Consider the following 70,966-nt stretch of genomic DNA (forward strand, 5'->3'; position numbering starts at 1 on the left):
GAGCTTTCCTGTTGCGTGATTTATTTGCATGATTTTTTTTCTTTCCCAGGAAAACTATTTCCCTCTTCCTAAACATCCAATATACATGAAAAGGGATTTAAGCGCTGAGAAATTATTTAAAAAAAAAAAGTAAAAATAAAAAACCAGGTTGCTGTTTCTTCAACTGGACAGCTCAGGTAAGAATTCGAAGCCGATGTTTTGATGGGAATTTTGTGTGGGAGGAAATGGTGGCTTGTGGAATAAGATGAGACATTTGTGTGTGTGCTGCTGCTTTTACTGCTGGGTTATTGACTTCAGAGTGTGTTTCGAGCAGTATTGAATTTGCAGCAGTAAAACACTTCACATTGCCGAACATTTGTGTTTAATAAATTGCTTTTTATGGAAGCAGGAGCCTGTATTTACCAATTGCTTTCTGGAACCTGTGGGATATTTCATCATTCCGCAGAGAACTACCTGAAAACTTTTAGTTTCTGAGTGAGACCAGCCAGTCTCATTTGTTCTGAGGCTGAGGAAAGATGTACAAGGGAAAATCTGTGCCACAGGAGCCTCTTAGGAAATATTAGAGGAGAGAAATACATTTATGGGGATGGAAGGAGGGAGAGAACAGCGTTAACATCCAGCTGCTAATGGACTGTGTGGCATCCACCACTTCAGGAGTTCTTAATGGCCTTTGTGACTGAGAAAAGCAACATTCACTGAGGTTTAATAAATTTTTTAGCTTTCTAAGCGAGGCTGACAGCTCCAAAGAGCGACATTTTCACCAGCCCATTAATGCCTCCTGAATTTTCTACATTGCAGCCTTCTGCCTTCCAGTTCGTGCCTCTTCGTCTGCACTAATTAAGCAGCATTTCCATCCCGTGTCTTTGATTTGCACCCGAGGATCTCTCCACTTCCATTTTAGTGCCATTTTGTTCCCTTGAACGCCTCTGATGTCACGAGCCGAGCCGCCTATTCCGAGATATAAATTTTTCACCAAGTCCTACACCTTCATTTTTGGGAGTGGGGGGAGGGAAGAAGGGAGCATGAATACAAAATGACTCCTCTATTTTCACTTCAAAGGCTATTTGGGCCGCTTCAAAGGGTTCCTTTGCCGAAGAAAAAATCATGTTTTTTGAAAACACTTTTAAAAAAATGAAAGGCAAAAATCGACTTTGTACTGAAAGAATTCCTCCTCGGACGACTCGAATGGTGCTGGGCAGTGGTGATTTCGGTGTGCTCAGAGGACTTAATCACCCTGTGAGCTTTGATTGGTGCCTCCAGGCTCTTCATCTCTATAACTACATTTAAATTAAAAATAAGGCAAAACATTTTGCTCCGACACGTCCCTCGCGCTCCCTGCTTAGCATTCTCCCGTTGTCCCCAGGATTGCAACGGGGAACCTTAATTTATCTGTTTGCCCTTGTGGGATGTCTGGTTAAACATCCTTCAGTGGGATTTAAGAGGCCTGATTTGCCCGTGATTGCAGCCCTGGTAATTCTGTTTAATGTTATTTAATTCCTGCAGCAGAGCCAGGGCTGAAATAGAGCGTCACCCGCTCGTGTCCCTTGGTGACACCAGGGCTGGGAATGAGAGAAAAGGGCCTCACACGGCACTCCTGTGATGGGTGCTTCATATTCCTGGGATTTAATGAGCTTGGAGTCAAGCTGGGAGAGAATTGTTAACAAGAATCCCACTTTTCTCTTCTCCTCCTGGCTGCCTCCAGGAGGTCGCAGCCTGACGGGAATTCCTGGGGGGAATGAGCTGCTCTGGGTGCAGACAGCTGCTCTGGGCTTCCTGAAGAGAAACCCAGGGGAAAACTGGGTGTTATTGACAGAAAAATAAAAAGATGGAGATTTTGGTTAGGAAAAGTTCTGGGGGTTTTAATTTATTGTTTTCTTACTTTCCGCCCCCTCAGGAATTTTGCTCCTATGCTTTCCTTCTCACTCTGAAATTTGTGTTCCTTACTAGCAATCCACATGGCAAAAATGGCTTTCAATTAAATTCTTTTTTGGTATGTTTACAAATACAGGTAATTCTGGATTATTTCAGGAGAGATGATGGTGCCTAGATGTGAAATTTGGATCTGCTGCCTTCCAGAACAGGGTGGTTTTCTTGAGAATGGTAAGTCCCTGAAATGCTGAAATATGACTAAATTTAAAAAAAGGTAAAATTTAGATGGAATATCGGGCAGGAATTGTTCCCTGGCAGGGTGGGCAGCCCTGGCACAGGTGCCCAGAGCAGCCCCCTGGGCTCTGGGAATGCTGTGGGAGCTGTTACTCTGGGCTCTGCCTTCCAAGCCATGTTCCCAGAGAAAAGGGGAGCTTCCCAGCCTTTTTCCTCAGCAAAAAGGGGAATTTCCCAGCCCTTTTCCCGGAGAAAAGGGGAATTTCCCATCCCTTTTCCCGGAGAACCAGCAGCAGCTTGGCTGTAATTGCTCACTGCTCTCCATTAGTGCCTCTCCCTCCTGGCAGCTCTTTAATAGTTTACATCTCTCGGGGTTGGAAATTACTGTTTTAATTAAAACAATTTGTTTCAAATGGGGCTTCCAAATCCCCACATGATGTTTTAGGAGCCTTGGGCGAAGAGCTGGAAATGGAGAGTAGCAATTGTTGGGAGGGTTTATAGTGTGGCTGGAAGGAGGAGTTGGGATTTTTCCATAATTTTGGAGGCCTGGACTGGCAGTGGGGGAGACAAAATTGTGTAGGACTGAGATTTTGTCTTCCAAACATTAAAACAATTCACCATGGGCAAGCCTTTGATGAATTTGGACAACGCTCTGAGGCACAGGGTGGGATTTTAGGGTGTCCTGTGCAGGGTCAGGAGCTGGACTGGATGATCCCTGTGGGTCCCAGCTCAGGATTTTCCATGATTCTGTGAGGTTTAGTTTATCCTTTTTTGTTTAGTGATTGAGAGAAGATATTAATTTCTGGTGATGGAAAGGAGAGAGCCCAAAAAAGGGACCTTGAACACCCGAAAGCCACAGAAATGGAAGTGGGATTGGAGGGGCAGCAGCCCCAAGTGGTGTGCACAGGCTGGGAGGTGAAGGTGGCAGTGCCAGGAGAACTCCTGGGATATCCTGAGCTGGAAGGGAAAAACATGGATCACATTTTCCAGCTCCTGTGTGGATCAAGCCTGGATCTGCTTTAGGATGCCCTCCCTCTCCGCCCATGGAGAACTTCAAGGCTTTGGAGGTTGGCTGTGCTCTTAGCTGGCATGAATTTTATTTGTATTTTAAATAATATTTCAAAACATTTTCCTTCATTTTGGGTCTTTTACCACCTTCTGTGTCACTGGCACAGGGTGCCCAGAGCAGCTGTGGCACCCCTGGATCCCTGGCAGTGCCCAAGGGATGTTGGACAGGGCTTGGAGCAGCTGGGACAGTGGGAGGTGTCCCTGCCATGGCAGGGTGGGATGGGATGGATTTTAATGTCCCTTCCCACCCAAACCAGTCTGGAATTCTGGGTTCTGCTTCTCTTGCCAGAGGGCATAAACCTCACAAGCCACGATGCTCTGCCCTTCTTGATAATTAATTTTTTTCCCAACAAAAAAACAGTTTATTCCTTGGGTTCCAAGGAAAATACGTGGAGAGACTCAGAGCTCCTGTTGGTGCAGCCTCTGCTTTTCCATGTTTTCCCTGCTCTTCCACTCCCTGCAGCCCTGAACAAATCTCCCTTTCCTTCCACCTGGAGATGGGAGCTCATTATCGGCATTTGTCAGACACTTCCAGCATTTTTAGCAGGAACAAAACAAATGCACAGCATTTACATGGTTTTCTTGTTAGCTCTCTTTTATTTTTTTTTTCCCCTGACAAGAAAATCTCAAATTCCAGTTGTTTTAAATGCATCCTGGCTTCAGAACATCTTGTAAATTATGATTTCCTTCATGTACTCGTTCTTCATTTTCCTCCCAGACAGGTTCCGGAGGCAGCCTGGGAAAACACAACCTGGAGAATGAGTTGTTTTGGGTAGAGAATGGATTTTGCCAGGATTTATGTTCACTTTATGGAGACACAAGGAATTCTTCTGACAATTTAAGTCCCTACACTGAAGTAAGTTGTTGTTTGGCTTTTTTTTTTCTTTTTTTTTTTCCAGTGCTGACAGTAATTTAGGCAGGAAGAACAGAGATCTTCAAGTCTGCTTCACTGAACTTGCTGTGTGATGGGTTTTGTGTGGATTTTGTGTCAACAGTGAGAATAATATCCAAGGAAAATTGTGGATACCCATCCCTGGCAGTGCCCAGGGCCAGGCTGGGCACTGGGGCTGGAGCAGCTGGGACAGGGGGAGGTGTCCCTGCTGTGGCAGGGGTGGCATGGGATGGGATTTATGTCCCTTCCAACCCAAACCATTCCTTATTTTTATTATTCTAAGCTTTCAATCCTAGTCCTGAGAGGTTTTATGGACTATCTGCCAAACTACAAACCCGTTTTTCCCTGAGGATGTTTTAATTGGCTTTGAATTTTTTGAGTGCTGATAAAGATTGAGATAAAATCGAATGTCAGAGGTGGAAGAGTTGCTGAAAATAATCAAACCAGGTCAGGGTATGATTAGAGATTTAGGAAATTTGTCCTGGAAGCCACAATGACAGATGGAAATTCCTCCAATAATCTTAGATAGTAGGTAGTGGATCAGGATCCTTTGGAATGACACTGAGCCTGAGGAAGCATGTGCATTTTCCCAGTGGATCCATAATAAAATAAAGAATTTTTTCATGCTGTTGTACAAACAAGAAAACCAAACTAAGCTTTCTATGCAGCAGGAAATATTTTGTGTTTCTCAGTGCTGGTTTCAGTGCTGGTTGGTAGAAAAACTTACTTTGAAGCTCTTGGAATTTAATTTCCATTGAAAAAAGCTGCTTTCTTCAGAGCAACAATCAAGCAACAAACAAGCAACAAGCAGCAATCCTGTAAAATTAATGGGCTTAATTAAAATGTACATGGATTGGGGAAGGATCCACAAGCATAACAGAGATTTACTCTCTCATACCAGACTGAATAAATTTCCATGAATTTCCTGGGAGATTTTTAAGGCATTTTATGACCTTGTTTATAAAAGGAAACTTGGGATTTTGAACTTGATTAGTTTTAAGAAAATACTGGAAAGAGCATCTCTGAGTGTTTGGTAAAGCATTTCTTATTATCTTCAGGAGATTATTATCTTTCTAAATAAATATAAAACTCACAGATTTTGCATTTCTAATCCAAAACAGAGATAATTTTTTCAGTAATTTTTAGTAATAATTTTCAACTTACGGTTAATCATTATGACTGGCTTGGGCTGAGAGCTCTCACTTGTGTCTTGGTTTGGGCAGGGGAAAACCATTCCCTGCTCCCAGTTCCTTCCTGCTGCTTTTGCCAGCCTGCAAAATGCCCTGGATCTGTGTGGGTGCCAGCCCTGGGAATTTGGTGGTGCCAGGGACTGGAATGTGTGCACGGTTCCCTTCTCACCAGCCCACCCAAATTTGGGGAAGGGAGGCTCGGGGGGACCTTCTGGTTCTCCAGAACTCCTGGCAGGAGCTGGGGAAGGAACAGGGACAGGAGCAGAGGGAACGGCCCCAGGCTGGGCCAGGGGAGCTCAGGGTGGAGCCAGCAGGAATTTCCCCATGGAAAGGGGCTCAGGAACTGGAACTGCCCAGGGAGGGTTGGATCCCATCCCTGGAGGTGGCACTTGGAGCTGGGGACAGGGTGGGATTTGTCCCCAGCTGGTTGGACTCAATGGGCTGGCAGGTTTCTCCAGCTGTAGGGGAGCAATCTAAGCTCTGATATGTTTGGTTTTCCATCCAAACCCTGGGAAATGGGGCTGTTGGTTTCCTGGAACCAATCAGAAATGTTGGTGCAATTTTAATTTTTCTTGTGTTTTGTTGAGGTTTTCTCTGTGGGGTTTATTGGGGTGTTTTTTTTCTCCACGGGGTTGATTCTGGGTGTTTTGTTTTGTGGGGCTTGGTTTGGTTTTTGTGGCCGTGGTTGAGCTCCAAACCCAGGGGGGAAGGCTGACCCCTCAGCTGATGGCTACTAGCTGGTCAAGGCATCCTGAAAGAGCTGGAACACTGGGAAAATTCTCCATCAAAGGCTGATAAATAGGCACTAAGTGTGCCTGGAAGCTGCTGGAGTCTGGGAAACTCCAGACAAACACAGGCAGAGCTTTCCCTGTGCTGATCCTTCCTGCAGGGATCCACCGCTGGCCTCAGCCCCAGGTGAGAAACTCCTGTTCCCGTTTGGGACACAGAGGTCCAGGGCTTTGGAGCTTTCCCTGCACTCCCAGGGGGATCCCAGCCCTTCTCCCGGTGCTGCTCTGCAGCTGGCAGCTCCAGCTGGCACCATGCAGGGCTTTGGGAGTAATTCCTGTGGGAACAGTTCCTGTGGGAGTAATTCCTGTGGGAACAATTCCTGTGGGAGCAATTCCTGTGGGAGTAATTCCTGTGGGAGCAATTCCTGTGGGAGTAATTCCTGTGGGAACAATTCCTGTGGGAGCAATTCCTGTGGGAGTAATTCCTGTGGGAGCAATTCCTGTGGGAGCAATTCCTGTGGGAGCAATTCGTGTGGGAGCAATTCCTGTGGGAGTAATTCCTGTGGGAGTAATTCCTGTGGGAGCAATTCCTGTGGGAGTAATTCCATGGGTAATAATTCCATTGTCAATAATTCCATGGGCAATAATTCCATGGGCAATAATTCCATTGTCAATAATTCCATGGGCGATAATTCCATGGGCAATAATTCCATCATCAATAATTCCATTGTCAATAATTCCATGGCCGATAATTCCATCATCAATAATTCCATCGTCAATAATTCCATCATCAATAATTCCATTGTCAGTAATTCCATGGCTGATAATTCCATCATCAATAATTCCATCGTCAATAATTCCATGGTCAATAATTCCATTGTCAATAATTCCATGGGCAATAATTCCATGGTCAATAATTCCATTGTCAATAATTCCATCATCAATAATTCCATCATCAATAATTCCATGGGCAATAATTCCATCGTCAGTAATTCCATCATTGACGGAGCCTTGGGAAGAAGAGCAGGGAGGCAGACCCCGCCCTCCCTCCTCCCGCACAGGCTCAGCTGATGACAAAAACCCTTTTTTGGAGGGGTCAGGGTGCTCAATCCTGACCATTCCCGTGCTGGCTGGAGAATCCCCCTGCCAGGCTGCTGGAGAAGCTGCTGCTCCTCAGCCGATGTTTCAATTCAACAAGAAAAGCAACAAAAACCCCATTCTGGGTAATTTCAAACTATTTACTTTTCCAATTTGGCTACTGAACTGAAAAATCAATTGTTTCTACAGCTCTGCTGGAGATCCTGGGCTGAGTTCTCCATTTGTCTGCCAGAGTTGGAGTGAAAACATTTCTGAGGCTGCGGAGTAAATCAGCTGCTGTTGTGTTTTCCATGCTGCATCCCCAGGCTTTGGATCAAATTACCTTGTTTAGCTGGCCCTTGCTGGGATCAAATATCCCCAGAAAATGAGATTTGAATTCTGGGAACTGGAGTCCCTTCCAACCCAACCGTTCTGTCATGAATTTTGCAGCAGGCAGTTGATGCTGAAATCCTTTATTGGAGCCATCAGCCGTAGGGACTGTCAGGATAAAACAGATCTTTTCCAGGAGACGGTTCATAATAATTATTGTAAATAACAAGAACTCCTCTGATGGGCGTTTCTGAGCCCAGTTCCTCCAGGGGCAGCTCAGTGAGAGCACCTTCCTGCCAAGGTACAACAACAAAGTGTTCAGGATGAAATATCAGCCCGAGAGAGGAGAAATTCCAGGAATTCTCTGAATGCTGGGATGCTCTCAGAAACCCTCTGGGAAGGGGAGATTGTCATCCCTGGGATTTTTTATTTTTTTTTCCTGGTGTTCCTGTGTATTTGAAGCAGAAGGTGGCAGGTTCTGAGCACTTCAGCATTTGCATTTATAGTCTGATGGCATCCAAGGACAACCCTGGAATAACTTGGCTTGTTCCCATGGATAATTGCAAATGGAGTTTTCTCTGTTCAGGAGAAACCAGAGGTCAGCGGTGAAATGTTGGGTAAAGAAGGAAATTGAGTTTGGCTATTTATGGCTGGAGTTAGTCTGGAGGGGGCTCTCAGGTTTCCCTGGATCTTCCTGTCCTCCAGGTGAACTCTCCCAGCCTGGCTGCAGAGCAGGGCGCTCCTCTGGGCTCTCTCCACCAGGTTTTTCTTGGGCTGGGATGGGTGCAAAAACACGGACTGGGAATGACAATTGTCTCTCTCTCAGAGCAGGAGCCCTGCAGGGATGCTGGGCTTTGTACACTGAAATTCCTGCGAGGACCAGAAAACCCAGCACCTCCAGGAGAGAAACACTGCGAGGCTTTAATTAAAGGGTAGAGCTGCTGGAGGAGACCTCAAGTGGCAGAGTGAAGAGGTAATTAATAAAATCACGGGGAGCCAGCTCATCCCAGCTGTTTTAGCACAGGGAGGTGCTGGTGGCACAGCTCCATCGCTGTCCTTGCAGGGTGTGGGTGGGGGGAAGGTTCTGTGCTCTGTGCTGCCCTGGATCTCCTTTTCTGGCCAGGCTGGGCTGGATAAACCCCGGGGCTGCCTTCGTTTGGGGCTGTGAGGAGGGAGACTGTGTGGGAGGAGGGACTTGTGGTGGATCCCCGAGTCCATCTACTGTTTGACCCCCTCCCTCTCCCACTGCCCTTCTCCAAGCAGCACAGAGCCCCCAGGTCCCCCCAGGCTCACCCTGACCCCCAGTGCTCAGGGGCTGGGTGATGTCCTTTAACACCCACCACTTCACAGGGGCTGCTGCTGAAACCCTTCTGCCCCCAAACCACTGCCTCATCCTTTGCCTCGCTCTCTTCTGGGCAGAATAACCCAATGTTCCCCAAAAACCAGCTGAACCCACGGCAGAGCTGCAGCCAGACAAATGAAGCAGGTATTTACTGTCAGAATTGGTGATATTTAAATGATCCCCAGATTGTAGAAAGTCTCTGTCTCTCAGCCCCGCTGCCAAAGCAGAAGCCAGAATTGGTCTGTGCTGGTTCCCAGGTTGTTTATTCTGTTTATCTCTCACATGTTCTGCTGCCCTGCCCAGCTCTGTCCTGCAGGGCAGCGTGTGGGGCTCTGCCCTCAGTGGGATGTGACAAACATTAAATACCAGAAACTCCCTGGGCTGGATTTACAATAACGTGCCAATATCTGTCACCTACGTTGGACAGTGTGTCCCCAGCCTGAAGCAACAGAAAAATGCCAACACCACAGTGAGACATGGAGGGCATGAAGAAGGAGAAAAAGGACAAGGCACACCCAGTTTCCTCCAGCTTGTCCCCTTTGGACCCCTCATCTAGAATCCTAAAATTTTACTTTTGCACCCGTGCCACATTTAATTATTACTGATATCAAACACTCAGAGCTGGTAATTGATCCTGTAAGATTGAAAACTCTTTTCCATGGCCAGAGATCACAGCCAGTGTCTCTGGGGGCTCTGTCCAGGGGGTTCCTGACCCCTGCCAGGGTCCCAGGGCAGCCAGAGGATTCCCTGCACTCCCACATCTCCCCCTCCTTTTTGAGCCAAGAACACTTCTTTGACAACTCTGCCCATGACTGGATTCCCACAATTTACATTTCCTGAGATAATCCCAGCCGAGTCAGGAGCGTGATGAGGAAGAAACTTATGGAGAGGAAGGAAAGTCAGAGCACAGTATTTCTGCAGTATCAGCAGAGCAGCCTGGCTGGGCTGCATTTAGAACAAAGTCACTTCATTTGCAGTTATTTCTGCCTGCTTCCCAGCCTGGCTGCCTGGCTGGGTGAAACACCTGATTTATTGCAGGCTCCTCAGGGCGGCTGGGGAGCTCTGGGGGAGTTTCTCCGAGTTCAGATGCACTTCTTCACTGCCAGTGCTGTTATCTTTAAGGAATGAATTATGGAAAAGGGAAAGACAAAGAGAAGAAAAGGGGGAAAGCAAAGAAGTGCTTCAACTTGGCCATGAAAAACAGCCCCTGGTGCCAGATAAAGCAGGTGCTGTCAGGCCAGCACAGGATAAAAGGGAGGCGTGGGGGAAATTGGGGACTTGTCAGGGAAGGGTTTTGCATGAGGATTGTGCAGGGGATGGATGGGCACAGCCTGTCCTGAGCTGCTGTTTGCTCCCTTCATACAAAGGGTGAGTGAAGGGAAGATGGAAGGAGTGTCCTCGTTACAAACACTTCCCAGAAATGGCGAATTGTGGTGAATTTTGATTAATGTGTGTTAATTGATGATCCCAGCCGGCACGAGCCCCCATCAGTAATGAAAATGGCGATAAAAGAGAGACAAATGTTGGTGGATGCTCAATGTCAGAGCCAGGAGTGTTGGATCCATGGTTTTCCCAGCAATTCTTGGTTTCCTTTCATTGCTTTCTTGGGGACCCTGGGCACAGAGCCCTGTGTGGAGCCCAGGGCTGACCCCAGCTCAGCTGGGCTGGAGGTGCTCCTGTGCTCCTGAGGGGCTGCAGGGAGGAGTGCAGAGGGAACTGGATCCCCAAAAACCACCCCCGAGCTCTCCTGGGGCTGCTGGGATTCCTGGAGAGGCACTTTGGGCTCTGCTGAGGAACATGGCCAAACTCTGCACTCACTGTTCCTGGCCGAGGAACCTTCTCCTGGTGGGGAATCCCATCTGGGATGGGCTGGCAGAACACACCAAGAACCCAATTCAGAGAGAAAATGTCCCACAGAATCACCAGCTCTCCCTGTTTTCTCCTGGCTCAGGTCCCCAGAAATCAGCCCTGGGCGTTCAGAGGTCTGAAGGTTAAAATAACTGCGCCACATTCCCAGACCTTCCCCAGGAGGGGCTCCTGCCTTCCTCCCCAACCTTCTGGGATTCCTGGGCTCACTTTGTCCATTTTGACCTGGACTGGGCTTGAGGCTGAGCCTGGAGTCTGATTTTCCACGTGAAAATCTGGGATGTGGGTCAGTGCCTGGGAATGGGCAGAGAGAGCATGAAGGAAGCAATGTTTGTGCAGGGAGAGAAATGGGACAGGCAAAGATTCCCTTTGGAATTTGGGTGGCAAAGTGTGCATTTATCCTTTCCCTCCCTGCTGGAAATCCCCACAGAGCTTCCTGTGATGGAAAAGGAGCAAACACCATTCCTGTTCAGCTGGAAAATGAACTCCCAGCACATGGAAGTGGAGGCTGGGAAGCTGCAGGTGGGGTTTGGGGGTGTCCCTGCCCCAGCCAGCCCATCCTGGTGCCATCAGATCCCTGCCCTGCTGGGAGAACCCCCCCATTCCATCAGAACTGGCCTAATTGCCAGGAAAACGAAAACAAATTTGAACATGGCAGGCTGGAATGATGCTTCCCACAGCTAAATAATATGAAAAAGAAAAGAAAGAAAGCCCAGCAAAGAGAGAAGTGATTCTGCCTGAAGGCACCTCGGAACAATAGACTTGGTAAATGAGTGCAGACCTCAAGCTGTCCCATCTTCCCAGCCCACGGGGAATTGCTTCCCTTAAAAGCAATTAAAAGCTCCACTCCAGCTGTGGTTGAGCTCTGATTTGTATTCTGCAAACTTTTCTCTGGTTTAGTTTTTTTTTCCAGGCTGCCTTCATTCCCTTTTCCCCCCTCTTCTCCTGCTCTGCTGGTGCTCAGGAGTGGTTGGATTGCAGGTGGCAGCTGGTGGCAGTGATGGATTCTCACTGAGCAGGGCCCGAGGTGCAATTCCCAAGCTGAGGCTCAAAATCCATCCCTGAGTGGGAACTCCTGCACAGCCCTGGAAGGGGGACACGGGGAGGAGATTTTGGCCAAGGAGAGATCCAAACATCCCCGTGGGCAGCAGGAGAGGGGAATTGTGCCCCGTGCCCAGGTGAGCCCCACCTGCAGAGCTGGCTCAGAGGGACCTGGAGCTGCTGCAGAGGATCCAGAGGAGGCACCCAATGATCAGAGGATGGAGCAGCTCTGCTGGCAGAGCTGCACTGGAACCTGCAGGGGAGAAGGGTGGGGTGACCTCGGGGTGGCCTCACGGGGCTGGAGGAGCCACAGGAAGGATGGAGAGGGGCTGGGGACAAGGGATGAGGGACAGGACACAGGGAATGGCTCCACTGCCAGGGGCAGGGCTGGGTGGGAGATTGGGAATTGGGAATTGTTCCCTGGCAGGGTGGGCAGCCCTGGCACAGGATGGAATTCCCAGAGCAGCTGTGGCTGCCCCTGGATCCCTGGCAGTGCCCAGGGCCAGGCTGGACACTGGGGCTGGAGCAGCTGGGACAGTGGGAGGTGTCCCTGCCATGGCAGGGGGTACTGGGGGGGATTTGGGGTGGCACTGGGTGGATTTGGGGTCATTCCCACCCAGACCAGCAGCACATTCCCCACTCTCCCTGTCCCCAGGTGCCACATCCACACTCCTTGCACTCCTGCAGGGTGACTCCACCCTGGGCAGCCCCTCCTGCTCCTGCCAACCCTTTTCATGGGGAAATTTCCCATTATCCAACCAAACCCCCCCGTGCAGCTCGAGGCTTTGATCATAATCCCATTTTGACTCGGATCTGGGAGGAGAAATCCTCTCCTGGCTCTCAGAGCTGTGGTCAAGTGGCTCCATTAAACCTCCACCATCATTCCAGGCAGGAGATTTCCCTTTCGAGAGGGAGCTCCAGTGTTTGCAGAGTGTCAAAGAAACCTCGAGGACACTCCTAATTTTTCTGCTGGGGATATATTTTAGCTAATTAAATCCCTGAAAAGGAACACCTTAAGCCTTGCCAATTTAAAGAAAGCACAAACAGAGATTTTCCTTCCTCAGCAAGACAGAGTAAAAAAAACCTCTGTAACTTTATTGTTTCTCTTTTTTTTTCAGGTTGAAGGTGTTGGGAGCTGCCAGAGCCACTGATTCCAATTTGTGTTTCTCCATCTGCATGGAAAATCCATCTGCTTGCAGAAATTGTATTTACACAGCCCATAATCCTGAGCAGCCTCAGATATTGGGGATCGAGGCTCTAACGACATTGGAAACCATTTTTATTAAGAGGCAGAAATTGAATTAGGTAATTATATTTATTGATGGGAAATTAAATTTAACAACTGCGAATTGCCTTAAGTCAGTGTAGCCAGATTTCCATTACTCCCAATGTGAGGAGCTGCTGCTTTAGTGGATTCTGCTCAGCTCAGGGGGACAGCCTGGGGTTTGGGCTGGGAAAAGGGGATTTTGGATCGGCTCCCACCACCTGCTGGGCTTTCCTCCATGGATGAAACAAATCTGGTTTGTCTTTTAGCAGCCTTTCAGAGACTGTGAAGTGCCCAGCATTCCCAGCCCGGCACTCTGCAAGGGAGAAAATGTCCTCAGCTTCCTACAAAAATGAGGTAAAAAAGGAAATTTGCCTGGTGTGGTGAAACCAAGGTCCTACCTGCACATCTGAGCTGTGTCCCTCTGTTCCCTGATCAATATTCCAAGTTGGAGTGAATTTTGGGAGCCTGGGATTTTGTGGTTTATGTTTGTGACCCTAAACTCCAACTCTGAGGATGAATTTTCCCATTCCTCATGAAAGTGGATTTTGCATCCCTGTCCGACAGCTCCATCACTGCACTGGAAGTGTTCCCTGCAAACACAGAATTCCTGCTCAGCCATCCCAGCAGGCACCGGCGGGGCAGGGAGAGCCTCGGAATGCCAAACCTGAACCTGGAAACCAGGAAAAGCCAGATGTGCACCAATAAACATTCCACCAACACCCAGGAAGAAGGAATTTCATGTCCTCTGTAAAAACCTTCAGATTTCCATGCTTGTAAATTTTCCTGCATATCAGAATTTCGTTACCTTCTAAAGATAATCAATTTTCCTTCTCTCAGTTCCCAGTAATTCCCAATATGACTTTTAAAGTTCCCAGTAATTCCCAATATGACTTTTAACTTCACCTGTCCTTTCCCTTTTCCTCTTCATGCTCCAAGCTCCTTCCCATGGGGCACACCTCCCATTCACACGTTACCAATATTCCCTTTAAATCCATAATAACCTCCCTGGTATTTCACTGTTTTGTTTTTTTTTTCTTTCTTGCACTTTTTATTCCTTCAGAAGAAAATGTTCCTGCACAAATCCAGTGTCTGAGGCCCAGGGAACTCATTCACAAACTGCTCACTTCTCCCCCTGTAATTACTTCTCACTGGTGTTGTCTTTATTGAGCTGCCTGTCTTTGGGGTTATTTCAGATTTATCTATTTTAATATTTCAGCCCCTGTTTTTATAGCCTTTGGACCATTCAGTGATCTTTGATTGCATAATTGAAATGTATTTTTCTGCTTCCTTTAAACTCCTGAATTGGCAGGCAAAACTCGCTTGGCTTTTTTGTTAGTCTCTTCAAGGCTTTTTGATTGATTCCAGCAAGGATCTATCTTTTATTTTTCCTGATAGTTCCTTTTATTATCTCAATAAAACCTCCATGTCAGCTCAATTGAGCAAACTCTTTTTGTACCTGTGCAAACTCAGGCAGGCTTGTGATAAAGCACATTTGTGTAAGGAATATCATTAACTTTTCCCCTGGATGTGAGCAGCAGCATCACTCCTCCTGTCCCCAGACCTGTCCTCTCCTGGCTGGCCACAGCTGGCTGTGAGGCTTTGCTGGCAGCTTTTCCAGCTCAGTTCCACTCGAGTTAGCTGGGGAAATCTTTCCCCTTTCCTCTTCCTGTTTTTTCCCCTTTTCCCCTTTTTCCACTTTGCCTGATTTTTCCTATTTTCTTGTTTTTCCCCTTTCACATTTTCCCCTTCTCCCCTTTCCCTTTCCCCCTTTCCCTTCTCCTTTCTCCCTTCCCCCTTTCCCTTTTCCTTTTCCCTTTTCCTTTTTCCTTTTTCCTTTTCCCTTTTCCTTTTCCCTTTCCTTTTCCCTTTCCCTTTCCCCATTCATTTTCCCATTTCTTTTCCATTGTCCTTTTCCCCTTTCCCTTTTCTCTTTTCTCCTTTCCCTTCTCCCCATCCCCATTTCTTTTCCCTTCTTTTTCCCTTTTTTTTTCCCTTTCCCTTTCCCTTTCCCTTTCCCTTTCCCTTTCCCTTTCCCTTTCCCTTTCCCTTTCCCTTTCCCTTTCCCTTTCCCTTTCCCTTTCCCTTTCCCTTCCCATTTACCCCCCTTTTTCTCCCTTTTTTTTCCACTTTCTTTACCCTTTTTTCCTTTTCCTTTTTTCCTTTTCCCTGTCCTTTTCCCTTTCCCAAGCTATGGCCCAAATCCAGTTAAAAACCTGCAGTGTTTGGAGTCGTGACCAGTGTAACCTCCAGCAGAAACCAAGTCAGGTAGCCAAGTTAATTTTTTAACCAAAGGCTTAAAAAAGGAACCAAAAATGAAAATGAAATTTTAATTGGCTATTCATTCCCCCGGTTTAATTATGCAGTGTTCCTCCAGCAATGACTGTTTGACTCTGCACTGATTGTTAATTTATGAATATATTCTGTACTGATTGGGGAGCAGAGCTCTTGGAGCACCAGCACCTTTCTCTCAGCATTTGCTCCTCAGCAGGCTCTGAGTGTTTGAGTTTCTTGTCTGAATTCCTGGTTCAGGTGTTTATTAGAGCAAAGGCCGAGCATAATTACATTAAAATATGAAATAAGGCCAATAATTGCAGTGAAATTCGATAATGCAACAGATGAAATGGGGCCATTGGGGTGCCTGGGAGGCTTCCCAAAATGTTTGTTCTTGTGTTTTTTATGAATAAATTGGTATCAGGGAGTGGGTCAGAAGTGAGGGATTCGGGTAGGGAAAGTTGGGGTTTAACTGATGGAAGAACAAAATGGTTTGGAAATTAATTTGGGGATTTTGGGGCGTTTAAAATTATTATTATTATTATTATTATTATTATTATTATTATTATTAGTTGTTGTGGAGCAGGAATTTCAGCCTCCACAGCTCAGCATGCCCCACAGGCTCCCCAAGTCACAGCCATGGAAATATTCTGCAGGACCCTGGAAAACTCCTGGCTCCTGGCTGTGGGATTTTCCTGCTCTGGAATTGCTCCAATGCCCAGGCTCTGCTTAGTCCAGCTTGAAGTGGTTGCTCTCCACAATTTTTACAAAAAAAATAATAATAACAAGGGAGAGAATTCCCAGAATTTGGGGATATTTCCCAGTCGTTGCTGTTTTTTCCCTTGGATTTAGGAGGATATCTAGAAACCAGCTCGGTCTGATTGCAGCGCAGCAATAAACAGGATAAGTAATTAACTCCAGGCAATTTCCTCCACCATTTATTTGCTGCAGCCATCCCTCCTCTCCAAAGAGAAAAAAAAAAAAACCCAAACAAGTCTTGTTTTCCAGGTCATTTGGAGCACGTTTGCAGTGGGAGTTGTCTCTCCTGTCCATTCCCTTTTCCCAGCCCCGTGCCTCAGGAAGCAGGAGGACAATTGCCAGCCCACACCAGCTTTGAGGTGCCCCCATCCATCTTTATTCACTCCCTTGGATCCTTGTGATTTCCACAGGAATTTGAGATTTATGGAGACCAGCAGCAAAGTCAAAGCTGGAAGCAGAGAGAGGTTTGTGGGCAGATGGCAAAACTTGCTTCATTTTCCAGGGTGGGAATAATTCCAGGGAAAAGTGTAAAAAGCTCTGAGTGATTTCAGCTCCTCTCTGTCATCGCCCTCCGCCTGGCTCCAGGCTGGATTTTATGGCACAAACCAAACCAGTGGGGCTGGCTGGGGAGTTTGTGCAGAGGTTTTTTTGTCCCGGTTTTTGACAGGGAGAACAATCCTGCTGGGATCCCAGGCAGGGACAGAGGACCATTGCTCATTCCAGAGGCTCTTTTCCAGCTTCCTGAAAAAAAAAAAGGAGGAATAAAACCTCCAGGAATGGCAGAGACAACAAAGTTTCACAGCACAGGGAAGGAAATTCCGGAAATTCCTTGCAGTATTTATTTTGCCACCCAGGCTGTAAATAGTGCCCGGGCACCGCGGTGTGCAGGAGCAGTGCTGCTTTTGGGATCTGGGCTGCACAATTCCCAAAGCTGCTCCATCCCTTATTCCCTGTCACACCCAGTCCTGCAGCCTGGAGATGGGCTGTGCCTGGGGAAATGTCCAAAAAATGTTCAATACACGCAGGCAGGCTGCTCGTGGAGGGATCCCAAGGCTCTGGGATGGGATATTCCATGTGCTCCCTTCCCAAAATCAGCCAGGGCTGGGCAGAGGCGTTCCCACAGCAGCTCCTCCTCCCCAGCACCCTTTGAGGCACCTGAGAGGGATATTGGGAATTTTGGAGTGTGATGACTGGAAATGTCCACCTGGAGCCTGGGAATGCTGCAGGAGCTGGGGCTGGAGTGGGTGATAACCAGCAAAAAAACCCAAAATGCCTCAAAACCCCAAAAGAAACTCAAAAATATCCAGAGCAAACCAAACTGGAGAGAATGTTTGAAGAAAACTGGGAATTTAAAGCATGTGTGTGCTTTAGGGCAGGACTGGGTTCTATAGGCATCCATAAATGACTCATTTTACTGGATTCACACAAATCCTGCAGGAAAACCAAACCCTGTGTATTCCAAAGGGAAGATTCCTGAAGTTCCACATTTCTTTGCTGTGATCCTGATTTACCCTCAAAAATGAGCTCTGGAGGTGCAGATCCCTGCAGATTCCTGCTTTTCCCTTTTCCCACATTTCAGTGCTGCTTTTCCACCACCTTGTTTTCCCTTCCCTCTTTTTTCCAGCAGGTTCATTTTGGCACTGCTGCATTCCCAACAGGCAGAAGCTCTGTGGATGGGGAATTCTGCTTTCCCCCTGGGAAGGCTGGATCTCCATCCCACAGGAATTCTTTCCTGGGAATGCTGGATCTCCATCCCACAGGAATTCTTTCCTGAGAATGTTGGATCTTCATCCCACAGGAATTCTTTCCTGGGAATGTTGGATCTTCATCCCACAGGAATTCTTTCCTGGGAATGTTGGATCTTCATCCCACAGGAATTCTCCCCTGGGAATTCTGGATTCCCATCCCACAGGAATTCTTTGCTGGAAATGCTGGATCTCCATCCTACAGGAATTCTTTCCTGGGAATGTTGGATCTTCATCCTGGCTCTCCATCTCACAGGAATTTGCCCCTGGGAATTCTCCATCCTGGATCTCTATCCTGGATCTCCATCCCACAGGAATTCTCCCCTGGGAATGCTGGATCTCCATCCCACAGGAATTCTCCTCTGGAATGCTGGATCTCCATCCTGGATCTCCATCCCAAAGGAATTCTCCCCTGGGAATGTTGGATCCCCATCCCACAGAAATTCTCCCCTGGGAATGTTGGATCTCCATCTCACAGGAATTCTTTGCTGGGAATGCTGGATCTCCATCCCACAGGAATTATTTCCTGGGAATGCTGGCTCTCCATCTCACAGGAATTCTCTCCTGGGAATTCTCCCCTGGGAATTCTCCATCCTGGATCTCCATCCTGGATCTCCATCCCACAAGAATTCTTTCCTGGGAATGCTGGATCTCCATCCCACAGGAATTCTCCCCTGGAATGCTGGCCCCCCGTCCATCCCTGGCCCCTGTGTTGTGGCTGCTCTGAAACTGGTGATAATCCCTCACAATTCCCACAATTTACTTTGTTCTGCTTTGTTGGGCAATTAAATTTCCACCAAATCCTTTTTTCCTGCTGACCCCTCCTTGGGCTGCTGGAAGAAGCATTGCTACAAATAAAGCTCCACTGAGCGGATAATGAAGCTGCTCTAAAATGCATTTAAAATTCAGATGATGAAAGATCATCTATTAAGCACTAATCCTTTTCATTTTTGCACGCTCAATGAAAAAATGAGTATTTCTGCTGTGAAATTCATCCCCAGCCAGACCTGGAGAGGGGCTGGATGGGGCTGGAGCACCTGGGACAGTGGGAGGTGTCCCTGCCATGGCAGGGGTGGCACTGGGTGGGATTTAAGGTCCTTTCCAACCCAAACCAGGCTGGGATTCTCTGAAATCTGAGTGTTTAAATTTTATTTGTTTTAATTTTCAGTGTTTTTCCAGAGCAGCTGGATGTGTTCACACTTGAAGTGTCACCAGGACATGAAAATAATTCAGGTTTTTAACAGCTTGGAGCAACCTGAGGTAGTGGAAGGTGTTGCTGTCCATGGAAGGGCTGGAATGGGATGGGCTTTTCTCCCACCTGAGATGAAGTTTGAGGGTCACACCCCTCCAGTTGGGTGGAATTCAGTTATTTTCTGCAATAATCTACATGTAACTCTTCACTCCTGGTTTGCATACCAAAAAACTACGTGTGCTATGTTTACAATAACATGCCAATATCTATCATTTATGTTGACAGTGTGTCTCTACCTTAAAATATAACCTTTTATATAGAAAACTTTTATATAGATATATATAGATAACTTTTTTAATAGAGAACCATCACACCACGACATGGAGGGCAAGAAGGAGAGGAAGGTCAGGACACGCCCAAATCCCTCCATCTTGTCCCCTTGGACCCCATTCTAAAACCCCCAAAATTCCATTCTTTTTCACCCTGTGTTAATTCAATTACCACACTACTCAAACCCTTGTGGCTTGTAATTCCTCACACAAAATTTGCAGTTTTTTCCACAGGATAAAACCGAAGCTACAGGTGTTTGTGACTTTGTGCCAAGGTCTCCAAGCCCCCTGCCAGGGTCTGGAGCAGCCAGGGCAGCCAGAGGGATGTGCTGGACTCCAACAAGCCTGGACAATATTCCTAAGTGGAAAAAATTCAGATTTTCTCCTCCCCAGAGGCAGGAAAATCATGGTCCCTGCAGGAACTTGGGAATGGGTTCAGGGAGCTTTGGGAGAGCCCTGCAGGCACATCCCAGCTCCTGGGTTTGGCTTTGGATTCAGGCAGGGAAATGCAAATCCCTGCTCTGAACCTGGATTTGGCTTTGGATTCAGGCAGGGAAATGGCAAATCCCTGCTCTGAACCTGGATTTGGCTTTGGATTCAGGCAGGAAAATGGCAAATCCCTGCTCTGAACCCAGGTTTGGGGATCCAGGAGTTTTGTTTGCTCCCACCAACCCCAGGCCTGAAGAAAAGGCCCCAGATTCCTGAAAACTTCATGCCACTTTTCACCTGGAGTTGGATATTGGATAAACTGGAATTTTTTCTCTTGGGAGTGAGTCCCAAGCTGCTCCTAAGTCTTTTCCCACAGCCTTTCCTTCACTGAACACCCAAATCCAGGTGGCTCCTGAGGGATGAGGAGCCTCAGGCATTCCCAAGGTTCTGTTTGGAGAGGGCTCAGCACAATCCTGGGTTTACCCCCTGTCCAACCCAGAGGGGCCAAACCCCTCCAGAGCTTTATTAGCATTAATCTGATGTGCAGGGTCTGAGGGAATTCTTGTTTTAAATTTAAATCCAAACCCAAAGAAAATCCATCTCCCCTGATGCTCCAAATCAGTAACCTGCAGTAATTGCTTCTCATAATGGTTTTCTGGACTGGTGCTGATATTTCAAAGTGTGACTCTCCTCCTGCTCAATAAAATAATGCAAATATTATCACAAAAACAATTACAGGAGGGCAGGAGCTTCCACATCTCTTTAAGGCCGAAAAGGATGAACTGGGGCTTTATGCTCTGGTTCAAATGCTACAAATTCTTTGCATAACCCTGGAAGTTTCATTTTTCCTCTTTTACTCAAATTTAACTCTTCAGTGGAGCTGCACAGCGATGTTTGCCTTGCCCATGAGCTGAAACATTTGCTTAATGGTTACAAATTGCTTTGAAAATTCAGCGTTAAAAGCTTTGATCAGGCAACTTGGTAATTGCTGCCTGCTTTTAAAATGCGTAGCAGGGAGTTGTGGTAGTCCTGAGTCTCCAGGAGTGGCTTTCTCCGTGATTGCTGAGCCATGAGGGAGTTTAAAACCCTTATTATTTATATATTATAGATGTGTAAAGTTAAGTCACAGGCTATTTATAGGTGCTTTTAAGGGTGGTTTTATAGGTGGGTTTTTATATTCTCAGCACACCTCTGATTCTCAGGGCTCCCTGTTTTATTTGTTTGCATTTTTAACGACCCCTGTTTGAATGAACGATTTGTGTTTGGGTGCCACGTGGGTTTTTTTCAGGTTAGGAAATGAATCCTCACATTTGGATGTCAAAATCCATTATTTCCAAGGGACATCAACAAGGCCACGTCCAGATTTTGACCTTGATGCTTAAGTAAAGTTTGGGAGATATTTTGTTTGCTTTGGGGCAGTTTTTGTTGAGCCTCGGATTTGTATGTTTGTGAAGTTCATTAAGCTACACAGGATGTGGAAATAATTTAGATTTTAAAAGCTTGGAGGCCCTGGGGTAGTGGAAGGCATCGCTGTCCATGGGAGGGCTGGAATGGGATGGGCTTTGCAGTCCCTCTCAACCATTCTGGGATTCTGGGATGGAGAAATGCAGATTTAAGAGAATAAAAACCCCCTTTTTAGAGGTTTTCTGCTTGTTTTTTCAGCACTGAGCCCTCACTGCTGTTGCTGGGCATCCCTGGCAGGAGGTCTCCCCTCAGATGAGACCAAGGAACAAAGATCAAAGAGCCCCAAGCAAAAAGCCCTTTCTGACTTTTCATTTTCCTCAGACATGGACGAGGAGCTGATTTGTGCCAGGCTGGCTGTGCAGGGCTGGTCCTGCTGACAGAATTCAAACCATGCCACATTTCATTTCCTTTTAAGCTCTGCCTAATGCAGGAATCCGGGCTCATGTTAGTGAGCACAGAGCCATGTGAGAATGCTCTGACCCCTCAGGTAATGCAATTATCTCCCAGGTTCGTTCTGTGCACCGCTAATTACCGGGCTGAGGCTGCTCCGCACTGCCTGAGATGCTCCCCAGCCCATCCTGGAGTAAAATCCACAGGGAGCAGGGAAGGGCAGGGTGGGAGCTGCACCCTGAGGGTTCCCTGTGCACACACAGGTGTGCTCACCTGGGCTCAGGGACACCCCCGTTCCTTGGCCAAGGGACAAGCTGGGGTTCCCCGGAAATCTGCCGCTGGAAAAGCCCCGGGGGTGCTGCTGGCAGAGCTGGACACCAGCCCAGGGCAGGAGGGCGATGGTCTTGGGCTGTGCCAGCCCCAGCCTTGGTGCCCGCAGCTCTGGTCCCCCGTTTCCAGGCTCTGCCTCAGTGCCCCTCTGAGCCCCACACAGAGAGCCAGCAGCTCTGCTCACAGCTCAGCACCCAGAACAATCCTGAACCAGCCCAGCACCCAGAACAATCCTGAACCAGCTCAGAACCAGCCCAGCACCCAGAACAATCCTGAACCAGCCCAGCACCCAGAACAATCCTGAACAATCCTGAACCAGCTCAGCACCCAGAACAATCCTGAACCAGCTCAGAACCAGCTCAGCACCCAGAACAATCCTGAACCAGCTCAGCACCCAGAACAATCCTGAACCAGCCCAGAGCCAGCTCAGCACCCAGAACAATCCTGAACCAGCCCAGCACCCAGAACAATCCTGAACCAGCCCAGAGCCAGCCCAGCACCCAGAACAATCCTGAACCAGCTCAGCACCCAGAACAATCCTGAACAATCCTGAACCAGCCCAGCACCCAGAACAATCCTGAACCAGCCCAGAACCCAGAACAATCCTGAACCAGCCCAGAGCCAGCTCAGCACCCAGAACAATCCTGAACCAGCCCAGAGCCAGCCCAGCACACAGAACAGTCCTGAACCAGCTCAGCACCCAGAACAATCCTGAACCAGCTCAGCACCCAGAACAATCCTGAACCAGCCCAGAACCAGCTCAGCACCCAGAACAATCCTGAACCAGCCCAGAGCCAAGGACACGCTGCAGCTCCAGCCCCAAAAAGTGCAACCAGCAGGAATGGAGGAGAGCAGCCTGGGAGGGTGGGACTGCAGCACCTGGGGCTGGAATTGGGCACTGAGCCCGATGTGGGAATGGAGCAGAACTGATAAAAGTGTGAGAGCTCCTGGGCCGGGCTCCTGCAGGGCCCAGGGTGTGTCCTGGGAGGGCTTTTCATCAATCCCTGCTTCGTTCTGTGCCCGTGCCCAGCCCCTGGCACGGGGAGCTCCTGGGCACCTGTGTGGGCAGAGCCCCAGGGCTGGGATTGTCCTTGTGGCAGGGATTGTCCCTCAGGCAGGGATTGTCCCCCAGGTTTGGGATTGTCCCCTGTGCTGGCCCTGCTGAGGGACCCCCTGGGATCGAATCCTTTCCCTCTCCAAAACTCCATGAAAATTGGCAGCCAGGTGGGAGTTGGGATCTGCTCCCATGAGCCAGGATGAGGAAACAGCCTCGGGCTGTGCCAGGGAAGGTTTAGTTGGATATTGGAACCAATTCCTTCATGGGAAGGGCTGTAAAGGATTGGAGCTGCCCAGGGAAGGTTGGATCCCATCCCTGGGCTGCCCAAGGAATTCCTGGAGGTGCACTCAGAGCTCTGGGCTGGGGACAGGGTGGGGACTGGGCACAGCTTGGTGATCCTGGAGGTGTTTCCCAGCCCCAGGGATTCGGGGATTTGGGGATTTGTCAAAGCCCAGACTGTTGCAGGGCCTCCTCGCTGGCCTGTGCACACAGCCGTCAGCAGAATCCTGCTGCAGGACCCCGTTCCGTCAGGAACCATCAGCCACAGCCGCTGCACAGGGAAACGTATCGTGGGAAACAGCCTGGGACCCCAGGGAAACGCTGCTTCAGCAGCTCCTGCCTGCCCAGGCCCCGCCGGAGACCTGCCACACAGCCCACACATCATTCCACACATCCCACACACATCCCAGACAGCATCCCACATCCCACACAGCATCCCACACAGCATCCCACACATCCCACACAGCATCCCACACATCCCACACACATCCCACACAGCATCCCACAAATACCCCACACAACATCCCACACATCCCACACACATCCCAGACAGCATTCAGACAGCATCCCACACATCCCACAGACACCCCACACATCACCCCACACACCCCACACACATCCCACACATCCCCCACATCTGGTGCTGCAGCAGTAACGGGGCTGAGTCCCTCGGGGCCAGCCTGGAGGGGCTGGAGCTGCCTGGCCCAGGGGAGGGTGTCCCTGCCATGGAACTGGGATTTCAGTTCCTCTCAGAATCACAGAATAACGAGGCTGGAAGAGACCTGAGATCATCAAGTCCAACCCATGCCCTGACACCTCACTAGACTGTAGCCCCGAGTGCCATGGCCAGTCTTTTTTAAACACATCCAGAGATGGTGATTCCACCACCTTCCTGGCAAGACGATTCCAGTGCTTTATTATTCTTTTGGGGCTGTGTCCTCTGGGCTGAACAGGCTGAACAACCCAGGCTGAGCACCCCCAGCTCCTTCAGTCGTTCCTCACAGGGTTTGTGCTCCCAGCCCCTCTCCAGCCTTGCTGCCTCCTCCAGATGCACTCGAGCATCCCAAGGTCCTTCCCAAACTGAGGGGCAGAGCTGGGCACAGCCCTCGAGTCCCTCCAGCCACCCCTGCCCTGCCTGGGGCTGTCTGCACTGGGGGTTATCTCTGGGATGAGCCTGGAACTCAGTAAACCTTTCAAACATCAGGGCTGAGTGAATGTTCCCCAGCCCTGTGTCCCCTGCTGGGGGAATTCCCTTTCATCCTCATCATCCTCACTGTAATTTGGCAGAGCTTCATCAAGTGCTGCCCCTCTGTCGCTGTTGAGGCAGGGACGGGAATAATGAGACTCCAAGATCAGAAGGCAAGGAATGAAAAAGCTTTATTAACAGCTAGTATTCCTCTTTTATTGCTGAGATGAAACACGATTGGTCTCAGAGTGAAAACATCTCACCCCACTGGTGCACTGTGAGCAGCACACGGTGGCAGAACAGATCTACAAACAGCATGAACAGAAGGAGAGATAATAATTGTTTACATTCCTCTCGGAGCTTTTCCCAGGCTTGGCCTGGTGGAAATCTCTCCTTTTCTCTCTGACTGAACTGAGAACATCCACACCCCTCCACCCTCTGATCCTCAGCCCCAGCACTGTTCTCCTCTCCTGGATTTAGGCTGGGATTGTGTTGCAGTACAGCAGATGGGACTCAGCTTCTTCAGGCAGGAAAAGCCAATTTTTTATTCACATATCTCATTTTTATACAGTTTTCACAGACTTTGTGTTTAACTCCAATTGGCTAGCAGACTTCTTGCCACCCAATTCTTTGGTTAAAAAGCGTTTGTGCGTGTTTTTATCTACAGGTGTTTACATTTTTTCTTCATGGATTCTCATGGGACAGATCTTCTGTTATTACAGGTGCAATTTGTTTTTCTTTAGAGGAATTGGTTGTTATGTTAATTGGCATTTTATTTCTTTGATTTTTTTTAATGGGAACTTATAGGCTTAGCTGGTGATTCAGTAGAGCAAAGCCTGATTTAAAAGGCCTTTTTTAAAAATAATATATTGTGACCAATGGAATTGCTCCAAAGTGCAATTTCCCACCCAGTTTGTGCTGAGCCATTGCAGCCTGTCCTGCTCTGTTCCATGCTCTTTTTCTGGAGAAATCCCATGGAATTGGGGCAGTTTAGGGTCCTTGCTGGGATTCCTCCCTATGGGAAGGCAGCAGCCTCCTGCACTGCCTGGATCTCAATTTAATGCAGGAATTCCTCAGGTCATCAATAAACCTCCCTAACGATTCCATTCAACATTAAAGCCACTTAAACGGCTTTTTATTTCCCATTTATTACTCTGTGTTTCCTCTTATAACTCTGGCATTTTGTGGGTTTTTTCTTCACCTATGTCATACAGTTTAATATTCATATTCTCTCAGGTCAAGTGTGAAGAATTCCAAAGGAGCTGAACCAACACAAATGCTCTCCTTGCCCTCCTTTTTTTCCTCCTCTTCTTCAGCTCTGCAACCCTCCAGTTTATTTGGGGATTCCTCTCCACTGGCACGAAGGAATTTCATTGGTCCCAGTGTGAGAGATCCCCTCCTGTGCTGGTTTAACAGAGGGGAAAACCCTTCATTAATGAAAATACCTGGAAAATGAAAATACCTGGCATTATGGGGCTGCATTTTGAACAACCCAGTTTCTACCCTCACTTTTAAAACATTTATTCCGTCAGAGAGCTTTGAGTTAAGTTATTGCACAGAGAAAATGAAGATGGGGTTTGTTGTTTTGATGTTCGTTTTGACATTTAATTTTGATGTTTAATTTCTCCTTTTTTTTTTTTTAATTAAAAGAGGTATCATCAGTCTCAACAAACCCAATTGTTGTGTAAAGCTAACATTGCATTTGGCATTTTGAAACTCTTCAGGAAGCTTGTGTTAGAACACAGGGATCAAACGGACTTTTATCCTTTATTCCATCCTATAACTGGAATAAGATCATTCTATAAATTCAACAAAGCTCTGTTTGCCTCCCAGAGCTTTCAGGGAAATTTATGGGGTAATGAAAATGTGTTCGGAAAGATAAATTTCTATTTCATTCTCTGGATTTTTGTCACAGTTTCCAATTCCTGTATTAAATAATCTGTTTCTTTTAAAGAGGGTTATGCAATGTCAGGGCTGACAGCTGAGCTTGCAGGATGCTGTAATTAAGCTGAATTGTAAATAACTGCACAAAAGGGCTGCTGGAAACCCCAATCTCAGACCTGAATAAGCCCCTAATTTGTCAAAAATACAAAAGATATTCCACAGGTGGCATCAATTTCATGTTCTTGAAATGATTCCGTTAAAATGATACCAAATAATCGAATCATTAAATTTTTAGCCCTTGAGAGTCCCTTTCACCAGAGAGGTTCTTCCATCAGAGATTAGTGGCTGAGGCTGAGACTGAGATGGTTTAGAGGCAGCACATGACAGTTTAAGAGGCTGTGCTAGTTAGAAAAGCTTTTAGGATGTTGGGAAATGGTGGGGGTTGGATCGTGTGGAGCCAAATTACCCTCCCTTCAAATGAACATTTATGTTGTCTTGATTAATGCTGCAGAGATTTGCCAGGGAGGATTTCTTTTTGCTGTTTTTGCAGGTCAGCTTTTGCTCTTTTTCCACCTGAAGCCCCTGGCAGAGTGGCTGGAGAGGTCCTTGCAGGGCCACCTTAGTCAGGGCTAAATTAAAGCCTGGCTTTGTTATTTCAGACCGTGTCATCCTCGTGATTACAGCCTGGCTGTAGTTTTAGGAGCTGTACTGTGGAACAGGGATGAGCTGAACTCCTTCTTCCCGGGCTCTCGTAATGACTCCAATTTCCAGGGGGAAGGCAAAGTGCTCTAATTACCATCCTGAGCCTGGCAGAGGGGAAGGGGAGAGAAACCAGCAGAAAACACCAAATCGGGCACAATTCCAGCCTGATCTCCCATTCCCTTTCATGCTCAAAGCCTTTTGGAAGCCTTTAGACACTTCTGAGGAACAGCCATCCCATCATTAAACCTGTGCCCGTGCTACAAACAGGAGCTCTGCACCCCCTGGAGCCAAGAGCATCTCAGGAGCTGCAGCTCCTGCCTGGGCTGCTCCACTGGGATGTCGGAGGGTCTCGGGCAGGGTGGTACCAGCTCCTGCCCCCTCTGGGACACAGCAACTCACCCAGGGGGTGAAGTTACCCACAGCAGTGGATCCGGGGCTTTTCCTGCCTTTCCCAGTGGCTGCCGAGGGGTTTGGGGAACTCTGGCTCTGCTTTCCAGCATCTGCCAAACGGCTTCGACACGTTTTTTTGGCAATGTACTTTTAAAAGGGAAGGGATGCTAAATATTCCTTAGAGGCAGAGGCAGGGCTGGATGGGAGACTGGGCAGGGATTGTTCCCTGGGAGGGTGGGGAGGGGCTGGGATGGAATTCCACCTGCTTTTACAGTAAAAACCCCGTGAGGAACCCCTGAGGGAGATGGGGGTGCTCAGCCTGGGGAAAAGGAGACTCAGGGGTGAGCTCAGCACTCCCCACAGCTCCTGAGAGGTGTCTGTGCTCAGGTGGGGCTGGGCTCTTTCTCGAAACACAGGCTGGATATCAGGAAAAAGTTATTTACAGAAAGGTGATGAAGTTTTGGAATGTTCTGCCCAGGGAGGTGGTGGGGTCACCATCCCTGGGTGTGTTTACCAAAGCCTGGATGTGGCACTGGGTGCCAGGGTTGAGTTGAGGGGTTGGGCTGGGTTGGACTCGATGATCTTGAAGGTCTCTTCCAACCTGGTGATTCTGTGAATTCTGGGAATTTGGAGGAACTTTGGGAATTCCCAGGGAATGGGGTGGTGGTGGAGTCACCATCCCTGGTGTGTTTAAAACAAGCCTGGATGTGGCACTGGGTGGTTGAGTTGAGGTGTTGGGACTCAATGATCTTGCAGATCTCTTCCAACCCGGGGATTCTGTGAATTTTGGGAATCTGGGGGAATTTTGGGAATCCCCAGGGACCGGGGTGGTGGTGGAGCCACCATCCCTGGTGTGTTTAACAAAGCCTGGATGTGCCAGGGTTTAGTTGAGGTGTTGGGGCTGGGCTGGACTCAGTTTTGCAGGTCTCTTCCAACCCAGCCATTCGGTGAGGATGAATTCCAGCCCATTTCCTGCTAGCATGAGAAAAATGTGGAATAACTGCAGCCCTGGGAGGTGCTGGGCTCCTGGACCTTCACCCCACCTTTCCAGCTCCCCCTCCCAGCCCCAGGGCAGCACTGCCCGCAGCCCCTGCATTATTCAGCAGATGGAAAGCAGATTATTCCCGACCTTTGGTGGTGCCAGGACAGGGCAGAGCTCCTGGCTCCCCGAGCCCAAGGCTGCTGCCATTTCCTGACGAGGCAGAGGAGCAGATGGCTCTGCCTGGAGAGCTCCTTCCCTGCGAGGTTTTATTTATTTCTCTTTTTCCTGCCTGCACTTCAGATGTTTGAATGGGCACGAGGCAAATGCTTTTTATTCCTCTGCTGTTCCAAGGAGTGATCCTGCAATCCTGCAGCTTTTTTTTTGAGCAGAGAGGGCTTTAATTAAACTCTTCAGGGGGAATTTGCTTGATTGTATCACAATGGCAGAAGTGAAGAGGAAGATGTGCTGAGGATAATGAGTGCTGAGACAGTGGAAATGGGAGGTTTGTGAGTGATTTTCTTGTAGCTATTTGATAAAAGGGGCTCTGGGATGTGTTCAGGCCCCTGGTCAAGGCTGGATAAAATGCTGGTGGGAGGATTTGAGGCAAAAATGGATTTTCAAGGCCACTTCTGGGTTTGAATGGGTAAGAACAGCAACCAGCAGCGGCAGGAACGCTCCTCTCCCTCCAGCTCTGGGCTCCAGCTGCAGCTCTAGAGGGAGAGCACATCCCACTCTGTGAGCCAAGGAGCTCAGCTGCTTTAAAGAGATCATTTCTGAGGAGCTGGCCAGTCTGCTGCTTTAATGTTTGGAGTTTCTTTGTGCCTTAAGACTTGAATTCAGAAATATTTAGAATTTAGAAAACAACCGTGCTGAGCTCTAAATCCTCTGGCTACGAAACTTCGCCCCTCACGTTAAAATTTACTCTTTAAACAGAAAGAGTTTAAGCCTCAGGGGAATAAATCAATGAGAAAAATTATTTTGAACAATCTTTTACCATGGAAAGACAGCAGCTAATCTGTTTTTGTTTGCAGCTTGGGAAGCTCTGCTGTTGTATGATTTAGTTGGGAAAGTGGGAATAACTGTGAATTTTGGCAGGGAAGCTGTGCCAGTTGCACAGATATTTGGGATGCTCTGGCCTCAAGGCTGTGTGCCTGTGACGTGGTGCATAAAACAAATCCAACAATGGGTTTGATCCTGCACCTGAGATTTGGGGAAGATGTTCAGCACAATGAAATCTGGGTGAAATTGGATGAGAAATTGGACAAGAAACAAATGGAGCACTGATTTCTCACTGATCAAACAAAAATGCTCTGGTAGTGAAGCATTTAATGTGAGAAAGCACAAACTATCTGATATGAAGGAATGTAAATTGTGAAATTATTTATTGAATTACAGAGGACTTGGTGCAGGGAATGCCAGCATGTTCCCGTGTCTGAGCTCTCTGGGAGGAGTGAGATGTTCCCTGTGCCTTTGCCTGGATGCACTCGGAGATGTGCCATCCCCAAGGTGGCATTTTCGGGGCAGATTTAAACATCCACAGAGTGATTCTGTGATCCTGTTTGCAGTAAAATCTAAGCATCCACACTGTGATTCTGTGATCCTCTTTGCAGTAAAATTTAAGCATTCACAGAGTGATTCTGTGATCCTGTTTGCAGGCAGATTTAAACATCCACTGAGTGATTGTGATCCTGTTTGCAGGCAGATTTAAACATCCACAGAATGATTCTCTGATCCTGCTTGCAGTAAGATTTAAATATTTACAATTTGAATCTGTGATCCTGTTTGCAGTAAAATTGAAACATCCACACTGTGATTCTGTGATCCTGTTTGCAGGCAGATTTAAACATTGACAAACCTGTAAAAAGCTTTTAACATCCATTTTAGCAGGGGAAGCTCATCCTGCCTCAGAAGTCTGCAGGTTTTATTTTGGGCATTCTGAAGCCTTTCCAAACCAACACCTATTGAAGGGAACTTTGTCTTTCCTCAAGTGACTCTGATGCTCGAGCTGCAGTGAAAACGATGAAATACAGGCACAGAGTGGGACATAAATAACAGTAAAAGCTGGGATTTGAGGCGTGGCAGTGACTCAGAGCACTGGTTGTTAAAAGAGTGGTGGTGATGAGCAGGATCTTCTGGGCAGCTGGGCTCAGCTCGTCCCCATCCAGATTTGGGGTGGATGTGATCCAGCCTGTCCCCAAAAGCCAGACTGAATGGTTTTCCTGAAAGGGGCATTAAAGGGTTTTGCCTGCTGTAAATTACTGTTGTACATTACGTGTTCCATGTTTACGGTTTTCCCATTGCCTATTACCTATATTAAATGGTGCTTTTCTATCTTTTATATGGTACATTACGTGTTACATGTTTACAGTTTTTCCCCAATGCCTATTACCTATATTAAATGGTGCTTTTCTATCTTTTATATGGTACATTACGTGTTACATGTTTACAGTTTTTCCCCAATGCCTATTACCTATATTAAATGGTGCTTTTCTATCTTTTATATGGTACATTACGTGTTACATGTTTACAGTTTTTCCCCAATGCCCATTACCTATATTAAATGGTGTTTTTCTACTCTAAACCAATCTGTGAGTGCCAACATCACCAAGAACATGGAGGTGAGGAAGAAGAAGGAAGAAGAGCAGGATCAGCCCACTTTCCTCCATCTTAGAACTTCTGACCCCCATGTACAAAGTAAAAACCCCCCTGCACAGGTGCTAAAACCCCCCTGTAAAATACTAAAACAATTTCTCTCTGTTTTGTAACTACTTTTACTATCCCATCTAACCCTTTGTGACTGCTTGTTCCACCTCCAAAGTTGATAACTCATTCCATGGCTCAAACCCAAAATCACAGCTGTTTGCAGCTGCCTGCCAGGGTCTCAAATGCTTCTGACCAAGGCCTGGAACCTCCAAAAATGTCTGAGGGACATTTGGAGTTCCGACAGGCGGGGAGAGAAGAAGCAGTCGGGGTCAGAGAGGATGTCAGGGTGTGTGTGTGCCTCTGCCTGGGCTGTGAGCAAACCACAGCAGCCCCAGGAGAAAATCTTTGAGGTAACTTGCAATAAGCTGCCTTGGGACCAAACAACAGAGACTGCTGAGCCTTTCTTTGGAAGCAGGGCTGGAGGGGGGATTTTTCCATCCCACGGAGCCACCCCACACCAGGGTGGGCTCTGTCGAGCCCCCGCAGCTCTGCAGGCTCAGCCTCCAGGGTGGGGATGTCTGAGGATTGCTGAGCCTGTCCAGCCTGGCAGGACCCAGAGCTGCAGCTCTGCCCCACGAGCGGGGCCAGGACCCGGCGTGGCCCTGCCAGGCTTCCCTGGCACAGGGTCACAGCGCTGAGATATCTCTAGCAAAGGATGTATTCTGGCACAGCCCCGTTTCCAGGTGTTTTCATAACACTGGCTCCCAAAAAATCCATTTCAAGGCTCGCTCGTGCCTTGTAATTACAGGTTGGTAGGAAGAGACAACAATTCCCTGTCACAGGAGGTGGAGTTTGGGCGGTAAGAGGGTTTGAAGTGAAATAAACCGAAAATATGAGGAGGAGAAATGAGAGCCGGAGGAGGGGAAGAGTGGCTGTGCTGTTTTTAACCCCTGAAGGGCTGCGTGCTGTGGGACCAGCAGGGAAGCAAAGTCCTCAAGGTGGGTGACGAAGGTGCTGTCAGTCAGATTTGGTGCTGTGGAGGCTGACTGTGTCCTGTGAGCCTGAAGAAGTCCTTGCACAGCTCTTCCAGGAGAGGATCTCGGTGTGTGTGCTGCACATCTATAACAGCAAAGTGTCGTTTAGCTGATGCTTTTTAAATTAATTATGGATTTTACAGTTATGAGCAGCTCTTCAGCCCTGCTGTCTCCCAGCCATTAACAGTTTATCTGCACTCAGAAGACTTTGAAAGAGTTTCCTCCACACCTCCAAAGACTCGGATGAGACTGGGAGCTGAAATAAATGTGCACGAGCAATGCAGGCACTCTGCAGCCCCCTAATTTGGAGCACATTTCATGATTGAATTACCCCCGAATATCTCATAATTTCCCTCTCTTGTCACCAAAGGTCGTGCAGAGCTGTAAACAATCAATGGTTCTCATGTCTGAGAGGGGAAGCCGGAACAGTTTCTCATGAGCTGTGAAGGTTAAACGAGGCACTTGCCAAGATCTATTGAGCACCACCCGGGCTTTACATATTTTATGGAATGTTTAGTGCATGCTCATTAATGGCTTATGACCAGCCAGAAGGATTGGGGCCGGGTGGAAATCATACCATTTACCTCTTCTCCTGGGGATTGTCCCAAAAAGTCTCTGATGGGAGTGGTCTCTGTGTGAGGGGCTTGCCTGAGCAGGAGAGAGGAGCTCCTGGTGGGGAATATCCCAAACCTTGGAATCCCGGTGTGGAATATCCCAAACCTTGGAATCTCGGTGTGGAATATCCCAAACCTTGGAATCCTGGTCATAATTTCTGGCCCTTGGGGAATCCTGCCCATCATTTCTGGCCCTTGGCGAATCCTGGCCATAATTTCTGGCCCTTGGGGAATTCTGGCCATCATTTCTGGCCTTTGGGGAATCCTGGACATAATTTCTGGCCTTTGGGGAATCCTGATCATCATTTCTGGCCCTTGGGGATTTCTGGCCATCATTTCTGGCCCTTGGGGAATCCTGGCCATCATTTCTGCCATTGGGGAATTCTGATCATAATTTCTGGCCCTTGGGGAATCCTGATCACCATTTCTGCCCTTGGGGAATCCTGGCCATCGTTTCTGGCCCTTGGTACAGGCCTGCACTGGCTCCTCGCAGGGAGCAAGGACAGGGAATGGCCTCGGGTGCCACCGTGGGAGACTTAGATTGGACATAAGGACAATTTCCCCTCAGGATAGGTTGTCAAGCATTGGAACAGGGCAGAGGTGACCCCGGGGCTGCTGAATGGTGGCTGATGATCCTACAGGCTTTTTCCAGCCTTAATAATTCCACAATTCAGAGCTCCACATTGGCCCCTTTAGCCAAAGCCAGGACGCTGGGGCAGGGGGGAAGCAGAGCCACCTTCACCAGGCAGGGTTTGGTTTGCTTTCAGTTTGGGATTTTTTTTTGTTACAATTTTTTCTCTGTTTTTTCTCTCTCTGCAGGTTTGCAGTGGAAAAGGAGGAGCCCCCAGAGCAGCAGCAGGAGATTCAAACCCTCCAGATTCAGCCTTAAATCAGGCAAACAATCCCCTGCAGGGACCTGACCTGGCTCAGGTGGTGTTTGTGTGCTGCTGGAGCAGCTTTGTGGGTGTGAGGAGCTGCTGAGAGGAGGGACAGGGGAAGAGAAAGTCTCACCACAGCTCCTCAACCCAGAGCTCTGCCCCTCTGCAGCATCCCTGCACAGACACCTCCAGCACCCCAAAACCTCCACTCCCTCAAAGCCCACTCCCACTTTAACAAAAAGTTAAAAAGTCACTTTTTAACTCTTCTAAAATAGATTTTATTTCTGCCCTGGCATGGATTTTTTTGCAGGCCTCACATAAATATTTAGAAGCCGCCGTGTATCTTCAATTTGAAAGGGATTTCTCGTGATTCTTGGGCAGGGAATTGGAGCCTTCTCAGCCCCTGCTCCTCATGTCCCTCTCTCTGCTGGCCTGGTCCCTTCCCAGGGTGACAAAGATTGTCTGGAATGCTCAGTGATGCATCAGAGCCCTGGAGTGAGCAGGGTTTGAGTGACCATGAGCCCCCAAAATCCCCTGGTGAGGTGTGCTCAGGGCTGTGGATTGAGCAGGGTTTATGAACACCCCAAAATCCCCAGGTGAGGTGTGTGCTCAGGGCCCTGGAGTTTATGAACACCCCAAAATCCCCAGGTGAAGTGTGCTCAAGGCCCTGGAGTTTATGAACACCCCAAATCCCAGGCTGGGCTGGGCAGGGACAGGGCTGGGTGCCAAGGACCTGCTCCTGTCACCACCCCGGTCCCCAGAGGATGGGCAGAGGGGTCACTGAATCATTTTTTTTTTTGGAAAATCCCTCTGGGAACATCGAGTCCAGCCACTCCAGCCCTGCCAAGGCCACCCCGTGCCCAGGTGCCACACGCCCACAGTTTAAAGCCCTGCAGGGCTGGGGACTCCACCTCGATGTCCCCAAACTCCTTGGGGTGGCTCAGCTTTGTCTCCCCGCAGTGATCCCCTCACTGGAGGCTGTGGAGCCCAGGTCTGCTTCCCCTGATGATGATTTCAGGAATTATTCATGCTGTGTGCTTGGAAGGATCCTCAGAGGCTTCCTTGGGAAGCTGCTGCTCCTCAGGGACTCGGCTGCTTGATATTCACAGGGTTTGTTTTTCAGAAATATCCAATTTTCCAGCTATTCTTTCAAGAAAATGAAGATTTTTTTTTTCGCCCCCTCTCCCGAGCTAGGAACACATTTCTCATGCAGCAAACATGTTTTCTTTTGTCTTTTGGCAATTGCAGGGTGCAGCAGAGCAGCAGCGCTCCAGGGCAGTGCTGCTGGGCTGGGTCCTTGCTCCCTGGAGGCACAGGCAGGGTTCAGGGGGGCTGTGGGGCTTTGCACAGCCTGGAAACCCCAGCCCAAAACCTGCCTGGACTCCAGGGATGTTCCCCATGAGGGTTTGTGTGGGTTCCCCATGATGGGAGGTCAAAACCAGGAGTTTTGGGTGCTCTGCAGTGAGGCTCAGTGGGGATGGTGGTGCTCAGTCAGAGGCTGGGTTGATGATCTTGGAAATCCTTTTCCCTATAAATCCCTCAGGGTAGGGGAGAGGACACCCCCAGCTGCTCTTGGGTTTTGATATTTGGAGCTGCAACAAGAAAATGGAGAGAAATCCTCACCAACAGCCTTTGCTTTTTGTTTTGGTCACTGCCATGCTGCTGGAGAGTTTGGGGATGGGGAATTAGGGAAATTCTGGCACTGCCCTGTGAGCAGCCAAAGGGTGAAGGCACTGAACAGCCCCAGAATGGTCCCAGAGTGACCCTGAGGGGCTGGGGCTGGGTGGGGGCAAGGGGAAGGGGATTTTAGCACCCCAGAATATCCTGGGCTGGAAGGGATCCACAGGATCACCCAGTGCAGCTCCTGTCCCTGCACAGACACCCCAAAATCCCACCTGGGCATCCTGGCAGTGGTGCCTGAGCGCTCCTGGAGCTCTGGCAGCCTCGGGGCTGTGCCCATTCCCCTGGCAGTGCCAGCCCCCTCTGGGGATGAACCTTTCCCAAAACCCATCCCAAACCCCCTGGCCCAGCTCCAGGCACTCCCTGGGGTCACTGGTGCCACACAGGGCGCTGGGAATCATCCACAAAATAACTCACTCACACTAAGATTAAAAGAGCAAAAGGAAGTAACTTTTATTTCTGACCTCTCAATATATAGAATTTTACAAGTGGCAGTGGATTGGAGGATGGAAGTGCCACCTCTCCAACCACACTGGTCAAACCAACAGCCCGTCAATTCTCTCCTCCCACAGAGAAGGATGCAAAAGAATCATTATTTACATGAATAGTGCATGAGAACTCCAGTAGTGTTGGAATCTGTACTATTGGTGATTCCGAGGTTGTAGAAAGTCTCTGTCTGTCAGCCCCGCTGCCAAAGCAGAAGCCATAATTGGTCTGTGCTGGTTCCAGGTTGTTTATTCTGTTGATCTCTCACATGTTCTGCTGCCCTGCCCAGCTCTGTCCTGCAGGGCAGCGTGTGGGGCTCTGCCCTCAGTGGGATGTGACAAACATTAAATACCAGAAACTCCCTGGGCTGGATTTACAAGAACGTGCCAATATCTGTCACCTACGTTGGACAGTGTGTCCCCAGCCTGAACCAACAGAAAAATGCCAACACCACAGTGAGACATGGAGGGCATGAAGAAGGAGAAAAAGGACAAGGCACACCCAATTTCCTCCAGCTTGTCCCCTTTGGACCCCTCATCTAGAATCCTAAAATTTTACTTTTGCACCCGTGCCACACTTAATTATTACTGATATCAGACACTCAGAGCTGGTAATTCATCCTGTGAGATTGAAAACTCTTTTCCATGGGCAGAGATCACAGCCAGTGTCTCTGGGGGCTCTGTCCAGGGGGTTCCTGACCCCTGCCAGGGTCCCAGGGCAGCCAGAGGGAAGCCCTGGATTCCAACACAGTAGAAATATGTAAACATCAGAAGGTACAGAAATCTTTTAGAAGAACTCTAAAACTTTTAAAGGAATGCTAAAACTTTTAAAAGCACAGGGTAGCAGGTGGGTGCTCTGGTGAGGCAGGGTTTATGAAAGCAGCCTGGGAAGGAGCCTGGCCAGAGTTGGGGAGCCTCTCCAAGTGACAATCTGCCATCCCCAGTGACACAGCCGGGTGTGACACGGTGTGGAGGACGGAGCTGGCACCCGAGCCCTGCCGAGCGGGTGCCATCCTCCCGCGGGATGCCTGCTGCTCGCAGGCGTGGGTGCTGCTGCGGGGTTTGCAGCAGGGAGATGTCAGCAGGGAGGGGAGCAGATGCTCAGGCCTGGCTGCTGCCTCCTGCCAGCCCCGAGGTGGGCAGTGCCAGGGCCACGGGGCCCGGGATATTTTTATATTTATTTTGGGGTTTTTAGGATGAAATTCAGGGGTACAGGATGGAGGAATCTGGGCGTGCCCTGGCCTTTTCTTCCTTCTCCTTGCCCTCCAGTCTCGGTGTGATGGTGACACTTTTCTGTTGGTCTAGGACAGGGACACACTGTCCAATGTAGATTTTAGGTATTGGTGTGGGAACTGTAAACATGGTACATGAAATGTTGGGTATATAATGTGGGAGACAGCGTGGCTGGAAGGAGACTGCCACGGCTTCTGTGCTAGCTGGAGCTCGGCAGGTCAGAGAGAAAATATTGTAGATAAGAAAAAATAAACATGAAAACTCAGCTTCACACACTGCCAGGAATGCCCCATGGCACCTTTCCCCAGGGAAAACCCAGCCCTGTGTGCCCCAGATGTGCCCTGGCAGGGATTCCTGTCAGGTATTCCTAGCTATTTTAGGACATATCCTATTAGGATTTAATTAAGATGGATAATAATAATATTGTTATGATTAATTATTATTATTAATGTTACTATTAATAGGAGTAATAATATTGTTTGTATTATTATATCAATAATATAAATTAAGATATATGTAAAATTATATATAATAATAGTATTAATATCATCATATTGACAATTATATTATGGCAAATATTATATTATGGCAAATATATTTATTATATTATATTATATTAGATTAGATTAGATTAGATTAGATTATATATTATAATCTTTTTATCCTGTATTAGGGTTTAATTCAGATGGAATTGCATGGTTTGTGTGGATGGATCTCAAAGCTCATCCCATTGCACCCCCTGCCACATTCAGGGACACTTTCCACCATCCCAGGCTGCTCCCAGCCCCATCCTGCCTGGCCTTGGGCACTGCTGGGGGTCAGGAATCCACAATTCTCTGGGCAGCAAGAGTGGAAGGAGGTTTGTTTTTGGAACAGCAGGGTCTGGCCAGCTCCAGTGGAATTTAACAGGAATAAATAATTGCATTTGGTCCCTGCTGAGTGTCGCACTTCACCCCCTGCTTCTCCAGACCTGCTCTGAGGAATTAAAATAATCACATTCTGCTTTACAACATTTTTTATGTGTTATTGATGGCCCCTTATAAAATGAAACTGCATCCCATTGCCCGCCACACAATTGAAAAGTTTCAGTCTATTAAGGTTTTATTGCTGGAGGGGACAGAGCTGCACAATCCATCCCAAAGGCAGAAGAAGTTGCTGGAAATAGGGGAAATGTAGCTTTCAATAATGGATTCAGTTGTTACAGCTTGTCCATGACAGTGCTGTGCTTGCACTCTGATGTTATTTCTGATTTTTGGATGCCGTGGCTCTCCCTGTGCTCAGGGATCCCAGCATCGAGAGGAATCTTTTATTGCAGCTTCGGAACGCTCCTCAGGCAGCAGCAGAGGGGCTCCTTGAGAGGAGGAGTGTGGGACTCAGGTTCAGTCAGAGAGAGAAATGGGAGTTTCTGGCCAGGCAGAGGCCTGGGAAAGAGCTGGAGAAGAATATAAATAATTCTTTATGTCTCTTGTTGTTCACACTGTTCATAGTTAAGTTCTATCACTGTGTGTCAAGCACTGTACACCAATGCTTTGGGTTGTTTAATGGAGGTGTTCCTCACAAAGCTCTGTATAAAAGAGCAGTGTATTTTGAATAAACCAGAATTTTACTCTCAGAAACCTTCTAGTCAGTCTTCTCATTCCCGTCCTGCCTCGACAGCGACAGAGGAGCTTCAGAAATCCCCTCTGGGAACATCGAGTCCGGCCACCCCAGCACTGCCCAGGCCACCAGGTCCCCAGGTGCCACATCCCCACAGCTTTAAAGCCCTGCAGGGCTCCTGGGGACTCCACCTCCAGGCCACCAAACCCGTGGGTGGCTCAGCTTTGTCTCCCTGCGTTATCCCTGCAATCCCTGGCATCTCCCAGGCTGGAAGGGGCTCCCAAGGATCCCTGCTCAAACAGCCACGGGGTGGGCAGGTGATTGGGGTAGGACGGTGTGAAATGGCTCCACTTCAGAAGCCTGCAAGTAGAACTCTGATTTATTTCAAATATATCACTCTTTTTATAGAGAGCTTCATCCAGACCAATTCCAGTGATCCCAGAGTAAAAACATCTCACACCATTGGTGTGCAGTGAATGACACACAGGGGCAGAACTTATCGATAAGCAATGTGAACAAGAGAGATAAATAATTATTTACATTCTTTCTCATCAGTTTCCCAGGTTTCTGTCTGGTTAGAAACTGTCCTTCCTCTCTGACTGAACTGAGAATATCCCAGGGAGGATCCATCTCCTGGCAGCTCCTTGGGAGCCCATCCCAGCCAGCCACAGAAATCCGCTTCTTTTGCAGCAGCATTGCTGTAGATTCCCTGCTTTTTAGGGGATTTAGATTCCCTGCTTTTTGGGGGATTTAGATTCCCTGCTTTTTGGGGGATTTAGATTCCATGCTTTTGGGGGGATTTAGATTCCATGCTTTTTGCAGGATTTAGATTCCCTGCTTTTGGGGGATTTAGATTCCCTGCTTTTTTGGGGATTTAGATTCCATGTTTTTTGGGGGATTTAGATTCCCTGCTTTTTGGGGGATTTAGATTCCCTGCTTTTTGCAGGATTTAGATTCCCTGCTTTTGGGGGATTTAGATTCCATGTTTTTTGGGGGATTTAGATTCCCTGCTTTTGGGGGATTTAGATTCCCTGCTTTTGGGGGGATTTAGATTCCATGCTTTTTGCAGGATTTAGATTCCCTGCTTTTTGGGGGATTTTCCAGGCAGGGTTGCTCTGGCACAGGAGGGGGTGCAGGCTGCAGGAGCAGGTTCTCATGGCTGTTTCTCCACTCTCCTGCAGGAACAAAACTCTTCCTGACCCTCCTTTTCCCTGGAATGTCCCAAATATCCCCCTGGCAGCAGGAGCTGGGCTGGGCTGGGTTGAGGATCTGCACAGAGGTGAGGAATCCATGGGAAAAGCTCAGAGGTGAGGAATCCATGGGAAAAGCCTGCTCTGATGGAATCCCAGAACCCCAGATGGTTTGGGTGGGAAGGGACCTGAAAGTTCATCCCATGGACCCCTCCCATGTCCCAGCTGCTCCAGCCCCAGTGTCCAGCCTGGCCTTGGGCACTGCCAGGGATCCAGGGGCAGCCACGGCTGCTCTGGGAATTCCATCCCAGCCCCTCCCCACCCTCACAGCCAACATTCCCTCCCAATATCCCATCCCATCCTATGGATGGGGAAAAGGGCTCTGGAGTGGAGAAGCAAGACTTGAACCCATCCGTGGTGCCAATGCAGCTCCTTCCTCATTCCCAAAATTTCTCCTGCTTAAAACCCCCGTAATCTAAAATCAGCACTCTTTGGTTTGAGCTACATGGGAATTTTCCAGTTAAAATGAAAAAAACCAAACCAAACCAAAACAAAAAAAGTAAATCAAGTAAATGATGTTAAAAGAGGAATTTTCTCTCCCCAAAATCACTGGGAAGCCACTGCAGAACTTTAATTTCTCTAGCAGGAGCATGGGTTCATATTAAAAGGATGCTGCTCCACTACAAAATATGACCAGAAGAATGTCTATTGGTATCAGTATAAATAAAAGGACACAGGGAAGGGCAGCTCCTGAGCAGGCTGGACACAGCAGAGGTGGGGGATGTGCTGTGGGTCAGCACTGCCCAAATCCTTCATCATCCTGTGCCTGTCACAAGCCTTGGGTAGCTGAATGAGTCAGAAAACCTAAACTGGGGATAAAATAACCACTGACCTGGGTGACAAATACCTGTTATTCCTCCTGATGGAACATCTTTAAAGCTGTCAGACAGCTGGGAAAAGCTGTTGTTGCACGGATGGAGCAGATTTTAGAGCCATATTTCACATTCTATTCTCTCTTTTTGGTGTTGTGAACTCCATTGTCTTTTTTCTGTGTGTTATAAAATCCTGATGAGCTCAACCCCCAGCACTTGTGCTACTCCCAAACATTTCTCCTTCTCCCTGCTTGTTCCTCATCCAGGACTGGAGTTATCTTGCTTAAGTGAAGATTTAGGTGTGAAATGGAAGGGGGATTTTCACATCTTTAATAAATAAAATCATTTCTCAGCTAAGAGCTCGCCAGGCATTGATTTACAGAGTGATTTCTCTTCACTCTCTGTTTTTTATCCTCTTCCAAGCAAACAAAGCAACAGAGAGCTCCAGAGTGAAAATGCCGCGAGGAATCACAAATCAAGACTACTCACTTGAACTCAGCCTAAAGTGAAGCTTCAAAAAGCCTGGAGGGGAGTGCAGATTACAAAGGAATCCCACCTGGTCTGGGCATTCCAAGGAGAGCTTTTCCCCTGCTGGAGCCTGGCATCTGGGGTGCAGTGCTGGAGGAGAGCCTGGAAGTTTCCCAGTTAAATTATTCCTGAGTTTGTGCAGGGTGGGGTTAGCCCTGGCCTCCAAGAGGAGCCACTTTGCCTCGGTGAGTTTTCCTCCTGCAAGTAAAGATCAAAGGGTTGGAATTTCTCATGGAATGGTTGGGCTGGGAGGATCCTAAAGCCCATCCCTGTCCCATGGCAGGGACAGCTCCCACTGTCCCAGCCCAGCCCTGGGCACTGCCAGGGACCCAGGACAGCCCCAGCTGCTCTGGGAATTCCAGCCCAGCCCCTCCCCACCCTCACAGGGAACAATTCCTCCCCAAAATCCAATTTAAAGCTTTTCTCTGCCAGTTTAAAGCCTTCCCCCCTTGTCCTCTCCTGACACCTCCCACCAGACCAGGCTTTCCCAAAGCCACCGAACTGGCCTTGATTTCTGGCACTGCCAAGCATGAAACCGTGCTACCTCTTCTTCCTTTTCCTTTTCAGTGAAAAAAACAACCCCATTTTCTTCTCTTGCTGCTTTTCCTGCTGGTTTGCTGCCCGTGCCCCGGAGTGTCTGAGAGATTTCCCTCCTGGAGAAGGACCCTGGGCTGGAGGGAGCCCCACACCCACAGGTAACTGCTGCCAGGGCGTTTTCACAGAACCACAGAATAATAGAACCACAGAATCACAGAGCCACAGAATCCCAGAATAATAGAATCACAGAATCAACAATCACAGAATCACAGAATCACAGAATCACAGAATCACAGAATCACAGAATCACAGAATCACAGAATCACAGAATCACTGAATAATAGAACCACAAAATCACAGAATCACAGAATCCCAGAATCACAGAACCACAGAACCACAGAGTAATAGAACCACAGAATCACAGAATCAATCACAGAATCAACAATCACAGAATCCCAGAATCCCAGAATCCCAGAGTCACAGAATCACAGAACCACAGAATCACAGAATCACAGAATCACTGAATAATAGAACCACAGAATCCCAGAATCAACAATCACAGAGTCACAGAATCCCAGAATCACAGAGTCACAGAATCCCAGAATCAATCACAAAATCCCAGAATAACGAGGTTGGAAGAGACCTCTAAGATCATCAAGTCCAACCCATGCCCCAACACCTCGACTACAGCACCAAGTGCCATGGCCAGTCCTTTTTAAAACACATTTGGAGATGGTGATTCCTCCACCTCCCTGGCAAGACAATTCCAGTGCTTTTTATTCTATTTTTATTCTATTTTATTCTATTTTCTCCTCATCCCTTGCTGAGTTTCCACAGCCCTGAGAACAGCCCAGCCCTGGGCTACCCTGGAGCCATCCCAGTGCAAAAGAAACGTGGGATTGTGCCTGACAGGCTGAGATTGCTGAGGGAAAACATTCCCCCCCAGCAGCCCTGGGAACAGGAGTGTCCCAGTGCTGCCCAGCCAGGAGAGCCCAGCACTGTGGGAATCCTTTCAGGTTCCTTTTATCCCTTTTTTTTGGAGGCAGCTGTGTGGTTTGTTTGTTTTTCTCCAGCATCCCCGCGGTGGTGGAGCTGCAGGAGGCACTTTGCCCTTCTGCAGGTGTGCAGTGGGCAGAGGGAGGGAGCACGCTGCTCTTTGAGCTCAGAATCCAGGATTAACCACCCAACAGAGGGAGGAGGCTCTCAGTTATCCTGCAGGACAAAGCAGTGGAATTCTCTCCCTGGACAGAGAGATCAGAGTGGAAAAGGGAAGAAAAAAGGTAAAAAACAAAAGAGGAGGGAGCAGACCTGGATTTGGGGGAGGAACTCCAGAGGAAGCAGGAGGTGCCACCTCAGGTACAGAGCAGAGGGATCAGGGATCCTTCAGGGTCCCCTCCAAGTTGAGAGATGCCAGGGTTCCATCAGCTTCACTCACAGCTAATTAATTCATCATTCTCTTGGAAAGTTCTCCCATCCCCATTATGTGTCTCAGGATGTCTTTAGGAAGTTTAATGGTTGTGTTTAAGAACACGAGAAAAATCTTTCAATATCGATAAATTTGAGTGTATCCATCCCTTTTTCACATTCCTGCACAATTCCTGTCAGCTTCTGATGTCATTCCTTCAAATTTCAAAGTGCCTGATTGTTATTGAAATGGATTCTGAAACAAAACCCACAGGGTGAGTTTGGGGTGTTGCTCACACACAAGCTCCTTCTAAAGCTTGAAATATGATGAAGATGTGCTTTAAATCTATGCAGATTTAAATGTGTGCTCTCAATCTATTCAGGAGCAGTTTAGGAGTTTGGGAATGAATTCCATTTGCAGCCAGAGCCTTGGCTTTCCCCCAGAGCACCTGAGTCACCAGCGAGCAGAGGCTGACAGAAACCAGGGACTTTCTTCGCTCTGCCCTAGAATCATAAAGTTAGGAAAAGAAAACAAAAAGCAAACCAAAAAAGCAGCTGGGAACAAAAGTGCTGCTGCAAAGGGGGTGAAATCCAGCAAAGAACTTCAACTTATGGCTTTAATATTTAAGAGTTGTTTAATTTATAGGGAGGCATTGGATTTGAGGGTGTTCTGTCCCTGTGGGAGAGGGACTGGGGCAGGCTGGGTGAGGGGTGGGGTCCCCATCCTGGTGGGGCTTGGCTTGGCCAGAAATCTGCTGGAAATCTTGCTCAGAACCACGGAATGCTGGGCTGGGTTGGGATGGGAGGGACCCAAACCCCCCCAGTGCCACCCCAAATCCCACCCAGCGCCCCCCTGCCATGGCAGGGACCCCTCCCACTGTCCCAGCTGCTCCAGCCCCAGTGTCCAGCCTGGCCTTGGGCACTGCCAGGGATCCAGGGGCAGCCACAGCTGCTCTGGGAATTCCATCCTGTGCCAGGGCTGCCCACCCTGCCAGGGAACAATTCCCAATTCCCAATCTCCCATCCAGCCCTGCCCAGGGCTGGGGAGCCACAACTCTGAGAGGTCCCCGAGCAGCCGGGGCAGGGGACCCGGCCAGCTCCATCAGGGAAGTTCCACAAGGTTTAGCAAAGCTGGATTATGGCACGGGGATGTGGCATCTGCTGCTCACAGGCTGCTGGGAAAACAGCTGAAGGGTTTTTGTGGGGTTTTTCTCTTTGCTTTGTTTGTTTACTGTGTGTGTGTGTTTGTGCTTCTGAGCCTTTTGAACTCCCAGCAAAACAGGCTGAGCACAGAGAGAAATGCAGAATGATCCAGAAGCTGAAGTGGGGGAGATTTTTAGATGGGATTTTGGGAAGGAATTGTTGCCTGGGAGGGTAGGGATGAATGCCCAGAGCAGCTGTGGCACCCCTGGATCCCTGGCAGTGCCCAAGGCCAGGCTGGGCACTGGGGCTGGAGCAGCTGGGACAGTGGGAGGGGTCTCTGCTGTGGCAGGGGGGCACTGGGTGGGATGTGGGGTCCCTCCCACCCAAAGCATTTGGGATTTTATGGAAATCTCTCCAATTCATTCTGGTGAGCCCAAGCTCTCCACACCACTGGGATTAAACACATTCCCTCATTCCCGTGGGATTTTAATGGGATTCACTCCTTCCACTTCAGGGGTGCCTGGAACTATTCCTGGTGCTGATTTTCACAGAGAAGCAAAGCTGAAGCACTTGGGCTGTGCTTGAGGGTAAGCTCTCCCTCCCTGGACCCTGAAGCTGATGCCACAGTAGGAATGGCCCTGGTTCCTCCCTCCTGAAGCTTCAGCCTCTCCCAGCTCAGAGTTTGGGGCTGCAGGAAGGAAAAATGTCTTTGAATCCATCCGTGAGGGCCAAATGGAGCACGTGTAGAGCCATCAATCGAGATATTTCTCGCCCCCTGTGCTGCCTGGGTGTGTCATGGATGACTCCCTGCATGTTCCCAGTCCTGATTTGGGATTTGGTGGCTGCTCCAGGAATGTTTGATCTGAGTCAGGTGTGAGATACCTGACACGGCTTCAGTAGGAGCAGGAACACGCTGCCCTGGGCACTTGGAGCTGCAGAAAGACAGCCTTGTAAAATATTCTCCTCTTCATTTCCCCAGGAACATTTCACATTTCAGCTGGTGTCAGAGATGCTCTTGAGGCTCTGGAATCTTTGGGGGTTTTTTGGCTGTTGAAGGGTGGGGGTTGCATTGGCAGCTGAGTTTGTTTGATGAAGGAACAGTGCCCCAGCACAGCACGTGTCCTAAAACCCTCAATAATTCCTCTTGCAGCTGCCAGAGGCTGCCAGGCCCATGGTGGCCAGGCAAAGAGCTCGTTCCTCTCCTGGAAGGCTCTGCAGGAGCTGTTCTGATGGGTTGCCCAGCACAGTTCTGCTGTTACTGAGGGCGATGCTTCATCCTTCGCTCAGCCAGGCTTCCTGGAAAGCAGAAGAAATGAGCTGCCCAAGGTGGGGGGTTTTCTCAGAGAAAAATAAAACAACAGCATCAGAAAAAACAACTCGAAGGTTGTGCGGAGCTGCCTCAGAAGAGAGAGAGGTGAGAGAACATTCGTGTGCACCAGCTGTGGCACGGTTTGGCTCTGGAATCCGGGCAGGATGAAGGGAGGTGAGGCCAGCCTGGGAAGGGGAGGAGGAGAAGAGGATTGTGTTCCCAGAGCTGTGGGCTCTTTGTGGCTCCTGTCCTGCCCTGAGGGAGAGAGCAGATGGCTGGGAAAGGCAGGAGGAGGCTGGAGGGCTCTCTCCAAGGCTTGGCAGTGCTGTCTGGGAGGATTTGTGAGGAATTCATTCCTGTGGCAGCAAGGACCGAGGCAGATTTACCCCCTTGGCACAGACTGTGCCCGTGAGGAGGGCACTGCCGGGACAGGCAGGGCAGGATGGCTGATGGTCCCTTTCAGCAGGTTTGTGTCTGCCAGGAAGCAGGGACTGAGCACTGCTGCCCTGACAACTCCAATAAATGTAAAATATCAGCTCCCTCTCCCCTGGACAGACACTCAGAGACTGCCTTCAGCCAAAGCAGAGCAGGAATGGCTCTCGAAAGAGATATTAAATCTCTCTGCTGAGTGCCAAAGGCTTTGTGATGGCTGTGATTGCACTTCAAGGGCTCCTGGAGTCCCACTCCTCCTCTGATCCTGGGAATTCAGCTCTCAGTGTGTGGAGAGCCCTGGTTTGACCCAGGGGCTGCTGGGGTTTGGCCAGGGGGAATTCACTGGGGGGGAGCAACCCTGCAGCCTGTCCAGCATGAGATATTCCTGTGTGCAACCCAGGAGATGTTCCTGTCCAGCCCAGGAGATTTCCTGTGTCCAGCCCATGAGATGTTCCCCAGGGCAGGGAGCTCCAGCCAAGAGCTGATCTGAGCCTTTGGGGGAATCCATCTGATCCTTCTGGGGGAATTTTGCTTCCCTCCCACCTCTCCAGCTGGCTCCGTGCAGATCAGCTCCTGCTGCACTCCTGCACTGCTGGCTGCTCTCCTGCTGCTTTTCCCAGCTTTTACAGAGATGGGACAACCGAGAGGCCTTTTAAAAGATTTTATTCCATTATCAGTCTCAATGAACAGCGAGGCACAAGAGGTGTCAAACTCAGCACCATTCCTTCAGAAGCAAAACCTATTTCCTGCTTACAACACCTTGAAATGCTTTTCAGCCTCTCAGCAGCTCAGTATTTGCACACAGATGTACCAGACAGTGTGACCTTTCTATTGCAAATGCAGGTGAACCCAATGGGAAGAAATTACCATGTCTGACTCAGTTCAGAAAGCTGAATTATTTCTTTATTATAATTATGCTAATATACTATATAAAAGGAGGATATTAAAACTACATACTACTTTCTCGAACTCCAACACAACTCGTGACTCTCTCTGAGAGCCCAGCCCCAGGTGGGTTGGATTGGATTGGGTTAGGTTGGATTGGGTTGGATTGGATTGGATTGGATTGGATTGGGTTGGATTGGATTGGGTTGGATTGGATTGGATTGGGTTGGATTGGATTGGACTGGGTTGGATTGGGTTGGATTGGATTGGATTGGATTGGATTGGGTTGGATTGGGTTGGATTGGATTGGATTGGTCATCAGGCTCAAACAATCCTCACCAGAATCCAACCCAGCAACACCCCAGGGAAACAATTCTCCAAACACATTCCACATAAGAAAAACGAGGAACAGAAATAGAAATTGTTTTCTCTTTCACTTCTCTCTGTACACGTCTATAAACAATCCTGAAAGGGAGAGAAATGCTTGCCACACATTTCCATCAAGTTTTGAACATTCTTCACAAATCCATTTCTCGTGCTCTCCCAGCTCAACTTCTTTGGAGCCACTTCCCAGCCCTGGAAGTGGCTCCAAAGAACTCTTGGATCCCTCAGGTGATGTCTGTGGGCTTTGCTCTCTGCTTGGCCACTTCAATACCCTCCAGGAAAATCTTATTTCTACCCTGCTCAACAGAACTTCCGATCCTGAGATCTCCCTGGCACGCAGGAGAGAAGAGCTTGTCCATGGCAGGTTAAAATGTTCCTTCCTCTGCTGCCTTAAAAGCTAAGAGAAGGGATTGGAAAGGGGTGTTGGAGAAAATCTCCTGGGTCACAAGAGCAGAGAATGCCTGCACCACGTTCTCTTGGTTTTAGTAAGCATGGAAGATGAATCAAAAATCACACAGGAGCACATCTGAGTCTCACGGTGGGGTGTTAGAGCAGCTCATGATGAGATCCTCAGACACATTGATTTTATCTAGCTGGGTCATTTCTCTTTTTAGAGCCACTTTTCTAAGAGGGAGAATTATTCTGCCCGGCTCAAGGTGCAGGGAGCCCACAGCTCGCCTGGGCTGCAGCTAACAGCTGGAGAAAATCATGGAAAACCAGCCTGGTTTGGGTGGAAGGGACCTCAAAGCCACTGTCTGCCATGGCAGGGACACCTCCCACTGTCCCAGGCTGCTCCAGCCTGGCCCTGGGCACTGCCAGGGACCCAGGGGTGCCACGGCTGCTCTGGGCACCTGTGCCAGGGCTGCCCACCCTGCCAGGGAACAATTCCTGCCCAAAATCCCATCTAAATCCCTCCTCTTCCAGCTTAAAACCACTCCTGGCCCCACTGGGCCAGGACATGCTCTGTTAGTGCAGCTGTGTTTGGGATTTGTTGTAATTTATGCTAATCCTCCTGCAGGATGATGTTTCTGGACAAGCAGAATTGGTTCTCATGTTTTGTGGGAATGTTTTCCCCACTCCAGCGTTACTGTACATGAGGATCAGTTCTCTAATGAATTGTGCTGTGGAATTTGCTCGGTTGATCCAGCAAGCCTTGGGAATGTGGAGGTGGGCACGGATGTCTCGGTGTGAACAGCTAAGGAAGGCAGGAGCCCCCCTGAAATGGTAAATGGAAACCCCCTCCCTCCAAATTGTTATCATTTTGAAATTAAGGGGCTCTCAGGTAAAGATGTGGGAATGGGAATAACAGTTCTTTATTAGGGAAGAAAATAAAAATAAATTTTAAAATGTAGTAATACAGAACAACCCTGCCAGAGTGAGAGCAGCCCTGTCCCCTGAGGGTCAGGGAGTGGCTCAGCCCCATCCCTGGGGGCTCAGCCCTCCTGCAGTGCCAGCTGTGCTTCTGCTGGAGCAGGATCTGCACAAGGGGGGAGTTTTCCTTGGAGCTCCAGGAATGGGAGAGATGGGCCTGGGCTCCTCTGGGAATGCAGGGGGAAGGAAGCTGCTCCTCTGGGAATGCAGGGGGATAAAGCTGCTCCCCTGGGAATGCAGGGGGAAGAAAGCTGCTCCTCTGGGAATGCAGGGGGAAGGAAGCTGCTCCTCTGGGAATGCAGTGGGGAGAAAGCTGCTCCCCTGGGAATGCAGTGGGGAGAAAGCTGCTCCTCTGGGAATGCAGGGGGCAGAGGCTGCTGTGCTGTTCCCAGGTCAGATTGGATCCAGGTAGGAATTTTTGGCTCCTCCCCTGGGTGGAGCATCTCCCCATGGGTTGATGGAATTTTCTCAGCCATGCAGGGACACTCATTGGCCATGAACAGAAGATAATTAATAATTAATGGCCCAGGAACAGCAGAGATCTCCTGGAGGGAGGATTGGCTGTGCAAGAGATAAAGAAAACTGCTCCATGAACAGAGAGAACTGCCGCAGCTCTGACAGAGGGGGATGGAACACACACCCAGGTACACCTCACCTGGACAGAACACACCCCAGGCACCTCTAACCCTGTCAGGGTCAGCTGGCAAGGCCCCAGCAGTGTGAAAATCCTTTTTTCCACTGAAGAAAAGGTCTGGAATGTGTGAAGCTGAGTTTTCATGTTTATTTTTTCTTATCTACAATATTTTCTCTCTGACCTGCTGAGCTCCAGCTAGCACAGAAGCCGTGGCAGTCTCCTTCCAGCCACGCTGTCTCCCACATTATATACCCAAAATTTCATGTACCATGTTTACAGTTCCCACACCAATACCTAAAATCTACATTGGACAGTGTGTCCCTGTCCTAGACCAACAGAAAAGTGTCACCATCACACCGAGACTGGAGGGCAAGGAGAAGGAAGAAAAGGCCAGGGCACACCCAGATTCCTCCATCCTGTACCCCTGAATTTCATTCTAAAAACCCCAAAATTCACTTTTCCACCCTGTGTCAATTCCCCTATTACACCACTCAAACCCGTGTGGCTTGTAAAAGGTTGGCAGCCTCCCCCACGGGCTAAAATGGGAGCCACGGGTGGTTTTGACTTGCTGCCAAGGTCCCTGAGCTCTTGGAGGTCTGGAGGCATCCGGGGCAGGCAGAGGGATGCTCTGGACACAACCCAGGAACACGGAGCTGTTCCAGGAGCTCTGGGGTCCTGCTGCTGGGGCAGGACCTGGTAAAGCAGGGAACAAGCATGGAGAGGTGACCAGAGGGGGATGGACCAGCCCTGAGCAGAGCCCAGCAGCTCTGGGCACCCGTGGCCACCAGCTCTGGAATTTTTGGCCGTGCTGTCCCCATTTGTGCCTGTGCCCCTCATCCCTGCTCCCTCTGTTGCCACGGAGACAGGGAAAAGTTCCCCGTGGGGAAGGATGGGCTGTGGGAACAAATTGCTTTGTGGAGTGGCTGGAAGCCGGTGCTGGCTGGTGGATAAACAGGAATCCTGTGCGAGGGTGATGGATTTGCCTCTCTCCTGCCTTCCCCTGCAGATTTATGAGCACCTGAAGAAGAGGGAAACGAGCAGCCTTAATTGGAGGCTCAAAGGATGAGGAAATGGCCCTTCCAAACACTGCAGCCACACAGGAAGGGATGGGCGCTGCTGCTGAGCTGTTGTTGGTGTCAGATGTGCTCATTGGAACCCTGGAATGGGCTCAGCTCCCTCTGCTCTCGCTGGAGAGGGGCACAGCCCCGGCGCCGGGACAGGGGAACGGGGCTGAGGGGTCCCAAAAGGGGGTGAGGGGTCCCAAAAGGGTGTGAGAGATCCCAGAGGGGTGTGAGGGGTCCCAAAAGGGTCTCAGAGGGTCCCAAAAGGGGGTGAGAGATCCCAGAGGGGTATGAGGGGTCCCAAAAGGGTCTCAGGGGGTCCCAGAGGGGTGCAAGTGATCCCAAAAGGGTGTGAGAGATCCCAGAGGGGTCTGAGGGATCCCAAAAAGGTCTCAGGGGGTTCCAGAATGGTGGGAAGGATCCCAGAGGGGTGTGAAGGGTCCCAAAAGGGTGTGAGAAGTCCCAGAGGGGTCTGAGGGATCCCAAAATGATCTCAGGGGTCCCAGAGGGGTCTGAGGGATCTCAAAATGGTGTCAGAGGTCCCAGAAGGTTCTGAGGGATCCCAAAATGGTGTCAGGGGTCTGAGGGATCCCAGAGATCCCAGAGGGGTGTGAAGGATCCCATCAGAACCCAAAGCTGAGTTTTGATTTTTGAGTCAGCTTTGCCGCCTGGCTTTCTGCCCATGTAAGTGATAAATTCAAGGGATCAGGCTGACACAAGTATTTCTGTGCCATTATTAAATTGAATTTCAATTTTAATTACAGCAGCTCCCAAGCAGGTGTAATAATATTAAAGGAAAATCTCTGTCTTTTAGCTCAAAGGAAAGGTGTTGCCTCAGCCCGGCCCCTTGGATTTCCTGTGGTTCTCCATCCCAGAACTTGGGGCTGTTTTATTTTGTGGATTTTTTGCCTTTGCAGGGCGGGATCTGCCTGTGCTGCTGCTTTGGGGCTGGACAGAGAGGACAGGGCTGAGGGGCTGTGCCTGGAGCTGTTCCTCATCTCAGCCCTGCTGGGTAGGATCATTTTATTCACATTTTATTCACATTTTATTCACATTTTATTCACATTTTATTGTACAGGGCTGCTGGCTGCACCTCACGGCCTCTGCTTGGCAGGGCATTTCCAGGGCAGGCTGGTTGTGGAGCTCCTGGAGGAAATCTGAATGGGAGAGGCAATTTGGGATGTTTGATGGCTCAGAGGTGTGAGCTCCTGGAATTCCCCACGGTAACTGGTGAATGAGCCAAAATCCAGCCTGGCCTTGGGCACTGCCAGGGATCCAGAGGTGCCACAGCTGCTCTGGGAATTCCATCCCAGCCCTGCCCACCCTGCCAGGGAACAATTCCCAATTCCCAATCTCCCATCCATCCCTGTCCCTGGCAGTGGGAGCCATCCCCTGTGTCCTGTCCCTTATCCCTTGTCCCCAGTCCCTCTGCAGCTCTCCTGGAGCCCCTCCAGGCCCTGCCAGGGGCTCTGAGCTCTCCCTGGAGCTTCTCTCTCAGCTCTGGGTGTTGGGATGACCCCAAAAAATGTAAAATTCCTCATTTCCCAGCCCTGCAGCCAAAGGAGGAGTCTGAATATGCAGGATCAGCTTCTCAAGGGTGTTTATTTTCCCTTCTCCAGAACATTCTCTCTCTGCCCTGCTGAGCTCTGGCCAGCAGCTCGGCCATGGCATTCTGTCTGCCCTCAGGGGGTGTTTGCATTTTATACCAAAAACTGCCTGTGCCATGTTTGCAATAACGTGCCAATATCTGTCATTTCTGTTGGGCAGTGTGTCTGTCCTCAAACCAACAGAAAAGTGTCACCAGCACAGCAAGGCACGGAGGGCAAGAAGAAGGAGAAGGAGGTCAGGACATGCCCAAATCCATCCATCTTGTCCCCCTGAACCCCGTTCTAAAAACCCCAAATTTCCAGTTTTTTACCCTGTGTTATTTTTACTACGACGCTACTCCAACCCTTGTGGTCTGTAATTCCTCACACAGAGCTGGCAGCTTTTTTCACAGACTAAAATCAAAACCACGGGTGTTTGTGACTTTGTGCCAGGGTCTGGAGCAGCCAGGGCAGCCAGAGGGATTCCTGGACTCCGGCACTTCTCCTCTCCAGGTGTGCCAGCCTGGCTCCAGGACTGATTCCCACCCCTCTGGGCATCTCTGTGCCTCTGTCATTGCAGTGCTGCCCAAACTGGCATCCCGAGGTGCTGCAGGAGCTCCGAGCAGAGATTTCCCCCCCTGGTTACGATGGTTTCCATCAGGAGCAAACCTCTCTGCAGGAATGGAGCAGCAGCAGATGATGGATGGAGCCTCTCGCTGCTCAAACTTCACCTCCCAGGATGTGTGGCTGCAGAGAATTCCAGCCACTTCCACATCAAGGTAAGAGAAAAATAATAAAATAATAAAAATAATAATAAAAAAACCCAATCTCCTTTCTAACCCAGCCCTGAGTAACCAGGGAACACTAAAGCTAAAATGACTTTTTTTGCCAATAATTGTCTTTGGGTTCTTTAGAGCAATATCATCAAAGCTCTGTAGACTCAATACCACTGGTTATGGGATTTGGAGCTCAGCTAAACACAAAACTTAATTCTGTGTTCAGTTGTTTAAAATTTAAAATCAAAACTTGAGTGTGTCATAAAAAATCAAGCTGCTTCTCCTGCTTATTAGGGGAGGAAAAGTCAGCCTAATTCCATAGAATTCACAGGCACTGAGCCTACACTGGTGTTTATTAGAGGGAAAATGTTCCTTTAATACAGAAACCAGGAAAAGGCTGAAGCACCAAGCAAATTATGCAGATTCAATTGTGTAACAAAAGGGATTGAATTTACATTCCATGAAAATTTCCACTTTGTCCCTTCCAGGCTCAGCCTGTGAAGGTTACTGGGGCTTGTGCAGTGCCAGGGAATGTCAGAGGCACTTCCCTTCCTCCTCCTGGGCAGAAATTTGGGAATTCTGCACAGAAGCACAGAATCATGGATGGGTTTGGGTGGGAGGGACCCCAAATCCCCCCCAGTGCCCCCCTGCCATGGCAGGGACCCCTCCCACTGTCCCAGCTGCTCCAGCCCCAGTGTCCAGCCTGGCCTTGGGCACTGCCAGGGATCCAGGGGCAGCCCCAGCTGCTCTGGGAATTCCATCCCAGGGAACAATTCCCAATTCCCAAAATCCCATCTAAATCTCCCCACTGTCAGCTTAAAGCCATTCCCTGTGTCCTGTCCCTCCATCCCTTGTCCCTCTGCAGCTCTCCTGGAGCCCCTTCAGGCCCTGCGAGCCTCAAACAGAGGCTTTTTTTGTGCTCTAGAATCTTAAATACCAAATTTAATAGGAGTTTCCTTAAAAAAATTACTGAACCTTGAAAATTCTCTCTCTACATTTAATGTACTAAAATAGCACTGAAACTTTTCAAGAAACTTCCAGAGATTTCCATGAAAATATTCATAAAGGATTGAAGGAAGCATTTTTTAAAGTGCCCATAATTCCAGCAGCAGGCCAGTAACAAGAACATCCTCCTGACAGCATCGTGCAGGAGAAAAAAAATGATTGATATTTATTGTCTTACTGTGTTTCAAACAAGGCATTAAAACAGCTCAGAACTGAAAATGAAGTCTAAGAAAAGCATGAGAGTAAACTTCACTCACCTAAGGAAAGCCCCATTAAAAATGCAGTTTCTAAACTTCAAACCATGCACAGAACACTCCCATTTTTTGTACCACTCCATAAAACCAAGGCTGGGATATTTCACTCCTGGCTGGAGAAAGCCTCCCTGAAATCCTAATGAAGGGCTCATAAAAGATTCATGGCAAATGTGCAGAGGAGTGAAAAGGGCAGGAATTGCAGATTGGAGTGGAAATGTCTCTTCTTTGGGAGAACAAAGATCCCATCTGGCTGCTTGGGATTGTCGGGATAGCTCTGAGCCCCAGGCAGCCCTGGCCCTTCTCCCTGGCCCATCCCGGGATATTTTACACTGCGTGGGGCTGGGGGAGCCTGGCACAGGGACAGGAATCCCTGCCCTTGGCACCGGGTGGGCTTTGGTTTGATGCTGCGTGGTATCCAGCCCAAGGGGGGTGTTGGGGCTGGCTCCTGCTGGGATCACAGAGCCCAGCTCAGTCCCTTCCCCTTTAACTACTGAGGGAATGCTGGAAAACCAGGAGAAGACCCTGGGAAACTTTCCCAGTTCACTTCCAAGTCTGCTGCTCTGCTCCGTGCAGCTCAATTCCAGTGGCGCTGAGAATTTGGGATTTTCTCACGGAATTAAACGGGCACAGTGGGAAAAGTCCCTGAATGCAGCAGCCTCAGCCTCTGCATAAAGGTCAGGGAATGGCTTCCTTTCCTTCCAGGTTTGTTTGTGTGTCCCTCAGCGCATGGAAACTCCAGACCCCGTGTTACCCACTGGGAATAGTCTGCTCTGTGGGAAGAGTGGGGATGAATTCCCTGGCTGCAGCTCCCAGCTTTGCTGGCTGTGGAAGCTCCTCTGGATTTCTGCTGGCACCAGCTGAGCAGGTCTGCGCCGGGCACACAAGGAATAGTGGGATTTTTAACCCTGAAACTGATCCTAAAGCTGAGCCTAAAGTACCTGCGCAAATCCCTGCCTGCAGTTTAAAATGTCCTTAGGAAGAGCAGTGATAATCCTGGCACCGTCTCCTTGCAAATTTAAAGATTCACCCTTTCTCCTTAAAATTGCCCTGGGATTCCTGGGTGTGGAGCTGCCCTGGTTATGGAGGTGTTTGGAATTTACTGGTTCCCATTTTCAGCACTTTTTCCCATGTAAATGTTGAATTTACAGTCTCCTGTCAGGCTCAGCGTAAAGGGAATTATAATCACAGGCTAACATTTTTCTGCTTTACAGCTTCAAGTAAATCTTTATTAGGGGCTGCAAGGAGTGAAATAACCTTTGGCATGGGGCACTTAGGAGGTGATGGAAAACTCTCCTGGAGCTCCCTGGGGAGGGATCCAGGAGAGGCTCAGCCAGGCTCTTCTCTATCCCAAACTCTCCCCATGCACACCATGGTTATCCTTCACTTCATTTCAATCCCTTTCTCTCTTTATGGGCTCGCTGCTGCTTCATCCAGAAGAAAAAGCTGGAGGAGAAGGAAGCTGGGGAAATTCCTGAGGGAGAGGTAAAGCTGGATAATTGTCCTTTAGCATAAAGAGCACAAGGTAAATGCACTTCCAGATGCATGCCTTCAATAAACAGGGTCTATCTCAGAATTCCCGACTTGTTTGGGACCACAAATCCCACCCAGTGCCCCCCTGCCATGGCAGGGACCCCTCCCACTGCCCCAGCTGCTCCAGCCCCAGTGCCCAGCCTGGCCTTGGGCACTGCCAGGGATCCAGGGGCAGCCACAGCTGCTCTGGGAATTCCATCCCAGGGAACAATTCCCAATTCCCAATCTCCCACCCAGCCCTGCCCCTGGCAGTGGAGCCATTCCCTGTGTCCTGCTCCCCATCCCTTGTCCCCAGCCCCTCTCCATCCTTCCTGCAGCTCCTCCAGCCCTGCAAGGCCTCAGTGAGGTCACCTTGAAATTCCTCCTCTCGGGCTGAACAACCACAATTGATTCCATGATTTTTGCTGTCAGCCTGGTTTGACAGCTGAGAAACGTTAATTGGCTTGGAGTTTCTCTTCTGTGTTGCTTCATTAAGAGCCGGGCAGCCCCCAGGAGATAATTCACTGTATTCCTGCCCTCGGCACCCCCAGCCCTTCCCCGTCCATCCACTGCCACACTGAAGGATTTTGACAAACGACTCGGCTTCGCTGTGCTGCTCTGTAGAGTAACCATGTTCAACATCCCAATCAATGGGAAATGGATTTGTGTTCTCTCCTGGCCTCTGTCTCACCCCTGGGGTCTCTGCAGAGCTGGCACAGAGGGACCTGGAGCTGCTGCAGAGGATCCAGAGGAGGCACCCAATGATCTGGGGGGATGTTGTTGCTTGCTCCTGAAGGAATTTTCTGTGTACGAGCACAAAGATACAAAATCTGCTGCTAAAATCACTGGTTGCTTTACCATGGATTAAGTAGGGAAAAGTGAATTAATTTGGGTTAAAAAATTAAGTTTTTGGGGAAAGAAAGAGTAATTTTTAATAAAATAGTAAATATCAGTAAAAGCGTTTAATAGAATTTTTAATTTTACTAAATGCTGAATAATTTTTAATTTTAATAAAATAGTAAATATTAGTTTTGTAAAATTTTTAATTTTAAAAAATACTGATTTTTTAAAATATATTTTAATAAGCTTGTAAATACCAGCAAAAGCATTTTGTAGAATTTTTAATTTTACAGAACACTGAACCCTAACCTGAAACAAACCCCAAAAAATAAAGCTTGGAGTCCAAGTGGGGCTGGCTGAGTCAGGGAGGTGACAGAATTCATTGCAAATTGCTCTGCGGGGAGTGAAGATAATGAAGGATTAATGGGATTTGCTTTTGTGTCTCTGTAAAGAGGGAAAAGGCTCCTTAAATCAGCCCGGGCTTGTCCTGCTGGCAGACACCGAGGTTATGGAAATCGGCCCATCTGCTGCTGGGGGTGATTTAATTAAGATACGGCTGTGAGGAACAGCACAGGGGTGCAAGGGATCACCAGCTCTGCGAGGAGGGAAACTCCGGAATAAACGGTGCCTCAGAGTGGGAAATGCCACGGGAGGAGCAGCTGGGATGGGTGGGGAGGAAACTGAGAGATGATTTTATCCAATCTGTGAGAAAAACTTCTATTTGGAAGATCCCAATACTTGATGAGCTCTCCAGAGGTTTCTGACTCACCTCAGAGTGAAACTCCAACATATTTCCTGGCAGTTTCTTTTTCTCCAAGAGGTGGAGGGAAATCTCCACAGCCCTGTCACCAATACCTGAAAAGAATGTAAAATATGAAATGTAAAATATAAAATACAAGTTGCCAGGCTTTAAACCAGCGCCTCTGGAATCTGAGATGTGTCCCTGGCCTCTGCTGCCGTGGATCAGGGAATGGTTTGGGTTGGAAGGGTTCCTACAGCCCATCCATCCCATCCATCCATCCATCCATCCATCATCCATCCATCCATCATCCATCCATCCATCATCCATCCATCCATCCATCCATCCATCCATCATCCATCCATCCATCATCCATCCATCCATCCATCCATCCATCCATCCATCCATCCATCCATCCATCATCCATCCATCCACCCATCATCCATCCATCATCCATCCATCATCCATCCATCCATCCATCCATTCATCATCCATCCATCCATCCATCCATCCATCCATCCATCCATTCATCATGCATCCATCCATCCATCCATCCATCCATCCATCCATCATCCATCCATCCATCATCCATCCATCCATCATCCATCCATCCATCCATCCATCCATCATCCATCCATCCATCATCCATCCATCCATCCACCCATCATCCATCCATCATCCATCCATCATCCATCCATCCATCCATCCATTCATCATCCATCCATCCATCCATCCATCCATCCATCCATCCATCCATCCACCCATCCATCCATCCATCCATCATCCATCCATCCATCCATCATCCATCCATCCATCCATCCATCCATCCATCCATCCATCATCCATCCATCCATCCATCCATCCATCCATCCATCCATCATCCATCCATCATCCATCCATCCATCCATCCATCCATCCATTCATCATCCATCCATCCATCATCCATCCATCCATCCATCCATCCATCCATCCATCCATCCATTCATCATCCATCCATCCATCATCCATCCAATCATCCATCCATCCATCCATCCATCCATCATCCATCCATCCATCCATCATCCATCCATCCATCCATCCATCCATCTATCCATCCATCCATCCACCCATCCCACCCCTGCAGGCCAGGGACACGTCCCACCACCCCAGGGTGCCCCAAGCCCTGCCCGCGCTGCCCTGGAGAGCCTTTTCCCAGGCTGGTGGATAATGGGAAGTTCTCGGTGGGAAGCAATCTGTGGCCAGGCTGTTCTGAGCCCTTTTCCAGCTGTGGGAATTCCTGAGTGGACAAGGATGCCAAGCTGTGGCAGGCACTGCCCAGGGAGCGTTGGAGTGCCCATCCCTGGAGGTGTCACCTGGACGTGGCACCCAGAGCTCTGGGGACTGGGCACAGCCTGGGCTGGGAGGGCTTTTCCAGCCTCAATAATCCTGGGATTCTGTGATCCAGGGAGCAGAGCCAAGCGGGGCATTTTTTAGTGTTTATTTTCTCACCTAATCAAATAATAATTGAATTTAAAATGTTCTCTTCCAGCACCTATTTTTTTCCTGTTGAAATGCTCCTTTCTCCTTATCAATCCATGCCCTAATTAGTGGAACTGCTCCAATGTCTTAGATCCAGGCTGAGGAGCTGGAAGATAATTAGTATTTCACCAATTAAGCTTGATGCAAGTTCATGAATTCACCTTTTAGATTTTTTCCCCAGCACATCCAGAGTGACTCCAGTAATTTAACACATTTCCAGGAGCGAGCAGAGGAGCTGCTCAAAGAGTTTTTGGCGTTTGGAACATTCTTGTAACAGCAGCTCCAGGATTTCACCTTTCCCTCCGGGCTGTCCCCCAGCTCCCTCTGATCCCTCATTAGGCCTCATTAAGGGATGGTTGTTAGATTATGGCTCTGACCTGGCTGAGCCCACAGACTCGGTTTCCACCTATCTTTAATGTAAAACCAGTGCAAATACCAGGCTGGGAGTTGTGCTGAGGATCAGAGTGGTTTCCTTCCCTTTTTCCAGCTGTGTCCCAGCCAAGCAGTTTGCAGAGGTTCTTCTCCAGGTTCCAGTGCAGATCTGCCAGCAGAGCTGCTCCATCCTCTGATCATTTGGTGCCTCCTCTGGATTCTCTCCAGCAGATCCAGGTCCCTCTGTGCCGGGCCCCAGCTGCAGCCCCCAAGCCAAGAAATGAGTGTGAACCTGGAATTTGGAGTTAACAGAGCCATTGGTGCCTTGTGAGGCTGCCCTGGAGCAGAGGCTGGGCAGAGTCACAGAATAAAGCAGGGATTTATTCCAGGATCTCCTCTGGATCCACCTCGGGCAGCACCAGAGCCCAGCCAGGGCTGCACCCAAATGACCCAAAATGGTCCCAAAATGAACCCAAATGACCCAAAATGGTCCCAAAATGCACGAGCGCTCCCGGGGCTCTCCCTGGGATCAGTTCTGCTCCATTGGCACCTTGGAGCTCATTGTCCCATTCCAGCTCCAGCCCAGGCAGTTCCACCCTGTTGGATTTTCTCTCTCCAGCCCACGGTGTTTGTGCTCCTGGGCTGAGGTTTGGATCATTTGTCCTTGGTGCCCAGCTGGAGCAGGAATTGTTTTGTGTCCCTGCTCTGTGCACAGCTCAGCATCCCCTGGTATAAATCCCAGACCCACACCTAAAGCAGAATAATCTGAAAATAGAAAAGCCAAACCTGAGGCATCACCCTGACCCATCAGGAGCTGAGGGAAGGCCACCAGAGGTGTCCAGAACCTTGGTGGTTCCCAAATCCCGTGGGAGACCAAGGCTGGCTCCTTCAGCTGCTCCTGCAAGGAGAGCTCCTGATGCTGGGAGCTGGAAACAAACCCACCATGGTGCTTAAAAGCATAAAAGCACAGAAAAGGTATTCTCTTCATTGTCTTTCCCCCCCATTTTTAATGGGAAAAAAGGCATCCCAAATTGATATTCTGATTCCATCCATGGACACCTGCTGTTGGTAATGATGGAATTAAGCAAATGATCCTTTTATTGCTTTGTTCCCGAGCCTTTACAAAAACTCTCCTCATATTTTTCTTGTCACTGCAGTTGCTGAAGCCCTTCATTGAAACAGGGAGATGATTCCTCTTCGAGGGAGTTCTTTGCTGCCTTTTAGAGGGAGACAGAAGCTATAATTGCCTTGCCAGGTTGATGTTTCCAGGGTTTATTATCCCTTTTTTCCCTCTGGGTAGGGTCAGGAATGGGACTTGGATGATCTTGGGGGTCCTTTCCAGCTCAGGATATTCTGTGATTCTATAATTCTAATTATTCTCTCTGCCAGTCACTTCCTCAGCTTGGGTTGCTTATCCCAGTTTGGGGTTTGGTTCAGCTCAGTGTTGGTTTTCTTGGTGAGTGACAGAAATAGCAGAAAATGGAGGTATTTTTTCCCCCTCAAAAATGACAATCCCTTAGGCTTCCTTTAATGTCTTTCAGAAGAAGAGACTGCAAAATAAAACAAAAAAACAAAACAAAAAAAAAAAAAAACCACAACTGAATGATTTAAAAATCAAATATTTGCTCGTTTTTGCAGTTCCCTGGATTCCCAGGGACCTGGCAGTGCTGGAAATGATGTGCACGGAAAGCTTTTCCCCTGGAGCCATCAGTTCTGGGAAGTTTGGCTGCCAAAACAGATTCTTGTGCTCTTAAAGGGTTTTGGGCAAATTCAGGTGCTGCGTGATGAGCTCTGGGCTTGAGGATCCCTGACCTGGAGGTGCTGAGGGCCCAGAATCTCCTGAGGTCTGGAGATGTTGGGAGAGCCCAGAATGTCCTGGGAGCTCTGCCAGGCCAAAGCCCTTTGTGGCTCTGCCCCAGGAGCAGGGCAGGGGCTGAATCCGTGTTCAGGTGCACGGACCAGGCTCAGAAAATCTCACTGGGGGCGCTCAGGCTGTGGGGTCTGACTGCAGGAAAACGGCCCCAAAACTCCACAGCAATGATGCAGAAGGGGCAAAGCCCTTGGTAAAATTGTCTGGAAGTTGTTTGTGGGACAGATCCAGTGAGAGGTGTCCTTTGGAGGCCCCTTCAGGCCAAGCTCTGCTGTGGTTCCAGGATTTATAATCCCTGAGCAGCAGGGAATCCTGGCCCTGCCTGGGTCTGGCAGGAATCCACTGTCACACCGCCTTGGGGTTGAGCAGAAAATACTGGGTTGCACCTCAAGGAGGAAAGATTTCCTCTCTTGCTCCCACAGTGCTGGGGTTTTCCTCTGGACAGGGAATTTTGGGACACTGTGGTTTGGGGAGGGGCACTTTCCTGCTGCAGGTTGCTTTGTTATTTTTGGATATTTTTTCCTCCTCTTTTTTATTTTTTTTTTTAATGCTGCTTGTTGTCCTGCCTTTTCCCATCCTGCTTTTTCCATGTAAGAATCCCTGCTCCAGGTGATGTTCACAGCCAGGACTGAGCTGCAGCTGCCTGGGGAAGGTGTGAGAGGGAAGGCAGGAAAGAATGACCTGCTTTTGCTGCCTCTCCTTCCCCACTCTCCCCTCTCCCAGAGAGAAAGCAGGGACGGCTTGAAAGGGGAACAGCGACTGCACCAAGCTGCAGAGCAGGGAGAAAACAGAAAATACAGAGGGAAAGCAGCCTGTGCTCCTGGCTGTGCCATTCCCAGAGGGATTCCCCTGCTCTGAGCTGGAATCCAGCAGCTCTGCCTCCCCTGGGGTCCCTCTGCCAGGTTTTACTGGCACAATCCCAGCTTAAAGGATCTCAAATGCCACCCAGTGCCACCCCTGCATGGCAGGGACACCTCCCAGTGTCCCAGCTGCTCCAGCCCCAGTGCCCAGCAGCAGGAATTTCCCCATGGAAAGGGGCTCAGGGATTGGCACTGCCCAGGAGGGTTGGATCCCATCCCTGGAGGTGTCACCCGGAGGTGGCACTCGGAGCTCTGGGCTGGGGACAGGGTGGGGATGGGCACAGGGTGGACTCGGTGATCCTGAGGGCTTTTCCAACCCAAATTATTCCCTCATTCTGTGCTACTCTCCCGCAGAGCAGGAGGCAGAAGGAAAGAGGAGTTCCAGACCATTCTGTCTCCTGAAAAGGTGGGGAAAAATTCCTGTAGCAGGTGGGTTTTAGTGCTGAGTATTGGGCGTTCAGGAGCCCCAGCCCTGCACAGCTCCAGGATATTTACAGGGACATTTTCAGGGATATTTACAGGGACATTTACAGCCCGGAATGAGGGAAGGGCTGCAGGAGGAAGCTGGAAGGAAGGAGAGCTCCAGAAATTCCAGGAGAGCCCAGGCAGGGAAAGGGAAAAGGAAAAGAAAAGGGAAAGGGAAAAGGGAAAGGGAATAAGGGAAAGGGAAAAGGGAAAGGGAATAAGGGAAAGGGAAAGGGAAATGGGGAAAGGGGAAGGGAAAGGGAAAGGGAAATGGGGAAAGGGGAAGGGAAAGGGAAAGGGAAATGGGGAAAGGGAAATGGGGAAAGGGGAAGGGGAAGGGGAAGGGGAAGGGGAAGGGGAAGGGGAAGGGGAAGGGGAAGGGGAAGGGGAAGGGGAAGGGGAAGGGGAAGGGGAAGGGGAAGGGGAAGGGGAAGGGGAAGGGAAGGGGAAGGGAGCTGAGTCAGTCAGGAATTGGCAGCTCTGGGACTGGGGCAGTGCTGACATCCCCTACCCACACAAAGGATTTTTATTCCCACTGAGGAGACTGCCTTGGCTGCCAAAAGGGCTTTTAGGGAAAAGATTCTGAAGAATCTTGAGGCAAATCTCGGATTTTTCTGAAGAAGTCTCTATTGAGACCCTGGTTTTCCTCCTGCCCCTCTTCTCCACGCTATCCCTTGGGATACAATCAGAAATTCCAGCACTAATCAATGCCTACTCTCCAGCTAAAGGGAATAAATGGAACTGCCCAGGATGGATTAACTTTTGGATTCTTCAGGAGTCACTGTGAGCGTGAACTCCAGTTCAGCAACACTGTCGGAGACATAATTTATTATCTAATTGATGAGAAATATTGCAGGGAGAGCCCAGGCAATGAAAACAACTTCTACAGAAAATATTTTACCAAGAAGAAGCTACTTGGGGATGGAGTGGGGGCAGAAAATTGAGTTGCAAATTAAAAAGTATAAAAAATATGGAGTCGTATATAACAAAATTCTACTTTTTAAAATGCAACTGGCGGGGGCCATCATTTATTTGTGGAAGAGGAAAACCAGGGCAGAGACTTCAGCAGAGTGGGCTGGAAAGGGAGGATGGAAAGGAGCTAAAGGGGAAGGGAAAGGAGCTGGGAGAGGGTGAAATAGTGAAAATAGTGGAAAGTGAAGATATCAGCACCTCCCCTCCCTGCCCTCCTCCCAGAGGGAAAAGGGCTGGAAAAACGACTCTGATTTAAGGTGGGTGGAGCAAGATTGAAAAAAATCTCCATTATTCCCTGATTTTACAGTTCTTCCCTGTAAAGAGGATTCCCTGGGAACTCCATCAGAACTTCCAGCTCTGTTTTCTGTCCCTCCCTGTGTCCCACCCTCCTCCCCTGGAGTCCTTCACAGGATCTCAGGCCCTTCCTTCACCCTCCACTCCAATATTCACATTTTGCTCCCAGAAGTGCAGGGGGAAGCGCAAACCGAGGGACAGGGAAGGGGGAAGTGGGGAACCCATCCAGCCCAGGCACCCCCAGGCAGGTGATGTGGGCTGGGGAATTCGGGAATTCAGCAGCAGGGTCAGGGAAGAGCCTCAGGCTGAGGGGCAGCAGAGCCCTGCCTGAGGCTCCACTCCCAGCTCACCCAAAGGAACTGAAAAGGAAAGAAAAACTGGGGATTTGGAATGTTTTCTGCCCCAGGGGGGTTTTGTGGAATCCCAGAATGGTTCAGGCTGGAAAAGGCATCTGAGAGCATCAACCAGCAGCACGGTGAGCTTTTAGCCCTTTAAACCAGGAACAGCCTGCACAGCCCCCAGCCCAGTTCCAGAGCTGCTCCCAGAATTTTCTTCTTCCCCCTCAGACACTCCTTTCCTCTGTTCCTAATGCTACGAAACGTGGAAGATACAACTTTCCCAATGAAGCTTTTAGCTCTGTCCTAAACCTCTTTTCAGGCATGAGAGGATGGAAATCACCTGATGGGGATTGGTCCAACACTCTCATCAAATACTTTTTTATCACCCCCAAAATTCTGCACTGGGTGAGGTCTGAATGCTCCTTATATCAAATCCTGCTCCAAAAGGGGGCTGGGTTTGATGGTCCTTATGGATTTCACTCAGCTCCAGATGTTCCTGGGATTATTTCTGACTGTGATCAACAAAAAGGTTGGAGAAATGCAGATCCAAACCCTGATTCTCCAATATTTATTACAACCACCTGACCCAGCAGCAGGCTGGGATTCACAGGGTGTGATCAAATCCTTGCTAAATCATCACCTCATGGAGAAAATTGCTTTTTTTAATTTAATGTTTCTCTTTCAGCTGCTGCTGCAGAGACATGCTAATTTAGCAGCTTAATTTGTTATCAGGAAGAACATTATCCCAGACACGAGTTCTCCCCAAGTCACTTCCAAGTGAGACCGAAGGCACAAATTGCCTCCTTCAGCAGGGACTGATGGGGAGCCAGGGCCTGCAGCAGCACAGCTGAGAACGATGCACCCTGTCACTGCTCCATCCCCACCCCATCCCCAGCTCCCAGTGACACCTCCAGGGATGGGATCCAACCCTCCCTGGGCACTTCCAGTTCCTGAGCCCCTTTCCATGGGGAAATTCCTGCTGGTTCCACCCTGAGCCTGCCCTGCCCAGCCTGGGGCCGTTCCCTCTGCTCCTGTCCCTGTTCCTGGAGCAGAGCCCGACCCCCCGGCTGTCCCCTCCTGGCAGGAGCTGTGAGAGCCACAAGGTCCCCATGATCCCCCTTTGCTCCAGGCTGAGCCCCCTCAGCTCCCTCAGGAGCTCCCAGCCCCTTCCCAGCTCCCTCAGGAGTTCCCAGCCCCTTCCCAAATCCCTCAGGAGCTCCCAGCCCCTTCCCAAATCCCTCAGGAATTCTCCAGCCCCTTCCCAGCTCCCTCAGGAGTTCCCAGCCCCTTCCCAGCTCCCTCAGGAATTCTCCAGCCCCTTCCCAGCTCCCTCAGGATTCCCCAGGACTGGCTCTCCAGGAGTGGAGCAGAAGCAGAGCTGGGGGTGCCAGGCTGTGCCAGGCTGTGCCAGGCTGTGCCAGGCTGTGCCAGGCTGTGTTTGAGCTCAGATAACGCTCGTGTTTGTTGAGATTCAAAGCAGAAATCACAAAAGGGATGGAATTCCATTTTCCCGAGGCGTTGGGAGGGATCTGTGCCATCCCCTGTCCCTCTGGGGCTGCACTGCTGGCACTTTGATTTGTTGTGTGTCCGTGTGTGACTCGTGGGGGTCCCCTCACGATGCCTCCACTGCCAGCCCATGGTGGGCACAGCAATCCTTTTGGGATAACTGTTGGGATATATTTTAGGATCTCTTTTGGGGTAACTGTAGGGGTAACTGTTGGGGCAATTGTTGGGATACCTTTTGGGTTACATTTTGGGATAACTGTTGGGGTATCTTTTGGGATAACTGTTTGGATATATTTTGGGATCTCTTTTTGGGGTAACTGTAGGGGTAGCTGTTGGGGTAACTGTTGGGATACCTTTTGGGATATGTTTTAGGTTACATTTTGGGATATATTTTGGGACAACTGTTGGGATAACTGTTGGAATATCTTTTGGGATAACTGTTGGGGTATCTTTTGGAATAACTGGATATATTTTGGGGTCTCTTTTTGGGGTAACTGTAGGGGTAACTGTTGGGATAACTGTTGGGATACCTTTTGGGATATGTTTTGGGATAACTATTGGGATGTCTTTTGGGATAACTGTTGGGATAACTATTGGGATATCTTTTGGGGTAAATTTTGGGATATCTTTTGGGATAACAGCCATTTCCCTGGAAAGGCTGCTCGTACATAAGGATTTCTTCAGATTCTTCCATTTGGGATCAAGGCCAGGCTGGACATTGGGGTTGGAGCACCTGGAACAGTGGGAGGTGTCCCTGCCATGGCAGGGGTGGGGATAGATGGGATTTGAGGTCCCTTCATGTCCCAAAGCATTCCGGGGTTCTCTGATCGTGTGAGATAAAAAGAGCTTTTAATCAAAGCTGGGAAGGCAAACAACACACTCAGCTTTTGTAGTTAGTTAGCACCTTCCCTTCTCTGTGTGTGTGAGATCTGAGATACCACAAAATGAATAACTCTGGAAAAGCAGCTGCATTTTGATAAAAAAATAATAATTCTGAACCATAAATAAATCAAAAATCGTGTCCACAGCTCCTGCTACTTCGAAATCACAGCTGACAAAGGAAATAAAGGCTTGATGGGGACAGATAAGTGTGAGAGAAAGCTCTTTTCACTTGATCTGCTCCAGCAGTCATTAAATAAGATGTGCTGACAGCTCGGGAGAAAACAGCAGCAGGCTTTTATTCACCTGCTCCTGAGCCTTGAGCAGGACCAGGGCCAGGACAGGAATTTAATCCAATCATTCTGTACCAAATCCTCCATTAACACCCCCCCATTACAATATTTAGGTCTTGTTGGCCAGCTCACAAATCCATCTCCTGTCCATCTCCTCCATGCAGAGCCAATTTCCTTCCTAATGAAAATCGATCCCATTAATTTAAATCAGGACCAAAGCACCACAGGTCTGATGCCCTTTCATGTCCAGGTGGTCGTTTCCAACCCTAAGATCCTGTAATTATGATTTTATTTTATGAAAAGCTGGGGTTTGGTTTTTCCAGCTCAGGGGGGTGAGCCAAACCCAGCCTTCCCAGAGGAATGAGCCAGAATCTCTCCTGGATGATGATGGATGATGTTTGATGGATTTTCCTCCGATATCTCTGGGTTATTCCTCCTCACACAGGTGGCACTGACCTGGCAGGGTTTTGTTTTTATCTGGTGTTGCAGGTGCATTCTTCTTTCTTTCAGGATTTTTTATAGAGGAGCACAGAAGAAGGAAAGAGAAAATAATTTTTATTTCCACTTTTTATTTTCCCATGTGCAATGTGTGTGGAGAATTGTTTCCCTGGGGTGTTGCTTGGTTGGATTCTGGTGAGGATTGTTTGAGACTGGTGGCCAATCCAATCCAATCCAATCCAATCCAATCCAATCCAATCCAACCCAACCCAACCCAATCCAATCCAATCCAACCCAATCCAACCCAATCCAATCCAATCCAATCCAATCCAACCCAATCCAATCCAATCCAATCCAATCCAATCCAATCCAATCCAATCCAATCCAATCCAATCCAATCCAACCCACCTGGGGCTGGGCTCTCAGAGAGGGGCACGAGTTGGGAGTTGGTCAGATATGGGAGTTAGAAAAAGTCGGTTTGTAGTTTTAGTGTCTCCTTTAAATGGTATATTAATGTGTTATAGCATAGTTATAATAAAGAAATCATTCATCCTGAGCTGAGTCACACATCAGCATTTCTTCCCACTGGGTTCCCCTGCATTTCCAATAATGGGATGCAATTTTTGGGCTGGGGTGCAATTCTGAACCTGGCTTTTCCACCCCTGTCACTGGCACCCACCACCACCACGTTCTTTTGTGCTCAACAAGCAGCTCCAGCACAACAGCTGAGCCCCCTCGATGAGAGCAGGATCAGATTGTGATTTGGGGGCTGAGCAGGGGTCCCTGCTGGCCTGAGTTTCTGAGCTCTCTGCTGGGCTCACCCCCAGCACCAGGGACCATTTTTATGCAGATTTCCTGTAAGCAGATCTTATTTCTCCAGGCAAAGCAAATTCAGGTAGTAATAACAAAGCTGCCCTGGGCAGGGCTGCTTTCCCAGCTGGCTGAACATTGGAACAGAGCAAGTGTCCCCCTGGGCAGGTGGGACACACCTGAGGGTGGGATCAGCGTGAGAGTTCCTCAAAATGACACCAACATTTATCATGGAGCTGGGAAGGAGGATTGGAGAAGGGTCTCTGACCCCAGGCCTGGCACAGGGTGCCCAGAGCAGCTGCATTTTGATAAAAACAATAATAATTCTGAACCATAAATAAATCAAAAATCATGTCCACGGCTCCTGCTACTTCAAAATCACAGATGACAAAGGATATAAAAGCTTGATGGGGACAGATAAGTGTGAGAGAAAGCTCTTTTCACTTGATCTGCTCCAGCAGTCATTGAATAAAGCTGGCCCTGGATCCCTGGCAGTGCCCAAGGCCAGGCTGGGCACTGGGGCTGGAGCAGCTGGGACAGTGGGAGGTGTCCCTGCCAGGGCAGGGGGCACTGGGTGGGATGTGGGGTCCCTCTCACCCAAAGCATTTGGGATTTTATGGAAATATCTCCAATTCATTCTGGTGAGCCCAAGCTCTCCACACCACTGGGATTAAACACATTCCCTCATTCCCGTGGGATTTTAATGGGATTCACTCCTTCCACTTCAGGGGTGCCTGGAACTATTCCTGGTGCTGATTTTCACATAGAAGCAAAGCTGAAGCACTTGGGCTGTGCTTGAGGGAAGCTCTCCCTCCCTGGACCCTGAAGCTGATGCCAAAGTCTGGCAGTGCCAAGGCCAGGTTGGACACTGGGGCTGGAGCAGCTGGGACAGTGGGAGGTGTCCCTGCCATGGCAGGGGGGCACTGGGTGGATTTGGGGTCCCTCCAGCCCAAACCCACCCAGGATGCCCTGATCTGCCCCTCGCTGTGCTGGCAGCTCTGTGATTCCCTGGATTAGAGTTTGTCCCAGTCCCCAGGGAGCCCGGGCTGCTGGGCAATCGCTGCCTGAAGGCTGCTGCACACAACATAAAAGTCTGGTTTTTCTTGGAGGATCAAACCAGAAAATGTGTCTTATCTCCCACTTCTGCAGCCTCCTCCGGGTCAGGGCTCGGCTCCGAGCTTTGTGTGGAGATTTTCCTGTGATCCCAGGATCCTTCTCTTTTTTTTTTTTTTTTTCCTGCCTGTCTCCAGCTTCAAACCCAGCAGCTTGCACATGTCCTTTCCACATGCCTTTGTTTGCTGGGGTAAGTCTGTTTATCTGCACACTGGAAGCCCTGATTAGCACCACTGTCCTGCTCCATCCTGGAACACGGTGACTCAAACCCACTGAATTAAGGGCAGGACAAAGGGAATTTCTGGGAGGAGGAAGTTGTTCAGTAGGTTAGGGGGAAAAAGGCTGGGAAAGAATAAAGAAGATAAATCGTGGTAGATAAATTAAAATGAAAAACATCAGCTATTATGCAAAAATCTCCTGGTGTACATCATAAACGTTTGCTTTTTTATAGAGTCCCCACCACTGAAAATGCACTGCTGGCTACAAGAACAGTTTAATAAAGGCCGTTGAAACTCATTTCTCTGATATATATTCTAAAGGGGAAAAAACCCAGAAAACATTTATAATGCTTATTACCACTTGCTTGAACAATCCTTAAAGGTCTCTGGCAGGGAGTTCTTCTTTGGGAGGCTTTTATTGGGAAAAAAATAAAGTTCCCTGGAACTTTTGTGGGGGGGATTTGAGCAGGCACCCCGGGCTGTCCCAGGATGGCCCCTCAGCCCTTTCCTGGCTGCTCTCTTGTCTGCCAGGACTCAGAACCCTGGATTTTGGGATTTTGGGATTTTGGTGCTGTGGGGTGAGGCTGTCCCATCCCTGCTGGCCTGCTCAGAACTCAGGGATGCAGGTGAAAAAGCAGGGGATGATGTTATTGGAGCTGCTGGGGCCGAGATCCCTTTTTAAATGCAATTATCTTTGGTTTTACTGCTCCAGGATTATTACAGCCAGTGTCAGCTTTTAATGGCCACGTGGGAAAATGAAGAGTGGGAAGAAAAGCATGGAGGGAATGTTCAACAGGGGGAAGGATGGGCTGGGGCAGGTCTGGCTTCCACTGCTCTGTCTGGGAGCCATCAATCACAGCCCAGATCCCCAAAAAAACCCTTTAAAAGTGGCGCAAACAAGGCCAGGCTGGGGTTTATGAGATTCCTTTTGCTGAGGGAGGAAGGAATGAAAGCACGCTCTGAAAACCCTTAATGAGCCTCAGAATTAGCAGCAGGTAACGAGGCTGGGTTTATTTTTACCTCCTCCCCAGCAGCTGCTCAGCAGCAGCAGGAGCCACTGCTGAGCCCTTTGCTGGGAATTTTTGTCCCACCTGGAGACTCCAGTGGCCAGGTTTCATCCAGGGGACTCACCTGGAAGCTTCTGTGTGGCTGAGCACAAAGGAGAGCAGAGTTTGTGCAGACAGAATGCACAGAAATGCAGACAGAATGCACAGAAATGCAGACAGAATGCACAGAAATGCAAACAGAATTCCTCCTCTGGTGCAGGAAGGGGCTGAGCTCGGGAGCTTCATCCCTGCTGCTCCCCCCTGCTTTCCTCTGGGACGTTCCTGGGTGTTTTCTAAAGCCTCACAAGCAAGCATTAAAATAATTATTTTACATTAAGATAATTATTTCAATGCTGCACATTTAAAATTTCTTCCTGTTGCACTAAGGGATGATGGGTTATGCCATTTGGGACTAATTCAGGGCTCATTTCTGGGCTGACCAGGGTGAGTTTAGGACTAACCAGTTTTAGGAGTAACATTTTGGTGCTTGCATTTTACACCACCTTCAGGACTGTTCGGTTTTTGTTTCAGAATACCTTTGGAGGAGCCTGAGTTTATCTGAAGAACATTTCAGGATGATCCTGGAGGCCTCTTCCAGCCCTCCTGAGCCCACGGCTCTGGAGCAAAGGACACAGTGCCCCTTTTTCCAAAACTGCATTTCAGTCCCACTTTTGGACTTGGAGCTCTTTGGGGTTTTTACAGGGATTTCCCCCCATCCCTCTTAGACCTGTTCATTGGAGAGTTTATGGGATGTTTCCCCCAGCTTTCCTGTTCCAGCCAAAGCTGAAAGCTTTCATTCCATCTGGGTTATCTCCTGCCCCGAGTTCCTGGTCCAGCTTCCATGGCCAAGGGCTGCGCCTGCTTTTTATTTATGTTAAAAAAAGCAGGTTTGTAGTTTTAGTATCTCCTTTAAATAGTATATTAATGTGTTATAGTACAGTTATAATAAAGAAATCATTCAGCTTTCTGGAGTCAGTCATCATTTCTCCCCACCAGGTTCACTGCATTTGCAGTCCAGAGCCTCTGCTCTCGTGTCACCTGCAGATCAGGGCCCTCCAG

The 70,966-nt window shown here is 49.0% G+C and overlaps 2 long non-coding RNA genes across 5 annotated transcripts; both read left to right on the forward strand.

Annotated features, from left to right (window-relative positions):
* Nucleotides 1-28,515: 28,515 nt before the first annotated feature.
* On the forward strand, nucleotides 28,516-42,344 carry LOC110479898 (uncharacterized). Of its 4 annotated transcripts, none has more exons than XR_002467027.2 (5): nucleotides 28,516-28,799; nucleotides 33,404-33,514; nucleotides 39,638-39,763; nucleotides 40,942-41,231; nucleotides 41,614-42,344. It is a non-coding gene; the product is annotated as an uncharacterized LOC110479898 (long non-coding RNA). The 4 variants fall into 4 exon arrangements; XR_002467026.2 differs by having other exon boundaries at nucleotides 28,516-28,795; XR_013340272.1 differs by having other exon boundaries at nucleotides 28,516-28,795; nucleotides 33,404-33,478.
* A 2,230-nt stretch (nucleotides 42,345-44,574) lies between these two features.
* On the forward strand, nucleotides 44,575-50,194 carry LOC144246571 (uncharacterized). The gene is made up of 3 exons (XR_013340227.1): nucleotides 44,575-44,717; nucleotides 45,281-46,882; nucleotides 50,152-50,194. It is a non-coding gene; the product is annotated as an uncharacterized LOC144246571 (long non-coding RNA).
* The last annotated feature ends 20,772 nt before the right edge of the window (nucleotides 50,195-70,966 follow it).

Source organism: Lonchura striata, chromosome 7 (assembly GCF_046129695.1).
Source record: "Lonchura striata isolate bLonStr1 chromosome 7, bLonStr1.mat, whole genome shotgun sequence".
NCBI classification, from domain to species: domain Eukaryota; kingdom Metazoa; phylum Chordata; class Aves; order Passeriformes; family Estrildidae; genus Lonchura; species Lonchura striata.